The sequence below is a fragment of the Gorilla gorilla genome, chromosome 4 (assembly GCF_029281585.2).
Source record: "Gorilla gorilla gorilla isolate KB3781 chromosome 4, NHGRI_mGorGor1-v2.1_pri, whole genome shotgun sequence".
NCBI lineage: Eukaryota > Metazoa > Chordata > Mammalia > Primates > Hominidae > Gorilla > Gorilla gorilla.
In genome coordinates this window covers 182,815,981-182,888,069 of record NC_073228.2, presented here as the reverse complement: position 1 = coordinate 182,888,069, position 72,089 = coordinate 182,815,981, and the positions used below count along the sequence as shown (strand labels likewise).

Sequence of the window (72,089 nt, the reverse complement as noted above, 5' to 3'; positions counted from 1 at the left end):
GTTAAGTCATTGTAATATCAGAGCCAGAACTCTTAATGTTTTTAAACAATGCTGGTTACTTAGACATCAAGAGTATAACTAGCATGAAGAAGGGTTTATCCAGGAAATAAAGAATGGTTCACTATTAAGAATCTATTACTATCATATTAATAGGTCATAGGTCATATGATCAACCTGATAGATGCTTCAGAAGTATTCAACTGGTATCCTTCATCCATTCGTGATTCAAAAACAAAAATATTAGCATTGCACCAAGAATACAAATAAAGCCCTAGAAGAATTCTCTCTAATAACAGAACTAAGGAAAAGGTGCTTACTATTACTACTACTATTTAATGTTATTCCAAAAGTGTGCCCAATATGGCCACTGAGATGGGGGGAAATTTTTAATTCTTCCCAGATTATATAACTGTCTACCTACAAAATGAAAAACGGTTAGGGTGGCTTTACTCAGAATTGATGAAGTATTGTGGGCTTGGAACCTGAGCAGTATAGGTCAGAAACTGTAGCTCTTCCAGGATTAAACAATGTTTCAGATCCTTGACATTTTACTATCTCATTAAATAAGGACTTTATAAAGCACAAAGCATTATGCTTGGGTGTAATAAGGATCCAGTGATTATTAGCTGTTATCATTACCATCATTACTATTTTACATTAAGTAACATACAGTTCTCTCTGCCTTTCCTTTTTTCCTAAACAAGACTTTTGAGTAATAATACTGGAAATACTCAATACTCCCTTAATGGCTTGGAATGCTTTTTCTGCCTTCACTCATTAACTTATAGGATTTATATAACTTTGATACTCATCAGGACATGAACTAGAGTCTCCAGACCAAGGTGTCTGGTCTGTCACAGACCCCTTAGTACACATGGCTGGCACAAGCCATAGCAGAGGCTGGGAGCTTGCACAGTATGGGTGTGTGGGATGGGACTGGGCAGCAAGCAGGTCCCATGCTTCTTGAAAAGGGCAAGTTGATTTATTTATTTTCTCCTTTTATATTTCTTCCATCCTCTGGGTAACAGTTAGCTACTCCTAACACCCAACTAGACTATTTCTATACCCATCTGTCTGGATTTTCTATTTAAACTCTTGCTACCCTACAATGCATTCTCTCCATATAGCAGTCAAACTGGTTTTATGAACACGATAAATCATTCATTCAATAAATACTTATCAAGCCAGGTACTGTTCTGGGTGCTCAGGATATAGCAATAAACAGAAAAAATGTCTGCCCTTATGAAACATATTTTAGCAAGAGAAAGGGAGACAATAAGTAAAATCCTTAGTATTTAAGTGGTATACCTTATAGAAAAACAATAAAAGCATTTAAATGGATATAGGGAACATGATGGGTGAGAGAAAACGTCTGCAATTTTAAAGTGGGTCATAAGAAAGGCCTCACTGAAAAGGTGACATTTAAACCAAGACTTTAAGGGACTAAGAGAGGAAGTCATAGGACTATCTAAGGGAAAGCTTCCCAGACAGGGTAACAGCCAGTGCTAAGGCCCTGAGGCAGCAGTGGGCCTGTCTTATTTAAGGAAGAATGAACTTTTTTAATACTTCTACATTCATTATAGTATTTTAGATCAGTTTTCCTAGTAATGAAAGCAAAGATATGTGTATGTATGAAACATCAGTGAGGCTCATGTGAGCATGCAGGTAGATAGAAACTCTTAACTATATAAATTCTCTGTGTATGTTTCTGTATATATGTACACATATATTTACATGGACAGACATACATATATGCAGAAGTAGTTACCCAGTACATCTCTGAAAAAAATTTTTTTTTTTTTGAGATGGGAGTCTTGCTCTGTTGCCCAGGCTGGAGTGCAGTGGCATGATCTCGGCTTACTGCAACCTCCACCTCCCGGGTTCAAGTGATTCTCACGCTTCAGCCTCCTGAGTAGCTGGAATTATAGGTACGTGCCACCATACCTGGCTAATTTTTGTATTTTTAGTAGAGACGGGGTTTCACCATGTTGGCCAGACTGGTCTCGAACTCTTGACCTCAAGAGATCTGCCCGCCTCAGCCTCCCAAAATGCTGGGATTACAGGTGTGAGCCACGACGCCCGGCCACATTGTTAAAAATCATGTGTGAAACACAGACAGCAGGCTCCTATGTTTAGGGATGGTTAGGGTGGCTTCCTGGAGAGCTAAAAAGATTACAGAATCCCCAACTGTATTTTTAAACATAATCTTTGATAGTAGGTTTCTAATACTTTATGCACGTTCTTAATTTTTGTCTCCTTCATAACTGAATATGATTAAATGATTTAGATCTAATTGCTATTGATGAGAGGCTAAAAGACACTGCTTTCCACATTACTAAAAATTTCTATCTTTTCTCAAAATTAGTCAGTTTACAATGAAAATACTGGCACCAGGGACAGCACTTCTGGATTTGCAGTTTCTATTCATCTTTTGTAAAACAGGAGCAAAAATCTAACAACGCTTTCAACTGTACAAAGCTTTAGTACAGAGAAAAGAAATGATGCTGAAAAGAAAATTAGGCCAGGATACAGAAGTTTCTAGTTTTACTAAATATACTAGGAAATAACAACACAGCAGGGCAAGGGAAGAAAGCAAGAATTACCATTAAACTCAAAGTAAAAAACCAACAAAACAAAAGATATGTGTTCAGATTCTGACATGTTATTCCACCTTTCAGAGCCAATTTCTTCCACCGTAAGAGAAGTACCGGTACTTATCTATACATGTTTTGTGTCAAGTAAGTGAGATGCTGGCTGTGGAAAAGCTGAGCACAGCACTCAGTCAATACTTTCTCCCCTTGACTGGGACAGGATAATGAGAGGACTAAATGTCAGATTAATCTGACAGCAATATCCAAGAAAATCTGGAAAGAACAAGATCTGGAGTTTGCAAATCATCATGTTCTATGGGCTCCTTTCCATTCAACTTTCGCCTATCTTTAGTTTCTCCCACTGCAATGGACACCTCTCTGCTCTTTCAGATACACTCAAGTCTTTTCCTTGTTAAAAAACAAACCACAGGCTTCTTCTGAGTTCTTACTCTTTCTTCCTTTTCCTTAGAAACTGACCTTGTTGAAACGACAGTCTGTACTTAAGTCTTCACTTGCTTGCTTCCTCTTCACTTTTCTGCCCACAGCGTATTTCTCTCAGCACTAAATGGGCTCTTCTGTGGGTCCCAGGCCACTCCCTGATCACCAAGTCCAACAGGCATTTTCATTCCCTACTTGGCACTGTCATACTCTACCTTGGCTCTCCTCTCTCCCTTTGACCATGTTCTCTGCCGGGCCCTCTCCTCCTCCTTGGACCACTCACCTTCACCAGAGCATCCTTGGCCCCCTCACTATGTTATTGTCCTGAGGGTCCCACCTTTGCTGTTTTGCCCTGCCCACTCATTCATTCATCCCAATAATTATCCAATCTGTATTGATATGAATTTCATAAATTCAAATTTATATTTTCACCAGATTTATGAAAATTCTAATTGATGTCATTAAATATTCACTCAACAAATATTTAACTACTTACTCCAGCAGGCAATGTCGTAGGCAGGGAATGTAAAGAAAAACATGTTCAATGACAATTCCGTGAGCCTACATATTAGTGGGTATTGCTCCGTTGCCCAGGCTGGAGTGCAGTGGCACAATCTCGGCTTACCGCAACCTCCGCCTCCCGGGTTGAAGTGTTTCTTGCACCTCAGCCTCCCGAGTAGCTGGGATTACAGGTGCACGCAACCATGCCCGGCTAAAGACAGACAGACATTGAAAATGATGAGTAAAATACAGTGTCACATGCAGTAAAAAAAAAACAAGTGGGCTGGGTGCCATGGCTCACGCCTATAATCCTAGCACTTTGGGAGGCTGAGGTGGGCAGACTGCCTGAGCTCAGGAGTTCGAGACCAGCCTGGACAACACAGTGAAACCCCGTCTCTACTAAAATGCAAAAAATTAGCCGGGCACGGCAGTGTGCACCTGTAGTCCCAGCTACTCAGGAGGCTGAGGCAGAAGAATTGCTTGAACCTGGAAGGCGGAGGTTGCAGTGAGCCAAGACTGCACCACTGCACTCCAGCCTGACTCCATCTCAAAAAAAAAAAAAAAAGAAAGAAAGAAAGAAAAACCTTTAGGTTCTAACCCAGTAGGGAAGCACGAATGGGGTAAAGAAGTGGGAGATGAAAACACAGTATCAAAATATATGTGTTTGCTTCTGCTGCTTCCAGAAAACCCACCAGAATGACAATAAGCAATGAAAATGGCATCAATAAAATAATCTAGGGAGCAAGGAAAAAACTGCTGCACATACATACCAGAAAACCAGAAACAAAAACAATGAAATACTCCCAAACAGATGAGTGAAGTTAGTGTATGCGTTAGAAGACTGCTATTTAAGAAGAACACTCAGAGAATGAGTGGCTCACAGAAATTTAAAAAATGATAGTACAAATAGATCTTTTTACAGAAGGACTGAAACGTAAGGTTTACAGAAATCTTCGTATCTGCTAGCACTCTCCCCTTCAAACAATGCCACACAATCTCCTACCTCAGGGCCTTCGCACCTGCTGTTCCCTATGTCCTCAATGTTCTCCCATGTGGCCCATCACTTTGAGTATTTGCTCAAAAGTCTCATTAAAGGAGAAGCCCTCCCTGTAAAATCACACTCCTGTTAACTAATGTCGTTCCCTTATGCTGCTTTATTTTTCCACACCGCACCTATCACTGTGTTATATTCATTTCCTCCCTTCCTGCCTCCTTTCCTTTCCCTTCTGTCCCCACCTCCCTTCTTCCTTTATTGTCTCCCCATTAGAATATAAGCTCCTCATAAACACTTTGCCTGCTGTGCTTATTGCTGTAGTCCCAGTGCTAAGAATAGTACTCAATAGATATTCGTTGAATAAATAGGTTATTTACATAAGAATAAATACAAATACCAATAGTAATAAAATCCATAGAAATCTGTAATAAAAGTAATTAACACTACCTTTCATTTTATACCAAAAAATTATCATTAAACACAAAATAGTATCTAAAGCAGTGCAATATGTAGCAAGACCATAAAAAATGGATATATTCTTTGACCCAGTGATTCCTCTCCCAGAATCCCATTCTTTAAAAAACTTGTGGGAAACCAGCAGTGATGGTTACAGGCAATGTTTTTCCTATTATTGTGTTCCTTTAATGATTTCTTTCATTGTTTTATCTTAGATAGCTTTATATTATCTAGAGATTAAATATTTCCCTATCTCTTTAATTAAAAAAATATATATAAAGAAATGATTAGGGCCAGGCATGGTGGCTCACGCCTGTAATCTCAGCACTTTGGGAGGCCAAGGCAGGCAGATCACGAGGTCAGGAGATTGAGACCATCCTGGCTAACACGGTGAAACCCCGTCTCTACTAAAAGTACAAAAAATTAGCTGGGCGTGGTGGCAGGCACCTGTAGTCCCAGCTACTCCGGAGGCTGAGGCAGGAGAATGGTGTGAACCCGGGAGGCGGAGCTTGCAGTGAGCTGAGATTGTGACACTGCACTCCAGAGGCTGAGGCAGGAGAATGGTGTGAACCCGGGAGGCGGAGCTTGCAGTGAGCTGAGATTGTGCCACTGCACTCCAGCCTGGGCGACACGAGATTCCATCTCAAAAAAAAAAAAAAAAAAAAAAAAGATTGGTACTTTTGCATATGGTAGAGAAGATAAAGATGTAAAATGCATTTTTTTTTTTTGCAGAGAAAAGTCAGTAATAACACCTAAAACAGAAATTTCAGTTGTGATAAGGATTAGAAACCAGATAACAAAGATAAAGGAGCATTCAGCATTTTGAGGTAAATGGCATTGAATGGGTAGTAATGCAGATTAGAATTTTGGGAATGAGAAAGAAAATATATACAATGTAAGGCTGCTAGAAATGAAAACAAGGCTAACATCATTTTTCATGTTTTTAAATGAAGACTGTGTAAAACTCTCTCACACAATGCAGAGGAAGAGAAATGTTAGTTTCCTTCGAAGGAGAAAAAGCTTACAAATATTTACATGCATGACAGAAAGGAAGCTATGGATATACGTTATGGTTGAGAGGAAACACTCATGAAAGACAGTAAAAGCCCAGAGAAGATGCGTAAAGACAGGGATTCAATTCAGAATGCAGAGGAAGACAGAAGAGGACATAGTGGTTGCTAACATTTACCAAATGCTCAGTATGTTCCAGGCAGTGGGTAAGTGCCATAAATGTAACAACTCATTTACTCCTCATAATCCACCACCTCCCTGCAAGATGACATAAGTGAGCCCTAGAGAAAAGAGGCCCATCAGTAATGCGGAAGTGTCATCTGAGAACACACATCCAGTGGCCCTAGTCTCTCCAGAGACCCAACAATCTCTGAAGTGATTTTCCCCAAAGACACACTCATGTAACAAGTCTGCACAGCCTGGCACTTACCTCGAAAGCCACCCTCAGGCGGTTCTTTTTGCATCAGACTCAGTTCTTCTCGTTCCAGCTGGGAAGTCCCATTGGGTTTGGAAAGGTGATTTCCTGCTTAAGAGGAAAGACAGTAAATGTGGGTTCTGAACTGAGCCTAAAAACCAATCCTAGCAGAGTTCTGATCATTTCTCCTTCAGGGCTTCTGAAACAAGGAAGGTGTGGCTTATGAAGTTCCCCATTTTCCATTCTCTACAGAAAATTTCAATCTTCTGCCTTGAAAGAGAGGACACCAAGCAAACACCCTAAAACAATGCCTTATGATCAGGCCTTGTGATTGTCAAGAGGTGGGTTTTGAGTTACAAGAAGTCCTTACCCAGTGAGACCGGGTTCCTGTAGTTCTCCAGCATCACCTCCCCATACACGGTCATCCTCTGAGCAGAATCTGCTTGAATCCACTCTTCCCAAGAGAAATCTATGGACACATCCTTGAAGGTCACTGACTCCTGAAACTAAAAATTCCTCAATAAGGGATTATGCCAACCAAACCCTCTGAGGGGAGTGAAAATCCCAGCAGCACTGACAGGACAAAGATCTGCCTGAAAAAACATGCTGCCCTCCAGATGGAAGAAAATGTCTGCCACCAATCACGAAATAACCAGAGACATAATATAAAAAGTGTTTTGGGAGGTAAGGACAGGAAGAGTAGGTATAAGTGAGAAATAAGGAAAGGCACTAAAGGCGGCTCTAGATTCCCATGGGAGAGGAAGGAGTGGCGTTGTGATCACCTCCTATTCACCCCATTGGTGAAGGAGGGAATCCCTGCCCTAAATGATACATGATGACCAAACACGGGACACTTGGCACTCAACAGATGAGGTCGATAGCAATTTATCAGCCACACACAGTCACAGCCCAGCCCTCGCTCTTTTCTTTTCTTTCTCTTTCTTATTTTTTTGAGACCGAGTCTTGCTCTGTCGCCTAGGCTGGAGTGCAGTGGCACGTTCTCGGCTTACTGAAACCTCCACTTCCTGGATTCAAGAAATTCTTCTGCCTCAGCCTCCCGAGTAGCTGGGATTACAGGTGCCCACCATGCCTGGTTAAGTTTTGTAATTTTAGTAGAGATGGAGTTTCACCATGTTGGTCAGGCTGGTCTCAAACTCCTGACCTCAAGTGATCCACCCGCCTCTGCCTCCCAAAGAGCTGGGATTACAGGAGTGAGCCACCGTGTCCGGCCAGATAAATTACTTAAAACTTTTGTAAAGAAAATGAGAGTAAGACTATGGAAATAAGAATAGATAATAGAAATAAAGCAATAGAAAAGGTTTTCATCATTTAAGGACAGAGAGCATTTTGATATGTAAATAAGGAAAAGGAAGAAAGTACAACTGACCCTTGAATACATGGGGGTTAGGGACACCAACCTCCCTCACAGTCTAAAATCCACGTGTAACTTTTGACTCCCCCAAAACTTAACTCCTAATAGCCTAGTGTTGACTGGAAGCCTTACTAATAACATAACAGTTATTTCACATATACTCATTAAATGGATCATCATAAAAGTCTTTCTCCTTGTCTTCACATACAGATGGCAGAGGAGGAGGAAGGAGAGGAGAGGTTGGTCTTGCTGTCTCAGGGGTGGCGAAGGTAGAGCAGGTGGCAGGAGAGGCAGGCACACTCAGTGTAACTTTTATTGGAAAAATTCCACCTCAAAGTGGGCCTGTGTAGTTCAAATTTGTGTTATTTAAGGGTCAACCGTAGTGGAGAAAGAAGGACTGAATACGAGAGAGAAAGGGCAAAATCAATTTCCAAGAAATTTGTGTACTTCACATCCAAGACTAGGAACTCCAGAAAAAGTATCAACACTCAGGCACAGAGTTCATTGTCTACCTTTCTTTCTACATCATTATTTTCTCCCTAATTTTTATTTAATCAATATTTCAAAGTTACAAAAATATATTAAAAATCACTGACAAATATTTTCAGGAAAAGTGCAGAATTTCCATTTTATCCAAGGAGAAAGGGAACTAAGAAAATCATCAGATGTTCAACGAACATAAAGAAAGGAGAATAAAGGAAGTAAGACCGCATAATAACCAGAAAAATACTTAACACACATATAGTGACAAACATCAATGGTTCGCTTTCCCTATTAAAAGGAACCTTTTTTTCCCTATAAAAAGGTTCATTCCCTAAAAATGAACCCAATGGTTCATTTCCCTTGGCAGATGAAGGAGGCGGTGGCAGTGGTGGAAGAAGAGGCGGCGGCGACAGGGGTAGGGAGCCTGGAAACCCCAGCGGGGATGGTAGGTGGTTTGGACCCGCCATGCTGCCATCGTTTCCAGAAAGGGTTTGATTGGAGGAACCTCTGGAGCAGCTGTTGGCTAGCTCCTCTGACTGATGACATGTTGAGGTACATGGGCCAGTGGCAGTGAGGGCATCTGATCCAGAGGGGGCCACTCTAGAGGCCGGGACACCAGTACCATGGGCCAGTGTGTCACCAAGTGTAAGAATCCCTCATTGACCCTGGGCAGCAAGAATGCAGACCATGACCCCAGCAACAAGTCACATAGCAGGCAGGGTGCAGGCCACTGTGAGGAGCAAGCACCACCCTGTGGCATGCCAAGTAGAGATAGCCTTGTCAATGGGACCAAGAAGGCCGAGGCTGCCAGCTGCCGACATCCTCAGGAGATGGTGGGAGGGAGTCCAACTCCAGTGCCGAGGAGTCTTCCTTGCAGGGGTTGGAAGAACTGTTCAGGTGCTACAAGGATGAGTGGGAAGATGCAATTTTGGAGAATGGCATGGAGCACTTTTGCAATGACCTATGTGTCGACCCCACAGAATTCCAAGTGCTGCTCTTGGCTTGGAAGTTCCAGGCTGCAACCATGTGCAAATTCACCAGAAAGATTTTTGATGGCTGCAAAGCATTAAATAGAGACAGCAGTGACAGAATCTGTGCACGGTTCCCTAGCCTCTTAACAGAAGCCAAACAGGAGAATAAATTCAAGGATCTCTACCAGTTTACATTTCAGTTTGGCCTGGACTCTGAAGAAGGGCAGTGGTCACTGCATCGGCAAATAGCCATCACCCTATGGAAACTAGTCTCTACCCAGAACAATTCTCCAGTATTGGACCAATGGCTGAACTTCCTAACAGAGAACCCCTTGAGGATCAAGGGCATCTCCCGGGACTCTTGGAACATGTTCCTTAACTTCACTCAGGTGATTGGCCCTGACCTCAGCAACCACAGTGAAGATGACGCCTGGCCAAATCTGTTCGACACCTTTGTGGAGTGGGAAATGGAGCGAAGGAAAAGAGAAGAGGAAGGGAGAGGTGCACTCAGCTCAGGGCCCGAGGGCTTGTGTCCTGAGGAGCAGACTTAGTGGCTCTGTCCCAGGAGCAGCAGCAAGGATCTGCCCGCTGCCCTGCAGCCAACTGAGGAATTGGACCTTTTGGGAAATTACTGAAGATCAGGATAGTTTCTACTTCACACCTTTGTTGGGGTGATCAGACTCAACACCAGGCCGTGGGGGCTACGAAGTCCAGCAGAGTCAAAGGAATGAGCAAAGAGAAGTCAAGAGTGAAAGTGGGACCAGGGGGCCAATGCTAGTATGGAGGCTGCAAAGGCCCCAAGCTCTGGAAGCAAGCACTATTTACTGGTGATCAAACAAAGCAGCAGGTGGTGAGGATGTAGGGGTTGAAAGAAAGCCATTTATCAAGCAATGATCTACAGCTGTGATGGTTTACCATTTTCCTTGAAGCATATGGAACATGTTCTGCTGCTTGAGATAATGGGAAACACGTTCTTCTAGTTTACGATACAATCGAACTATGAGCCTGGGAGTGCTAGAAGCAAGGAGCCAGCAAGTGTAGACACACTCCAGAGGCCACGAGGGGTTTTACGCCCTGAGCCCCGGATTCCATCCAGGCCACGAGGGGTTTTACGCCCTGAGCCCCGGATTCCATCCAGGCCACGAGGGGTTTTACGCCCTGAGCCCCGGATTCCATCCAGGCCACGAGGGGTTTTACGCCCTGAGCCCCGGATTCCATCCAGGCCACGAGGGGTTTTACGCCCTGAGCCCCGGATTCCATCCAGGCCACGAGGGGTTTTACGCCCTGAGCCCCGGATTCCATCCAGGCCACGAGGGGTTTTACGCCCTGGGCTTAGATTATGGTGCGGCAGGGCAGCCTTCCACCCTTTAGCACTAAACTTGGTGTTCCAAAGGCCACGAGGGGTTTTAGACCCCAGACCCCAGACACGTTCCAAGACTCTTGTTACACTATGTCAGACATGCAAGCCCTGCCTCAGCTTTTTTTCCCAACACTCAGCTTTTCTCCCAACACACCTTTCTCTGCTTTGTATCTGAAAGAGCTCTAAAATGCTGTACCATGTTTTAGGCACTTTCTTCATTTTTTGGTTATTTTGGTTATTTCTTGTTTTGGGGGAATCTCCCAAAATATTTGAACCTGGCTACATGTTATCTTTTTTTTGTAGCCTTCAGATAGAATAAGCCTGCCATTTCTTGCACAAATTAGGTGTTTTTTTTTTTTTTTTTTTTTTTTTGGTAGGGGAAGGCATAGAGCAGGGAGGGGGGGATGGGATGGTTAGGGTGAATTCACATTATAAAATGATACAGTGCCAGATCTGTTTTGCATATTGTTTCTAAGGGCAGGTCTGTACTGTGTGTAGCGCTATTTACATGGTTGAAATTAGGTTGCAATAATTTTTTTTTTTTTTTGAGATGGAGTCTTCCTCTGTCACCCAGGCTGGAGTGCAGTGGCGCAATCTCGGCTCACTACAAGCTCCACCTCCCAGCTTCACGCCATTCTCCTGCCTCGGCCTCCCGAGTAGCTGGGACTACAGGCAACCACCACCACACCAGCTATTTTTTTGTATTTTTAGTAGAGACAGGGTTTCACCGTGTTAGCCAGGATTGTCTCGATCTCCTGACCTCATGATCTACCCACCTTAGCCTCCCAAAGTGCTGGGATTACAGACGTGAGCCACTGCGCCCAGCCAGTAATAATTATTTTTAAAGATTTACACAGATTTGAATAGGAGTGTTAACTTAATCACACTGCATTAATTTCCAGGCGATTTAGAGCTCTTGGAGAGCCAAGGCCAGCCAAGAGCATTTGTAGTCTGGTGACAACCCCCTTTTAAGCTAATTTATCCAGAACTCTGATTTCCCTCACTTCTTGCTCATTCCTTCTTTGACCTATTGCATTTCATGTTGAGTTTATCCATCAACATGCTGCACCTGTCAGACAAGTGAGCATTTTTTAAGAACACATTGTACTGAGAACCACTTAAGCATTGAATGCAGAGAAAGCAGTGCTACCTCAGTTTTGCTGGAAGTAGACTTCTTTGATAGTTTTCTTTCTTTGATGAAGTTTCTGTATTTTCATGTTGTAAGTGGAAATAATTTTTTTTGTTTGTTTCGTTTGCCTTGGAGCCAAAGTTTCTGTTCCTGGTGGTTGGGAAACTGTATGCCGGCCAACTGACTTTAAGGAAAACTGTGGTATGCAGCTCTGCTTGAATTGTTATTTATTTATTTATTTATTTATTTATCTCTTTGAATATCATGAGCTTACTTGTCTGGCAAAGGCAGAAGCCTGGAGTGGGCCTGAATTGTGCCAAACAAATATCAAAGTATATTTAATAGTTAAATTTGTGCCCTTTCCCTTCTTGCTGCACCCATGTTGTCACTTAACCCCCAGGAGTCATCTTTTTGTTAAAGTCAGGCTCATTTGGGGTAATGTGATGACTGTTTAGGTTTACAGGACCCTCCTCTCCTTTCCCTACCCCCAAATATGTATATATATATATATAAAATATGTGTATATATAAAATATGTATATACATATATAAAATATGTGTATATATATAAAATATGTGTATATACATGTATAAAATGTGTATATACATATATAAAATATGTGTATATACATATACAAAATATGTGTATATACATATATAAAATATGTGTATATACATATATAAAATATGTCTATATTTTAACTATATAAAATATATATGTGTACACATATATGTATCTATATTCCTTTGTTTCTTTGCCTGCTTATACTGGCCATAAAAGAGGGAGCTGCCTTCAATGTATAAAGTATAGGAAGAGTGCCAGGGAATGCCATAATGGAGGCTTTTGGGTCTGAATTTGGACCACTTTCACTAAAAAGAACATAAGCTTGTTCAGCCCTTTCCTCACAAGAGGGTCCAGTTCCCCAGACTTCTCCACACGCTCGCTCCATAAGGCCAGCTTTGGCCAGACTGCCTCAGGGGCTTGAGGAGCTGACTCTGGTCCTACCCGGTTTCAGTTAGAGGATCCTCCTGTTATTTTTCCATTTAAAAGTATGTCCTCAGAAAACTTTACTGGAAGGATGGGTGGCAGGAACTTGTATAGTTCAGCTTCCAACACTTTGGAACAGATTAAAAAGGGAATCTTTTAAATAAAAACTTATTAAAAAAAAAAGACAAAAACTCAGCCGGGCATGGTGGTGCATGCCTATAATCCCAGCACTTTGGGAGGCTGAGGTGGGTGGATTGCTTGAGGTCATGAGTTCGAGACCAGCTTGACCAACATGGTGAAACCCCATCTCTACTAAAAATACAAAAAAATTAGCCAGACACAGTGGCGTGTACCTGTAGTCCCAGCTATTTGGGAGGCTGAGGCTGGAAAATCACTTGAACCCGGGAGGCGGAGGTTGCAGTGAGCCGAGATCGGGCCACTGCACTCCAGCCTGGGCAACAGAGCGAGACTCTGTCTCAAAAAAAAAATAAATAAATAAAGACAAAAACTCTAAAATTGATTTAAAATCCAGCTGTATGGTACCTACAAAAGATATATGTAAAACAGAAACCAAAAAGCTTAAAATTTCAAAAGAGGAGGGCAGACACAGGATATGGCAGGCAAATGCAAATGTAAAGAAAGCAGTGAGAATAACGTTATCAGATAAGGGAGAATATATGTGAAAACAAAAATAAGCCTCTTTTTGGTGAAAGAAGGTATCAAATCAGAAATACAAGATTCTCCTTCCAAAAATTATCCACTTTTTTCAACAAATTACCTTGTTAGCTGAATACAGTAGGCAAAATAAAAGTCCAAATCCAGGTTGCTATGTGCTGGTCTTCCTTGCTTCCCTAAACCCTCACCACCTTAAGTCCTGGCTCTGCGCTCAGCATGCGCAGAGCTTCTATTGTGAAATGCACTGCAGATCCCCGTGCCAGCTGTGGGCTGGTAAAGTGCTGATTTGGGTAACTACAAAAGGCTTCTTAAAAGGTGAACATGGCCAGACATGGTGGCTCACGCCTGTAATACCAGCACTTTGGGAGGCCAAGGCAGGTGGCGGATGGCTTGAGCTCAGGGGTTCGAGACCAGCCTGGGTAACATGACGAAACCTTGTCTCTACAAAAAAGACAAAAATTGGCTGGGCTTGGTAGTGTGCACCTGTGGTCCCAGCTATTCGGGAGGCTGAGGTGGGAACATGGCTTGAGCTCAGGAGGCAGAGGTTGCAGTGGGCTGAGATCACACCACTGTAGTCCAGTCTGGGCAATTCAGCCAGGCCTTGTCTCCAAAAAAAAGAAAAAAGAAAAAAAAAAAAAAGAAAGTGAACATGAAACTTAGTAATATACATTTGTCATCAATTCCTTAAGATGTTTTATTCCTTTCCTCCTTTCCATTTAGTATGAGTCATTTTCCCCCTAGCACTACATTCAGTACAGGATACCTCATAGTGTTTAAGGAGCTTCATGGGTTTATCTTACTCATACAGAGGTTTTCTTAAACCTAAAAACAAAGGCTTTTTGATAAGTTATTGTTTGAAAAAACTGCATATGAAATAGAATAAGGACATTATAAATGATGAAAGTATAATTTATAAGTAAAATATGATAGTGATGAAGTTTTAGGCACTGCAGCAGCAAAGTGTCTTCAGATACAATTCTGAGCAATCCACATTTTTTCTTTACAAAATCACAATCATATTTAAACTCCAATTACAACAGCAACTAAAAATGAAACACCTAAGAATACATTTAAGAGAAATATGCAAAATCTTCATGATTGGTCTGTAAAGAGTTAAAGGCCATAATGAAAGATCTGAATAGAATAAAGTATCATTTTTTTACTTAATATGAAGAACAAACATCGTAAAGATGGCAATCTTCCTCAAATTGACTTACACACTTTGAAATTCAAATCAGAACTGCACAATTTTACTTTTTTACTATTACTGTTGGAACTTCATAATAAAATTCGACTATTAAGGATAAATATATGAGAACAGTAACGAAACTTTTGAAACGAAAAATGAGGGAAGAGTTGCTTTACGAAATACCAAAATGGGCCGGGCGCAGTGGCTCACTCCTGTAATCCCAGCACTTTGGGAAGCTGAGGCAGGCAGATCACGAGGTCAGGAGTTCGAGACCAGCCTGGCAGCATGGTGAAACCCCGTCTCTACTAAAAATACAAAAAGTTAGCCAGGCGTGGTGGCACGTGCCTGTAGTCCCAGCTACTGAGGAGGCTGAGGCAAGAGAATGCCTTGAACCCGGCAGGCAGAGGTTGCAGTGAGCCAAAATCATGCCATTGCACTCCAGCCTGGGAGCCAGAGCAAGACTCTGTCTCTCAAAAAAAAAAGCAAAATGAATTCTGAGACAACAAATACAATAGTGTGGTACTACAACGGAAATAGAACAATGGAATAGAATCCAGAAAAATAAACATATATATAAATTTTAAAAATAAACTCATATATAAATATATGTAAACTATATTATAATATAAACTCTCATATATATTTCATATATATGTGACAATTTGGCATATTTTAAAGGTTCCATTTCAAGTCCACGGAGAGTGAGCAGATTATTTCAGTAGATAACATCAGCTCCAATGCCATCTCCTGAGAGGGGCCACTCCTCTGCTGAGCTAAAACAGCTCTGAGTGACACTCTACCATGTTCCCCTGCTGCGTCCTCATCACAGCACCTAACACTATCCTCAACCATATTTCCTCTTTATTGTCTGCATCCCCTGTGGAAAATAAGAGCTCAGAGAAGGAGATCTTGCCTCTCTTACTCACTGCAATATTCCCAGTATCCAGAACACGGCACGCCACATGGCAGAGAAGCGCTAAATATGTTTAATGAGTGGATGGATGGATGAAATGCTTCACCACATCATGTTAAATGAAGTTAGATCCCTACTTCACATCACAGACAATACATTCCAGATAGCACAAGGATGTACATTTAAAATTATAAAACTAATAGAAAACACAGAAAAAGATTTATATTATCTTGGGGTACAGAAAACTTTTCTTTTTCTTTTCTCTTCTTTTTTTTTTTTTTTGGAGACGGAGTCTCGCTCTGTTGCCAGGCTAGAGTGCAGTGGCACAATCTTGGCTCACGGCAACCTTCACCTCCCGGGTTCAACCGATTCTCCTGCCTCAGCCTCCCAAGTAGCTGGGACTACAGGCACGTGCCACCACGCCCAGCTAATTTTTGTATTTTTGTATTTTGTTTTTGTAATTTTGTATTTTTAGTAGAGACGGAGTTTCACCGTATTGGCCAGGATGGTCTCAATCTCTTGACCTCGTGCTCCACCCACCTCGGCCTCCCAAAGTGTTGGGATTACAGGCATGAGCCACTGTGCCAGGCTCCTTTTCATAGCATGATCCCAAAGCCAAGTAAAGAGAAAGGAAATTTAACTGCATAAAACTTCAAAACTTTTTTGTAGCAAAAGATATTATAAACAAATTTAAAAGAAACCTGATAGAATACTGGCAATGTATAGCAAAGGAATACTATCCACTTTATAGAAAAGACCTCTTTTATATGTAAATAACTCAATATAAAAATGGGCAAAGGGTGTAGACAGGTATTTTAAAAGGCTGGAAGAATGTACATCATAGTTGTTTCTGAGGGTTGGAAACTTGGAATTCTCTCTCATTGCCTTTAAATTTTTAAAAAGGGATAGTAGATATGATTAGTCTATATGCCCAATATTTATATTCAAAAAATATTAAATTTAAAGGCAAATAAAAGTAACACCTAGCCAATTCATACTACCATCACTGGCCAATATGGGAAAGATGAAACTACGGAGAAAGATGAAAAAAGGAAAACAACTCTAATGTTGCACTGATATGTCCCAAGTCTATTACTGTACTTCATAATTGCATTCCATTTACAGGTTATAAACACATCTAGTTGACAATTACACTTTATTTCTCAACATCTGAGTTACTCATTTCTCATCTACTGTACAGTTCCAAGTGATTCATCAGTAATTCAGAGAAGCAGCAACAAAAGTGACAAAATGCCTGTCATCAGCTGCTATCAAGTGTCTAGACTAATGTCCCTTAAGGCAGACTGGTTAACTAAACTATGATATGCCCACATAATCAAAGAAAGAAGCCCCAATGTACTGATATGGACAGGTCTCCAAGATATATTGTGAAATGCAAAATAGCTAAAAATAGAACAGGTGCAGACTCCTGAGTAAATATTATCTGTTATCAACTGGATTAAAAATTGGGAAAATACATTTATGGGCTTTTGTAGTCATCTCTGGAAAGCTACATAAGAAATGAGAATCATTACCTTTTTATGAGGAGAGATAATAGGGAGCTTGGAGACAAGAGTAGGAAGAAGATTTATTTTAAGTGAATGCTTATTTTTGAATTCTGAACACTGACTGTATCAGCCATTCAAATTTTAATTAATCACAATCTGAATCAAATTATCAGCAAACATCAAACAAACCCACATTGAGGATCATTCTATGAAATAATTGGCCTGTACTCTTCAAAAGTATCCAAGTCATTGAAGATCAATAAGGAACTATTCTAGATAAAAGGAGACCAAGGAGATACGACAGCTAAATACAATGGGTGATGTGGATTGGATTCTGCACCAGATAAAGGACAGTTGTAGGACAGGTGGCAAAATCCAAGTAAGGTTTGTAGTTTGGCTAATAGTATTGTATCGATGTAAGTTTTCCTCATTTTGATCACTGTATTTTTGTTACGTATGATAATAGAAAGCACACACGGACACTTAGAGTGAAATGGGCATGTCTGTAATTTATTCTCAAATGGTTCAGAAATATATATACACATACATATACATAAACATGTGTGTGTATACAGGAAGAGAAAAATGGCAAAATGTTAATTCAGATGAAGACTATCCAGAAATTGTTTTATTTTTGCAGCATTTGTTGTTGTCTCACTCTGTCTCCCAGGCTGGAGTGCAGTGGAGTGATCTCACGTCACTGCAACCTCCGCCTCCTGGGTTCCAACGATTCTCCCACCTCAGCCTCCTGAGTAGCTGGGATTACAGGTGTGTGCCACCACGCCCAGTTCATTTTTTGTATTTTTAGTAGAGATGGGGTTTCACCATGTTGGCCAGGCTGGTCTCGAACTCCTGACCTCAAGTGATCCACCTGCTGTGGCCTCCCAAAGTGCTGGGATTACAGGCATGAGCCACCGTGCCCGGCCTTGCAGCAGTTTTTAAAGTCTGAAATTATTTCATAATAAAAGTTAAAAAAAAACAAACCAAAAAACCACAAGATAGCATTTTCCACCCTTGAAAATAATTAAAATTTAAAAAGCTTATAATACCTAGTGTTATGAACTGTGTCCCCCAAAAAAGGTATATTGAAGTCCCAGCTTCTAGTACCTTGCAATAGGACCTCACCTGAAAACAGGGTTGTCTCAAATATGACTGGTATCCTTACAAGAAAAACGGCTATTTGAAGACATGAACACATAAGGATAACGTCAGATGACAAAGGAGGTAAGGATCAGAGCGATGCAGCCATGAACCAAGGAACACCAAAGAGTGCCAGCAAACCACCAGAAGCTAGAAGCTAGGAAGAGGAAAGGAAGGATTCCCCCACCAGTTTCAGAGAGCAAGGCCCTGCAAATGCCTTCATTTCAGACTTCTGGCCTCCAAAACTGTGAGACAATAAATTTCTACTGTTTCGAGCCACTCAATTTGTGGCACTTTATTACAGCAGCTCTTGGAAATGGATACACCGAGTATGGAAGAGCATGTAGAGCAACTGGAATTCTCAAATACTGCCCGAGGGAATGTACAATGGTACATATACTTTGGAAAACAGTTTAGCTGTTTGTTACAAAGTCAAATGTACACTTGACCTAGGTATTTACCCAAGAGAAATGAAAGTATATATCTACAAAAAGACTCATACATGAATGTACAGAGCAGTTTTATTCGTAATAGCTAAAAACAGGAAATAACTTGAAATGTCTGTCACAAGTGAATGAACAAAAGGTGGTATATTCAACTGTGTACTACTTAAGACAAAAAGGAACAAACTATTACTACACACAATATCATGGAAAGACCTGAAAAACATTACGTTGAGCAAAAAAAGCCAGGCATAAAAGTATATATACTGTTTGATTTCATTGACATGAAGTTCTACAAAGGGCAATACTATAGGGACAGAAATCAAACCAGTGACTTCCTGGGGTGGGGGACATGGAGTAGAAGTGGCACGAGGACACTGTCTGGCTGGGCTGGGGGACGTGGAGTAGAAGTGGCACGAGGACATGTCTGGCTGGGCTGGGGGACGTGGAGTAGAAGTGGCACGAGGACACTGTCTGGCTGGGGTGGGGGACGTGGAGTAGAAGTGGCATGAGGACACTGTCTGGCTGGGGTGGGGGACGTGGAGTAGAAGTGGCACGAGGACACTGTGGCTGGGGTGGGGGACATGGAGAAGTGGCACGAGGACACTGTCTGGCTGGGGTGGGGGACGTGGAGTAGAAGTGGCACGAGGACACTGTCTGGCTGGGCTGGGGGACGTGGAGTAGAAGTGGCACGAGGACACTGTCTGGGGTGATACAAAAGTTCTGTACCTTGACTGAGGTGGTGGCTATGTTGGTGCATACGTTTGTCAAAACTCAATGAATTCTATGCTTAAATTGGGTTATTTTATTAAACTGTGCCTCAGAAAAAGCTGATTTAAAAATTAACACTATTTTGGCTACATAAATTAAAATGTAGGTTACTGACAACCAAACCACAACAGTCATCAACCAAAATCTTCTGAATGCTTCCCCTTTCAACATTTCCCTCTTCCAGAAACTCCCTTTGTCCAATACCCCCATTTTAAAAGTTATTTTGCCTTTTATAACTGAGTTTGATAATACTGAAGAAAGCAGTACAAGTGGAAATCACAACAGTTTATACTTGCCTCCACGAAGCTTTCTTTAAACTGGTCTCTAATAAATAAATAAGTGATCCTAATAAATCAACAACCCCTAATATATAATTTTATGAGAAGAGAAAATGCCGTTAAGTCTTCAGTATTCCAGACAACAAGGCTAAGTAAGTTTAACCTTAAAAAAAAAAAAAGAAGTTAGGGCCAAGTCTTCTGATGCCTTATTTCCTTTTTCAGAGAAGCCTGGAATCCTCACCTACCATCCCAGCTCCATGCTTCCCTCCACCTCACGGACACTACTTTTTCCTAGAAAAGTTTTGATCGTGCGAACTCCCTTATCAAAATTCCTCAGACTGACCTCCACCCCCATGGCCACCACCCTGCCAAACACACAAACTCCTCCTTCCCGACACTTGGTCCTAAAATTTTTATCCGATTTCTTCTACTCCAGCAGAGCATTTCTCACTATCAGTCACTGCCCCCTTCAGTCCACCTCTAAAAGTCTATACACAGGCTCTTGGCTGGGATGATACTAAGAATGCCTACAACTTACTGAATAACTTCAACATTCCAGGAGCCACGCCAGGCATTTTTCACTTTTATTATTTTATTTGAACTTTCAACAGACCTATGAAGTAGCTATTACTATTAAATGAAATCAGCCAGGTGACATTCTTCATAATGTCACCTATATGGCAGACAGTTAATGCTGTAATTCCTATTATGACCACGAGAAAATAATGTTTCAGGAAAGCCAAGCCTCTTGCCAAGACAATGTAGCTATTAAATGGTAGAGTTGGGATTTAAACTCTGGACACACTGACTCCCTTATAACAAATCCTCTCCAGTTACCCCTTCCCAACCCCTGAGATGGGCAAACACTACCTACTTCTCCTGGCCACCACCCTGATCCTCCCCTTCACTCAAGCTTGGAATACGGATAAACTGGGTCCCTAACCACACTTGTTCTTATTACCATATTCAGGTGCAATTATGACTGTATACCATGCAGATGTGCCCTCTTTTATGATCCCTGAGAGCCCATAAGCCCTATAAGCACCAGCACCAGCTTGCATATAACTTTTTTCCCTTTCTGACCCTTGAACAGCACCAAGAACACAGCAGGCCAGGGTATCCAGCTGAATAAGTGGCAGCTAGGAACAGAGGTCAGGAACACAGAGGGGGCTTAGTGAAAAATATCCAGCATTCTGCTATTTCAATAACCCTGTCCTCAGCAGTGAGGCCCACATGCAGTACAGGAGGAAGGGGGAGGTTTGAGAGAGAAAAATGAGCTCACCCGAGCTCCCAATGGCAGAGGCCAAGCAGCCATTGCCTTCTCCTTCCTTCCTGTGGGGTTCTTCCTTGGGGAGGGACAGAAGCCAAAGGAGGCAGAGCTGAGGCAAGGGAAAGAAGCCATGAGAAACAAGACTCCTGCAACAGCAACAATGAAAATACCTATAAATAAACTAAATAAGACCTGGATAGTAGCTACATAAAGAAAATGATTTTCATGTATTAAGTTCACTTCATTCTGCCTATTTAGCTATACAAAGATGAAAGACAGAGAGACATGACATATTCTTGCACAATATGTCTCAATATACCAGGATGTCATTTCTTTAATTCATAAACTTAACACATTCCCAGCCAAGTTATGCCTAAGTAACAATATCTTACAGTTAAAATGGGCCAAGCGCGGTGGCTCACGCCTGTAATCCCAGCACTTTGGGAGGCCAAGGTGGGTGGATCACTTGAGGCCAGGAGTTCGAGACCAGCCTGGCCAAAATAGCAAAATCCTGTCTCTACCAAAAATACAAAAATTAGAGAGTGGTGGTGGGCGCCTGTAATCCCAGCCACTCAGGAGTCTGAGGCAGGAGAATCACTTGAACCGGGGAGGTAGAGGTTGCAGTGTCGAGATCACACCACTGCACTCTAGCCTTGGTGACAGAGCAAGACTCCGTCTCAATAAAAAAAAAAAAAAAAAAAAAAAAAAAGAAGTTCACTAATTATGGAAAAAATATTTAAGTTGTGTGTTACAACAACTAAGATTTTTTTAAAAAAGAATACTGATGAGAGACAACTTGCCCACCAGTATTCATAAAGCTACAAGAATTGGAGCACAATATTACTGACTTATTTACCAGATACATTGTTGACCACCTACTGTATACTAGGCACCATTGCATGGGGTAGGGGTGGATACAGCTGTAAATAAAACAGATAAACTCTCCGCCATCATGGATGTTATAGCCGAACAGGGAAAAGCATCAATGGAACAAATTAAAATTCTACCAACCTAAATGGTTCAAATACACATGTATTTATATATGTGTGTGTATATATATATTTCATTCAAGATATGAAATAAGTGACATTTCATATCAACAAAGAAAAAATTACTAAGTAACTTGTAACAAAGGCTTACCATTTGGAAAAAAATAAAAATGTACACAAAAAATAAAAGTACTAAGAGAAACTACAAACATTTTTGTAATCTCGTGGGACAGACAGCTTCTCTGCCAATGATGTCAAACACCCAAACGTGAAGAAAAGGTTTTCATGTGTGACCATAAGAACCTGTGACGTTTCTGCATAGTCAGGAAACATGCTTATGTATCAGATACAAAATTAAAATACAAAATGCAAACTGCGTGAAAATATTCATTAGTGTTCAAAATGCAAATGTAAACAATCCTATCTTTCGCACCTCTCAGAAGTTCAAGAGAATACTAACATTCACAGTTGGTGTGGGTAAATCTGGCACTCTTACACTGCAAGTGTTTATATAAACTGCAACAGACAGGAGGTATCAAATTCCTTACTGTACCCTGGACCTAGAAATTTCACTTTAAGAGATTTATAGAATAAGACAAAATGCAAAGATGTACGTAGCCAGATGGCCTATACTGTTTATAATACTGAAAAAAAAAAAAAAAAGAAAACCCTAACACAAAAACCTAAGGAGAGGATTCAATACGACACATCCATACTTTCCCTCACACTCATTAAAATGACGACGTAGCTGTATTTAAAATCTGGTATAAGTAGACGGTGTCAACATATTCCAATGTTTTTTTCAGGTGTATTCTCTATCTTCATTGGGTGTTTAGGCCAGTAAAAAATTACAAGGCTTAAGATTTGTGCACTTCAAACCCCTTACCAAATGCATCTCATGACTCAGTTTTAAAAGATAGATGGAGAAAAAGCTGCTAATATTCATATTTCTGTTTAAAAACAAAGTACAAAGTGTTTCTATGCTTATACACATATCCACGCTGCCATGCAGATGGAGATAGATTTTGAATGATTGTTTTAATCTCAATTTTCTAGTTGTGCTACAGTGAAATCGCTTAAGGAAAAAAAAAAAAGATTCCCCGAGGTAGAAACCTGCACCAGGTTGGCCTCCCCATTCTTATTGTGAGATGGGAAGAGAGCCCATGCTAGCGCTCTCGGAATGAGAACCAGAGCGCGGGTCCGGAGACCCGGTTTACACAAAGGGCAGATGCTGCACAGGGAGACCCAGCCTCTGGCCCAGAATCCCCGGGATGTCCGCGGGTTAGATTCGCTCCACGGTCGCATTGTGTTCCGGGACAAAGCTGCGCGCGGCTGGGGAAAGCCAGGGAGGAACCCGGGTCCGAGCGACTTCTGGAACCTTGGGCTCCTCCCTGACCCGTGGTGGCCGGCGTGGCCCTTGTTCGAGCCCCCATCCCCGCTGCTCCGGGGCTGTGATTCCACCTCGGCGACTGCCCAGGACAGCGCCGAAGGGCACTCAGCTGCCAGTGTGCTCCCGCCGCCAGCTCCTGGGGAAGAGGGAGCGCATCTGGAGCTGGAGGCCCGGCGCTCCACAGGCGCAGTGAGGCCGCACCCCCGGCCCATCTGCTGCGGGCCCGCCCCTCAACCCTCAGGAAGCAGGGGCCTCGCCCCGCAATCCTGAGCTCCTCCTGCGGGGGCCTACAAGACTCACGGATGGCGCGCGCCCCCGCCACCGGCCCCGCACTCACCCTCTCCCAGCAGGAGCGGGAGCAGCGGCGACCGACACAGCCGCGACCGGCGCTTACAGCCCGGAGCGCCAGACTACATTTCCCACAAGGCTGCGGGGCTGCAGTGCGGCCAGGCCGTCGGCGTGTGCGAGAACGGGGCCCCAGAGGGCAAGGCTGTGCCAGTGGCCAGCTGAGGTGGCCCACGGTGTGGCCGCTGCAGGTCATCGGTGTGTCCAGGCGGGACGCGGGGTTCCCAGGCGGCCCCTTACCCCGGCTAAAGTCGTCTCTCTGGCCAGGCCTGCAATCTCAGCACTTTGGGAGGCGGGTGGGTGAATCACCTGAGGTCAGGAATTCAAGACCAGTCTGGCCAACATGGTGAAACCCTGTCTCTACTAAAAATACAAAAAAAATTAGCCAGGCGTGGTGGCGGGCACCTGTAGTCCCAGCTTCTCGGGAGGCTGAGACAGGAAAATCACTTGAACCTGAGAGGCAGAGGTTGCACTGAGCTGATATTGCGCCACCTCACTCCAGCCTGAGTGACAAGAGCGAGTGTCTTAAAAAAAAAGACATCAATTTACCAACAAATAAAATATTTTAAACTTTTATGTATTTAATAACATAAGATACAAAATACATAAAGCAAACATGGGCAGAACCCATTTTTAATTTTGTTTTCTTTCTTTTTTGTACAGATGGGATCTTACTCTGTTGCCCAGGCTGGTCGCAAACTTCTGGGCTCAAGCAATGCTCCTGCCTTGGCCTCCCAAAATGCTGGGATTATAGGCGTCAGCCACCACCCTGGCCTCAAGAGTTTTTAACCTACCTTCTCAGTAACTAATAGAAAAGCTGACAAAAAGGTCACTATAGATATGAAATATTTGAAAAGCAAAATTAGTTTTATGTTAATGAATAGACATGTAGACTACTCCATCCCAAAACTGAAGAAAACACATGGAAAAGCATATATTTATTTAAGAAATGATCTCATACTGGTCTGTAAAGTAGCCTCAACACATTTCAAGCAATTAGTATCACACAAGACCATATTCTTGGACAATGTAATTAAGCTAAACATTTTTTAAAAGACTAGAAACTTTTTAGAAAAGATTTAGGTAAAGGGAATATTTAGAGGAAATTTTGCAGCCTTCAAAGCATACAGTAAAGAAGAAAAGAAGGCAGATTGGGTAGAACACATCTAATTTTGTTCCCTCCTAACACATACTGATATAGTTCAGGACACACACACACTGCCAAAATATGGCACCTCATCATTTGAGAAAACAGCAGAAACAGGAAGGACTTTTCCACACTTCTCCCACGAAGCAGGTTGTAAAACCTAGGAAGAATTTCCTAACGTCCCCTGAAGCAGGTTGTAAGATTCTCATGTGAGATTTGCCCTCCCTATACCTGGAGGAAAGTAACATCTTTATTGCTGAAGACACACAGTCACAGAGAAAACTCTTGAACAAACAGGCCTTGCTAAGTTGCCCCCAGTGTTATTACTATTAGATCATATCCTCTTTGTCCATTTATATTTCTCTGTGACTCTTCATCAAATTTAGCATAAAAATACACAACTTTAACTGTTTCTTTGGGACTTCATTTCCTTATGTAGGCTGCTGTGTCATGTAAAACTTGTATTAAAGAAAACTTGTATGTTTTGCTCTTGTTAATTTGTCTTTTGTCTTAGGGGCCTCAGCCACCAACATAGGACGCGCAAGAAAAATGTATTTTGCCTCCTCTGTACCACTAAAAGCAAATGTAAGAGATTGTTTGAAAACTTGTTAATTCACAAGGTCAGGAAGAACAAGTAAGGACACACCAGCAACATTTTAAATCTTGGAAACAGATGGATGTTATTTTCTTGGCAAACCTGAAATAATGCCAAATCCCAGAGAGCTGTAAGAAAGGTAAAGGCCAGGCTGGGTACAGTGGCTCATGCCTGTAATCCCAGCACCCTGGGAGGCCGAAGTCAGGGGATCACTCGAGACCGCAAGTTCCAGGACAGCTTGGGAAACATGGCAAGATGCTGTCTTTACAAAAAATAAAGGTAGGAAGGAATGGAGTCTCTCTACTGTTTTTGTGCAAATGTAGTCGCGTTTATGATCAGAACTGCTGTTATGTACAATGCTGCTAACCTCCAAGCCTTGGAGGGAAAAGGTTAAGTATGAACTTTCTGTTCTTGGGCACACAACCAAAAGGCCTGGACAATGAGAAACTTTTTCTGGACTGGTTCCACTAATGCTTTTGTCCGTGAAATGACGAAGTACCTTGCCAGTAAGGGACTGCCCTTGAATGTTCTTTTGATATTGGGACAATGACCCTGGTCACCCAGAATCCCATGAGTTCAATGTCAAAGGCACTGAAGTGGTCTACTGTATTAATATCAGATAATGTGGACTTTGTAGACAAAGAAAATTGAGACAGGAAAATTACATAATGATAAAAGGGCTAATCTACCAAAAAGTTATAGCAGTCAGTTTTTAATTTTTTAAAATGTTTCGTAGAGACAGGATCTACCTATGTTGCCCAGACTGGTATCGAACTCCTGGCCTCAAGTGATCCTCCCACCTCAGCCTCCGTAAGTGCTGAGATTACAGGCACATGCCACCATGCCCAGCTTTGTTGTTGTTGTTTTTTGAGACAGTCTGTCGCTTTGTTGTCCAGGCTGGACACAATCTCGGCTCACTGCAACCTCCGCCTCCCAAGTTCAAGCGATTCTACCTCACCTGAGTAGCTGGGATTACAGGCACCAGCCACTGTGCTCGGATAATTTTTGTATTTTTAGTAGAGACAGGGTTTCACCATGTTGGTCAGGCTGGTCTCGAACTCCTGACCTCAAGTGATCCACTTGCCTCAGCCTCCCAAAGTGTTGGGATTACAGGCGTGAGCCACCGTGCCCGGCCTAGCTTTGCTTTTTTCTTTCAAATTCTACAGCAGGCTTAAAAATGGTTTATGTTCAAACATTACAACACTAAGGGATTCTGTATCTATGTATTTTTTACCAGAGCTCTTTATATTTTCATAGTTTCATGTTGTTATTACCTTTCAATTTAAACAATTCCCTTTAGCATCTTTTTGGGACAAGAGTCTCTCTGTCACCCAGGCTACAGTGCGGTGGTGTGATCTTAGCTCACTGCAACCTCCACTTCCCAGGTTCAAGGGATTGTGCCTCAGCCTCCCACCTAGCTGGGACTACAGACGCCCACCACTACACGTGGATAATTTACATATTTTTAGTAGAGATGGGGTTTCACCATGTTGGCCAGGCTGGTCTCAAACTGCTGACCTCAAGTGATCCCCCCGCCTCAGCCTTCTGAAGTGCTGGGATTATAGGCATGAGCCACCTTACCCGGCCAGATCTCCATTTCTTTAGGGTTGGTTTCTGGAGGTTAGTTTCTTTTCACTGGGATGTGTTTCACTCTTTCTTTACAGCCTTGTGATCTTTTGTTGAGATTTGGCCACTTGAAAAAAACAGTCCCCTCCAGCAGTCTTTAAGGATTAGCTTTGTATAAAAGAAGACCGTCATCATTTAGCACAACTAGAGATTCTGGGATTGTCTCAAACTTTTTCTGGGGATGCTACTTCTCTGGGCTTGTGCACAGAATGAGGTTTTTGCCTGCTTCTTCTTTAGAGATTGTAACCTCTTGTTCCCCTTGCTGTTTGCAGTATTACAGTCTCTCTGGTGATGTAACAAGCTCCAGTGCTCACCTTTGTTCTCAGCAGCCCCCAATCTAGCATCCAAACTACTAATTCCAGTCAGTACTCTGAGTCTCATGAGACAAACCATGCCCTTGGAAAGCACCATGAAAAGCTAAAACACTGGATGCACAGCCCACTCTTCTTCCCTCCTGAGGGAAAAACTGGCAGCTGAGTGTTTTTTTCCTGATCACACCTTGCCACGCTAGGCAGTGGGAGTGGCTAGGGTGGGTAAAATGTCAAAAATTTTCTACCATTTTGATGTGTCTCTTCTTGTCTTTGCACTCACCTGGCATGCTACAACCTCTTAGTGTCTAGAATTCTCACAAAAGCAATTTGTAGTTTGATGTTTAGCTGATGTCTCTGTGGGAGAACAAGGGACTAGGGCTTCCTATTCTGCCGATGTCATTTCCCTGGGTTAAAACTTATTTTACTTCAGTACTTGAAAAATGTTGTGCCTCTGTGGTTTCTAGTGAAAAATCTGTTTTCATTAGATTTTTATCCCTATAGGTAAACTGTGATTTTTCTCTCTAGCCTCCAGTTTTTTTTTTTGTTTGTTTGTTTTTGAGACAGTGTCTCACTCTGTCCCCCAGGCTGGAGTGCAGTGGCGCAATCTCAGCTCACTGCAAGCTCCACCTCCCAGGTTCACACCATTCTCCTGCCTCAGCCTCCCGAGTAGCTGGGACTACAGGCGCCCGCTACCACGCCCAGCTAATTTTTTGTATTTTTAGTAGACAGGGTTTCACCGTGTTAGCCAGGATGGTCTCGATCTCCTGACCTTGTGATCTGCCCGCCTCGGCCTCCCAAAGTGCTGGGATTACAGGCGTGAGCCACCAAGCCCAGCCTAGCCTCCAGATTTTCTTTTAGTTTTCCGAAGTTGAACTGTGATGTTTTGGTGTGGATTCCTTGGTTTCATGCTTCTAGGGGTTTGCTCAGCTTCTTGAATGTATAGGTTCATACCTACTGCTAAACTTGGCAATTTTCAGCCATTAATATTTCAAAGATTTTCTAGGCCCACTTTTTCTTCTCTCTTTCCCCTGAACTCTGATTATATTGTTAGATCTTTTATTACAATTCTACAGATTCCTGAGTCTCTGCTTTTCTTCCAGTCTGTTTTCTCTCCGTATTTAAGACTGAGTAAATTCTACTTTATCTTTAAATCCACTGATACTTTCCTCTGTCCTCTCAGTTCTGCTGCTGTGCCTATGCAGTGAATTTTAAAATTTTTGGTTACTGTATTTTAGTTCTAAAATTTCCGTGTTTTTTTTGTTGTTGTTTTTTTGTTGTTGTTGTTGTTTTTTGAGACAGAGTCTTGCTCTGCTGCCCAGGCTGGACTGCAGTGGCACGATCTTGGCCCACTGCAACCTCTGCCTCCCAGGTTCAAGCGATTCTTCTGCGTCAGCCTCCCGAGTAGCTGGGACTACAGGTGTGCACCACCACGCCCAGCTAATTTTTGTATTTTTAGTAGAGACAGAGTTTCACCATATTGGCCAGGCTGGTCTCGAACTCCTGACCCCATGGTCTGCCCGCCTCAGCCTCCCAAAGTGCTGGATTACAAGCATGATCCACCACGCCCAGCCTAAAATTTCCATTTTTTCTTTCTCACTTCTTTGCTGAGAGTCTTATTTCAAACATTTTTATAATTGCTCACTGAAACATGTTTATGATGGCTACTTAAAAATCTTTGTCAGATAATTCTAACATGTCTATCATTAACTTGTTAGTATCTACTGATTGTCATTTTTCATTCAAGTGATCTTCCTGGATCTTGACATGATTTTTTGTTGAAACTTGAACATTTTTAGTATTATGTTATGAAACTCTGAATCTTATTTGACCAGGTGGACTAGAAGCTCATGTTCCTCATTTGACGTATCTAGATACCACATAAGGGTCTCCATTTTACTTCTTTGTGTGGGTGAAATTTCTGGGAGCTTACTAGGCCTACACTGATATAACTATGGTTGGGAGGTATTACGTGTGACTTATTCCTGCTCCCTGTGTAGCCTCCAATGACACTGTGGGGTTGGAATGTGGTCTGATTACTGCTGGGCAGGGGTAAATGGTCTTACTCTGCACTAGGCCTCCACTTAACACCAACCTACCAGAAAAGTGGAATGATGCCTTCTTCCTACTGGGTGGGGATAGAAGCCCTTTCTGCACATGGTCCCCACTATTATTGCTGGCATGGGGCAGGTACTCATTACCAGCCAGTGTGGATGAATAACCTAGCCCTTGGCACTCTCTGATACCACCCAGCAGGGGTTTTATGAGCCTTCTTTTCATCCTTACAAGGGTAGAAGTTTAGACTTCCCACTTGGCTTTTGCTGGTGTGTATAGTCATGGGAGCAGCTTTATCTGGTTGTGTGACTAAAGTAGAGTGGCTGTCTAAAGTTTTCTGTCTAGCTAGACTGCCCAATTCCTGGTCCTTTGGGTAGAGACAGTAGACTTTTCTTAGAGCTTCCTTTTTTGGTGGGTCTCTGTTGGTGTTTCTGGGTTTTCCATCTTCTTCAGCTCCAAGTCTGGGATATATGAGACAAAAAGAATCACCACTGGCCAGGCATGGTGGCTCACACCTGTATCCCAGCACTTTGGGAGGCCAAGGCAGAAGGATCACTTGAACCCAGGAGTTGGAGCCTGGGAAACATAGCGAAACCCACCCCTACAAAAAAAAAAAAAATAGCCAGGCACAGTGGTGCATGGTACAGGACTGTGGTCCCAGCTATTTTGGAGGCTGGGGTGGGAGGATCACTTGGGCCTGGGCGGTCAAGACTGCAGTGAGCCGTGATCACATCATTGCATTCCAGCCTGGGAACGAACAAGACCGTCTTGAAGGAAAAAAAAAAAAGGAATTACCAGAGTCTTATGTTTATTTACAATATACAAGGTTTCAGATGTATGGGATAAATAAGGAAAGGTACATCTGTCTATTCCATCTTCCTGGAACAATCTGATTTTTAGGTTGAAAATTTAATTTGTAATACATAATTATTTTCTTGAACAATATATACCAATATAGTGTTTTATTGAATAATATATACCAATATAGTGTTTTATTGAACAATATATACCAACAGGAAAATAGTAAGATTTCTTTGGAGTTCTTTTTTTTCTCAGATCAACTCATCTTGAAATCTCTACACAAAAATTCATACGATGAAAATTTTAAATTTTGAGTTGATCTATACCATATACCACCAAGACCCATAAAGCAGGATATTACATAATAATGTAGAATTTCTAGAGCTGAAAAGGCTAGACACCATGTAACTTGAAGCAGAATGGGGGCTGGAAAACATACAAGTTTCTTGACTGTTCAATGCTCTCACGGAAAGTTATATAAGAAAATAAAATATTTTCATTTTTTATAGATCTTAGAAATTACATTACTGAAATAACTGACTTTACAGCTTGGAACAGACTGAACTATGATACTAACTAAATATCTTCTGATCTTGAAAGACTAACTGCACCTAAATTTTAAAAAATATAACCATGTCAGCTTTAATTAAGAATTTTACTATCTGTGGTATTTGGCAAAATACCAGAACAGTTTCGGACACCAAGAACAGAAATAACCTTTTTAGTTCTCATTAAGAACTCTTCTCACAGACTTGCCCAAAGACCTACTCCCAACAATCAGTCCTTCAGTTTCTCAATGATCATATAATCTTTGAATCATCTGATCATAATCAGAAATGATCAAATAATCTTTGAATCATCTATTCTATCAGATAATTCTTCCTAAAATAGTCTCAAATTGGTCATTTGCTCCTCAGAAATATAGTGAATAAATATGTCCATCATCATATCCAAACTCCTACAGTCTTAGACAGCATTCAAAGTCTCTGACAGGGTAACTGTAAGCTTTCATTTCAAATATTTTTATTTTATCCTACCAGGAGCCCTCTACACCAGCAAAGCCAGTCTCCCTACAGGTCCCTACAAATGCTAGATTTATTCTTCCTCTGAGCCTTTTGCTCCTGGCCTTACTCTTGGCCTTGCCTTCCAAGAGTACCTCATTTCTATGTATTATTACATCTTTCCTTGAGACGTGGATAATTTCCTTTTGCTCTAAGTTCTTAGAACACAACGTTGGGCACTTCATCAGGCTTCTGTTTACTAAGGAAGAAACCTGATCTTATATACATATACACATACATGATGATATATCATGACCAAGTAGAATTTATTTCAGGAATGAAACATTGGGTAACACCAAAATTCAAACAATTATCTATTAAAAGAATGAAGAGAAAAACAAAATGATCATTTCAACCAATGAAGAAAATGGACATTACAAAATACTACTCCCTTTTATGATAAAAACTCACATCACACTAGGAATATGAGGGAATGTCCTTATTCTGTTAACAGGGATCCACAAACAATTTCTTGGCAAGGGCAGGGGTGGGGGGCGCATGTGGGGGAGGCAGAGTCTTGCTCTTTCCCCAAGCTGGAGTGCAGTGGTGGGATCACAGCTCGCTGCAGCCTCAACCTCCTGAGCTCAAGCAATTCTCTTACCTCAGCCTCCCAAGTACCTGGGACTACAGATGTGCACCACTATGCCTGGCTAATTGTTGTTGTTGTTGCTCAGGCTGGTCTCGAACTCCTTCCTGGGCTCAAGCAATCCTCTTGTCTTGGCCTCCCAAAGTGCTGGGATTACAGGTGTGAGCCACCATGCCCAGCCTGGAAAGAAAGCTAACATAATATTAAATAGAGAAATATACTTATCATTTCTATTCAACAATGTACTGGCCTGTACTAGTGCTATAATGTAAGAAAAAAAAATAAAATGTATTATGATTGGAAAAGAGAAACAGAATGGAAATTATTTAGATTATTGTTATGTGCAAAATATCCAAAAAAATCTACAAGCAAGCTATTAGAAATAAGTGAATTTAGCTAGGTTGCTGGATACAAGGTCAATATACAAAAACCAATTATACTTCTATATACTAGGAACAAACAGGAATGAAGTTTTAAAATACAATTTGCAATAATACCATGAACACGTCATGCCTCCTTGCCTTGCACAAGCTTTTCCCCAATTTGGAATGCCTTTCCATCTACCTCCACATGCCTGTTGAACTCTGACATTTCTTTCCAGTCTCCTCAGATTTACCACTTTTTAAAAAGCATTTTCTCTCCCTCCCTGAGTAGTTTTCAAACTTTAATTCACCAGCAAATTTTTTCCTTATAATTAAAAATAACAACTATCAAATACATGAAACTGACAAACATGGAGCTTTCTTATTGAAACAAGGGTAGGAAATAAAACTCAAGAGCCTTGACTTCCCAAAAAACCTCCAGGACAAGGATTGAAACTCATTAATTTAATATCATTAAGCACTCAAATATCCAAATTGAGACTCTTAAAAAATGAAGTCTTTCTCCTTAGAGAAAATGAGTCAGCAGGCAGAAAATTCCTTCACCTCCAAATCACTTATCTGTATTCCCTTCTTTATGTGGGCTTTTCCCTCCCTGAAGTTAAGGTTAATTCTTCCACCTATGCTATGACTCGAATTTATTTCAGGAAAGTTGTTCCTCCCAGCAATGTCTTCTTTAATCTACCCTCAACATGTGCATACATTATTAAACTAGAAACGGTCCGTAAGTCATTCTCACCTTCAATTATATTTGAAATAGTCTTCAACAGCCTACTTGTTCACCCTCCTTCAGTGAAATTTCTCTTGCCAAAGTCTACAATTATCTCATTTACCAATTTACTCTCCTTATTACTTCATTTACAGCACCTGACACTACTGCCCATCTGAGATTCATTTATCCCTTGGGTTCAGTGACATCACTCTTCTGCCTTTTCTCCTACATAAAGGGCCATTCCTTTTCATCTTTGCACAATTCCTTCATCTACTTCTTGTATTTGATGTTTTCCTGGGTTGTATCCATGATCCCTTTCTCATTCTAATCTATACATTCTCATGGCCAATTTACATGTGCCAAGCTTTTCACTAACTATATGTTAATTACTCCTAACTCAAGCCATCCAGCTCAAATTGACCTTTTGGGTTTGGATGACTCATTTAACATGTATAAAATCAAACTGTTTACCCCTATATTGCCTACAAGGCATATCACACCACCATCCATCCAGGTAACTAAGGCAGAAATCCAGCAGTTAATCTACCCTGTGTGTAAATCACCTTCCCCAATTATTTGATAGCAAAAACTATGCCTTATCTATTCTTACTACATTAGCATGTGCAACATATTCTTCACTATCCTTGCTTGAGCTTAGAGCCTCCTTCACCCATCACTGGAGGCTGAATTCTAGGCTTCAGTCTGTTCAGCAGTCTTCAATCTCCTAAATTCATCCTCTACACATTCGTGCAATACGGTTTCCATCATTTAAAATCGTTACTTAGTACCCTAAATTTCAGAATAAAATTCAAATTCCTTAGTTTGGCAAGTAAGACCTTTTGTTACCTAGCCACTGCCTTCTTCTCAAGCTTATCTTTTTCATTACTTCCTATAGATTCTCTACAAATGTAATATGCTGTCACCCACCCACCCTACACCTTTGCATATGTGGCTCCCTCTATTCAGGATCTCACTTCATGAAGAATACCTACTATTCTTCCAAAACTGGGCTCAGACATCATGGTCTCTGGGACACTATTGCTGGTCTCTCCTGGTTTGCTTGGTTAGTCTTCCATATTTCTGCATCCCATGCAAATCTCTCCATTTGTATTCTGCAACACAGCATCACAGCTTAACTATTTATCTGTGAAAACCCCAACACATTATGATTTGCTTACTCCCTTTAACCTCCTCTTCTCCACCCACTCAATTCATGACTTCTTTAAGGTCTGTTTCTTTCTTCTATACAATTTCCAGCGCTCAGGATAATATCTGGCCCAAACTCAGGCTTAAACAAACATTTCTAAGTAAATCAGTTTTGAAATTTACAATTATTTTTAAAGAATTTCCTTTGCAGTCTGAAACTTTTAAAACCCCACGAGGAAAAAAAACTTTTATTTCATAAACTGATTCCTTCTGAAGACTGTCACAAGTGATAGGCTCTTTAAACAATTAGGATTTCATCTGCAGCCAACTAAAAAAATATTAATAGCTTTATCCTTGAAGCGACTGCCTAAACAAACAAAATGCTTCAACCTAAACTATCTAACATTACTGTTCAGAGCATAGCAAGTATGGTTTCATAATAAATATGACTTCAAGACAATAAAGAAAAAATTCTGAAAACAAAACTAGGAAATGTATAGAAAATATGGGAGGCTATTAGATGTTGTTTGGGAATGACTACAACAAAGAGAACAGATTTTTTCTTTTTTAATAAAAGCCATGCACGAAGTTTGACAGTAAGTCAGGAAAAGGTAAATTCCAGACACTAAGAGGTAGTTCAGTTAGTTTTTTATCTCTTATTGGTCCTTTGCTCTAATACTGCATATATACATATATTTCAGGAGAAAGCGCGAATGTAGTCCCCCACTACCATAAATTATGCAGTCGAGTTTTCCACATTTTGGGAAATTGAAGGGGTCAGCACATCTGGAGTGCAATGGATAAGCCTTGCCCTGGGAAAACCACCTTCATGATCATGGTAATCTCCCCTGCCAGGTAAGTATATATTGCATATATTTTTAAGATCAATTGTTTTGTTTGCTATTAAAATGTTTGCTGTAATAAATATGCTTATATTTATATAATAGTAGCTTATACAAATGTTTTTCTAATGAAAAATTCAGCACCTCAGCACCCAGACTTTTCTTTTTTGGATGTCATAGATAGCATATATTATATAAAGAGATTTTATAAACATACCTTTTATCTTACAAATGGCCAATTTCAATGTCTCCAACAGTGAACTGTCTCAGGATATTTTAAAAAGTGAGTGACAAGTATAAAAGCTTTTCCCATAAGTTATTACATAGCTAAAGTTTATTCTTAAAACTTAGTATCTGATGAGAACTAAGAGTTTTCTCATATTCATTATATTTAATAAATCACTCTCAAGCATGTATTCTCTGATGAGTTTTGGTTTAAGGCTTTCACACATGCAAATCGGCTTTTAAGGAGTCCTCTTCAATGTGAATTTTATAATGATTAGTAAGGGATGACCTCTGGCTAAAGAGTTTCCCACATGCATTACATTCATAGGGTTTCTCTCCAGTATGAATTCTTTGATGTGCAATAAGTGATGAGCTTTGTCTAAAAGTTTTTCCACATGTATTACATTTAAAGGGTTTTTCTCCTGTATGAATCCTCTGATGTTGTATAAGAGCTGCACTTTGGCCAAAAGACATCCCACATTCTAAACATCGATATGGTTTCTCTCCAGTATGAATTCTCTGGTGATTACTAAGCGATGAGTTACACCTGAATGTTTTGTCACATTCGTTACACTTATAGGGTCTTTCTCCAGTATGCATTCTCTGATGTTGAATGAGAGCTGAACTCTGTCTGAAGGCTTTTCCACATACTTTACATTTACATGGTTTCTCTCCAGTATGAATTCGCTCATGAATAATAAGTGTTGAGTGGGAGCTTAAGGCTTTACCACATTCATTACAATTATACAATTTCTCTCCAGTATGAATTATTCGGTGTCTATTAAGTCGTGAAATAGAAGTAAAGCCTTTCCCACATTCATTGCATCTATAGGGCTTTTCTCCGGTGTGAATTCTTTCATGTTGAATAAGAGAGGCACTCTGGCTGAAGGCTCTCCCACATTCACTACATTTAAAAGGTTTCTCTCCAGTGTGAATTCTCTGATGATAACGAAGGGATGAGCTAGACTTAAAGGTGTTGCCACATTCATTACATAAGTAGGACTTCTTTCTGAGATGAATTTTCTGACTTCCAGAAAGGGATGTGCTGTAACTCGATGCCTTCCTACCTGGATTGTATTTATGGGGATTTTCTTGAGCATGGATTTTTTGATGTATAAAAAGCCCAGACCTTCGACTGAAGGATTTACCACATTCTTTACATCTATAGCATTTCTCCACAGTATGGGTTCTTAAATGCTTACAAAGGGATGCACTATGGCTGAAGGCTTTCCCACATTCTTTACATATATAGGGTTTCTCTCCTGTATGAGTTCTTTGATGTTGAATAAGAGCAGAACTTTGGCTGAAAGCTTTTAAACATTCTTTACATTTAAATAATTTTTCTCCAGTGTGGTTTTTCTGATGTTTACGAAGGGATGAATTGTGAATGAAGGCTTTTTCACATGTACTGCATTTATAGCGTTTCTCTGCTGTTCTGATTTTTGATTGGTTAAGTAAATTTGAATTCTGCTTGAAACTATTTCTTTGTATTTCACATTTTGATGGAGTTTTTTCTTTAGCAAATCTCTGTTGCTTAATGAAGACTGATTTCAGGTAGAAGTTTTGGCCAAACTCAACATTTTTATGGCTTCTATCTACAGTAAGGATTTTTGTATGGGCAACTGAAATTATTTGTAGATTTTCATTTTTGTCCTGCTGTTTCTTTAATTTCTCTTCATATATGCAGGATCTTTCTGATATGAAGTTCCAGGGTTCATCCCTTTTCAATCTTTTCCTTATCTGCTCCTGAAATGAATCCTGAGTTTGAGTTGACTTTGTCATTTTAGGTGTGCTCTTACATCCTGAAAAAAGAAAAAAAGAAAGCAACAGCCCATGATTCATGTGACTGGCTGAGACTAGATGTGTAGAAGGGATTAATGGTATCTCAATAAGGGTTTGCTATATGACTAAAAGAGGACAAAATTTTAAAAAACACTATATAAAATAATGGATGACAGCTGAACTGATAAGTGAACAAATGAATAAAACAAACTCAGTTAAGGCGGGTGAGTGTGTAAGAGTGACCAAGAGAATGGAGCAGAAGGATCAGAGAATGAGGAGGCATATGAATTTAGGAAATATAATCTAGTACCCAAAGCCTATGATGGACTCATAAATTACCCCATTCCTGTAATCATTTATACTCCTGAATGTCTTCCCTCCTTTTCCTACATTCCGAACTCCTTTGTATCCTTCAGATTCAGTTCAAATGTTAACTCCTCTGTGTACCTTTTCCTAACTTTGAGTTCCAACAACTCACTCCCCTTATTATAGCACTTATTATAGTACATTAAATGCATTTAAGTAAGGAATAATACACATCTAGAGATGCTGAGAAAATGTTCAGCAAAATTCAGCACCACAGACAATAAACACACTCAAGCAAATATGAACTGAGGGATACTTCCTCAACATGATAAAATACATAGACCTTTGTCCTAAGGCTAGTATCTATTAAATACGCTAGAGGTATTTCTGCTATGCTCAAGAACAAGGCAAAGACACCCATTATTTTCCCTACAATTTAACACTGTACTAGACATATTAACCAATGCAATCAGGCAATATAAATCAATTAGATATGAGTAAAGAGAAAGTAAAACTACCTCTATTTGCAGATAATATTAAAAAGTCCAGAGAACGGACTGAGACCATCCTGGCCAACACAGTGAAACTCCATCTCTACTAAAAATACAAAAATTAGCTGGGCATTGTGGCGCACGCCTGTAATCCTAGCTACTCGGGAGGCGGAGGCAGGAGAATTGCTTGAATCTGGGAGGTGGAGGCTGCAGTGAGCCGAGATTGCGCCTGGGTGACAGAGCGAGACTCCATCTCAAAAAAACAGTCCAGAGAATGAATGATAAAACTCACTCACTGAAGTAGCTGGATATAAAATTGACACATTAAAATCAATAGCCTTCATTTATACTAAGAATCACAGTAAATTTACAAGTAATATGAAAAACCTATATAAGGGAAATTTTATACCAATCTTGAATGACATTAAAGTATATCAGATGAATGACATTAAAGTATATCTGAACAAATAATCACCTCTCCTATTCTTGGATGTAATAACATTATAAAAATGTCAGTGCATTAAGACAAGATACAGATAAGATTTCTCAACCGCAGATGACATTTTGGGCTGATTTTTTAGTTGTGTGGATAGTGTGGGCTGCCCTGTGCATTTTGGAATGTTTAGCAGCATACTTGATCTCCACCCAACAGACATCAGTAGCACCTGCCCCTCACAATTCCTCCCTCCAGGCTTGCGACAAGCAAAAATCTTTCAAGACATTGACAAATGACAGAATCAGTCCTGGTAGATAATCACTGGAACAGATGAAACAAAAATGATCCTGAGTTGGCCGAGCGTGCTGGCTCACACCTGTAACCCCAGCACTTTGGGAGGCCGAGGCAGGTCGATCACCTGAGGTCAGGAGTTTGAGACCAGCCTGGCCAACATGGCGAAACCCTGTCTCTACTAAAAATAACAAAAATTAGCTGGACTTGGTGGCGGGTGCCTGTAATGCTAGTGACTAGGGAGGCTGAGGCAGGAGAATCACTTGAACCCTGGGGGCAGAGGTTGCAGTGAGCCAAGATCACACCACTGCAGTCCAGCCTGGGCAACAAGAGTGCAACTCCATCTCAAAAAAAAAAAAAAAAAAAAAAAAAAATGACCATGAGTTGACAACTACTGAAATTGGGTGATGGGCTGGGTACAGGTACAGTGGCTCCTCCCTTTAATCCCAGCAATTTGGGAGGCCAAGACAAGAGGATCCCTTGAGCCTAGGAGTTCGAGATCAGCCTGGGCAATACAGTAAGATCCCATCTCTAAAACAAACAAAATAAATTAGCTGGACATAGTGGCACTCATCTGCAGTCCTAGCTACATAAAAGGCTGAGGCAGGAGGATCACTTGAGCCCAGGAGGCTACAATAAGCCATGATTATCTAATTCTACTCCAGCCAGGGTGACAAAGTAAGAGACCCTGTCTTTAAAAAAAGAAAAAAAAGAGGCCGGGCGTGGTGGCTCACACCTGTAATCCCAAAACTTTGGGAGGCTGAGGTGGGCAGATCACAAGGTCAGGAGATCGAGACCATCCTGGCCAACACAGTGAAACCCCATCTCTACTAAAAATACAAAAGTTAGCTGGGTGTGGTGGCGTGCCCCTACAGTCCCAGCTATTCAAGAGGCTCAGGCAGGAGAATCACTTGAACCCAAGAGGCAGAGGTTGCAGTGAGCCAAGATCGTGCCACTGCACTCAAGCCTGGCAACAGAGTGAGACCCCGTCTAAAAAAAAAAGAAAGAAAAGGAAAAAAAGAAATTGGATGACGAATACATGGGAAGTCATTATATTATTCTACTTTTTTGTTTATTTATTCTGAGACGGAGTCTCGCTCTGTCGCCCAGGCTGGAGTGCGGTGATGTGATCTCAGCTCACTGCAACCTCCACCTCCTGGGTTCACACCATTCTCCTGCCTCAGCCTCCCAAGTAGCTGGGACTACAGGCACATGCCACCATGCCTAGCTAATTTTTGTATTTTTAGTAGAGACGGGGTTTTGCCATGTTAGCCAGGATGGTCTCAATCTCCTGACCTCATGATCCACCCACCTTGGCCTCTCAAAGTGCTGGGATTACAGGTTTGAGCCACCACGCCCAGCCTATTCTCTCTACTTTTATATATACTCAAACTTTTCCACAACAAAACTAAAAATGAAGTTTTCTTCCACTTTCTGTCCTTCCTTGTAACAGGAGTGAGTGGGTTAATCTTTTTCCTTTTATAGCCCATACCTACTAAGAAAGCTGCAATTTAAAAACTCTGGTTTCTGGGCCAGGCACGGCGGCTCACGCCTGTAATCCTAGCACTTTGGGAGGCTGAGACGGGCGGATCACGGGAGGTCAGGAGTTCAAGACCATCCCGATCAACATGGTGAAACCCCCTCTCTTCTAAAATACAAATATTAGCTGGGCATGATGGCGAGTGCCTGTAATCCCAGCTACTCAGGAGGCTGAGACGGGAGAATGGCTTGAACCCAGGAAACGTTGATTGCAGTGAGCTGAGATTGGGCCTCTGCACTCCAGCCTGGGCAGCTGAGCAAGACTCCATCTCAAAAAACAAAAACAAAAACAACTCTGGTTTCTGCAAAGAAATCAGCACACAGGCTGGGCACAGCGGCTCCCGTCTGTAATCCTAGCACTTTGGGAGGCCGAGGCAGGGAGATCTCTTAAGGTCAGGAGTTTGAGACCAGCCTAGCCAACATGGTGAAACCCCATCTCTACTAAACACAAAAATTAGCTGGGTGTGGTGGCACATGCCTGTAATCGCAGCTACTCGGGAGGCTGAGGCAGGAGAATCGCTTGAACCTGGGAGGCAGAGGCTGAAGTGAGCCGAGATGGCACCATTGCACTCCAGCCTGGGCAACAGAGTGAGACTCCAGCTCAAAAAAAAAAAGCAGCACACACAGACAACAAGGTCCTAAAAAATATATACTTTAAAAACATACTTTCAGCTGGGTGTGGTGGCTCACACCCATAATCCCAGCACTTTGGGAGGCCGAGGCGGGTGCATCATTTGAAGTCAGGAGTTTGAGACCAGCCTGACCAATATGGTGAAACCCCGTCTCTACTAAAAATACAAAATTAGCCGGGTGTGGTGGTGCATGCCTGTAATCCCAGCTACTTGGGAGGCTAAGGCAGAGAATAACTTGAACCCAAGAGGTAAAGGTTGCAGTGAGCCGAGATTGTGCCACTGCACTCCAGCCTGGGTAACAAGAGCAAAACTCCATCTCAAAAAAACAAAACAAAACAAACAAAAAAACCTCCAAGTGGAAAATTTAAATATTTATCAAATGACAAAATGTATGTTTATTTATTTCTTTTCAGAGCAAGAGTGGAAGTTTATTTTAAAAGGCTTTAGAACAGGAAAGAAAGGAAAGTATACTTGGAAGAGACCTAAATGGGCACCGAGGTTAAGTGCCATAAAATGTACATTTAAAGAGTAAATATCAAAAAAAGCCTTCTGGGTAGCTGAAGATAATGATGGATGTGTGACAATCAACCTATCAAAATCTCTTCCCCAAATGATAAGAATTAACTTCATAACTGTGACTTTTTTTTTTTTTTTTTTTGAGAGGGAGTCTCACTCTGTTGCCCAGGCTGGAGCACAGTGGCATAATCTCGGCTCACTACAAGCTCCGCCTCCCGGGTTCACGCCATTCTCCTGCCTCAGCCTCCCGAGTAGCTGAGACTACAGGTGCCCGCCACTACGCCTGGCTAATTTTTTGTATTTTTAGTAGAGACGGGGTTTCACCATGTTAGCCAGGATGGTCTTGATCTCCTGACCTCGTGGATCCACCCGCCTCGGCCTCCCAAAGTGCCAGGATTACAGGCGTGAGCCACCGCGCCTGGCCTAACTGTGACTTTTATGCAAGACCTCACCCTCAGCATACTACCCAATAGACATCAGTAGCACCTCCCCATCAGAACTCCAGATGGTGGCATACTACTTACATACTTAAAGACAGAAAATGCCAAAAGTGCAAAATAAATGTAAGGTAAAAGAAAAAGTAGATGTCAGGGAAGATGGTAGAGTAGGAAGCACCAAGGTTCTATCTATCCACCTAGACAACTGAGGTGTCAGAATCTGTCTGATACAACTAGTTTGAAACTCTGGAAACTATATGAAGGCTTGTAGCTTCTAGGAGAAGGCCTGGCCAGTCAAGTGAAACTAATATTAGTTGGCAGCAGCTACCCATCTCCAATCTCCTCATCTCATGGCTTGAAGCCGTACTAGCATCCCTAGCGTGGCCTTTGGTGGCCAAAGTGGCAATAAAGACCCTGTTCTCCAAATAATGGGGATCTGGGTTCTGACTGCAAATTACTGCTTTGAATCACAGAGGTGCAAACACAAATGCAGGCTGCCATTTCTGCAATCCCCACTGACCTGATGTGGCTTCCAGAGGATTTAAGGAACAGTGCCTACTTTTTTCCCCTTCTGTTCCCCTCTTTTTCTGCTTTGGGGAATCAGACATTAAGGATAAGCACATTTGGCCTGGTGGCTCACACCTGTAATCCCAGCACTTTGGAAGGCTGAGGTGGGCGGATCACTTGAGGTCAGGAGTTCCGAGACCAGCCTGGCCAATGGGGAAATCCTGTCTCTACTAAAAACATAAAAATTAGCCAGGTGTCGTGGTGGGTGCCTGTAATCCCAGCTACTCAGGAGGCTGAGGCAGAAGAATCGCTTAAACCCAAAAGGTGCAGGTTGCAGTGAGCTGAGATCACACCCCTGCAACTCCAGCCTGGGTGACAGAGTAAGACTACATCTCAAAAACAAAACAAAACAAAACAAAGAACAACTGCACACATGGGGAATTTAGAAAGTCACTGCACAAGGCCAGGGAAAGACGTGGGCTCAGAAAAAAATGTGAGAAGACCTACAGGTTATACTTCAGGCTAATTCCTGGACTAGTGCCACCCTACAGCAATAAGAAAACAAAAACCAAAACTAAACAAAACCCAGCAAATCTTACAGAAGTGGGAAAATCTGATCCCGAGTTGCAACACTGTAAGACAAAAAAAAAAGACATAAAAAAATAGGAAAGTATGGTTCAGTCAATGGAAAAAAATAAATAGAAAACATCTGTGGAGAAGACCAGATGGTGGCATGCTACACAAAGACAACTATCATAAAGATGCTCAGAGCTAGAGGGAAATATGAATGACTCATGAAAATAATGAACAAATTGAAGTATCAATAAAAAGAAAACAAAAAGAAACCAAGAGGAAATTCTAGGAGTTGAAAGCATAATAACTGAAATGAAAATTTCACTAGGGAAATTCAAAAGGTTTAAGCGGGCCATAGGAAAAATCAACAAACTTTAAGATAGGAAAATTAAAATTCCTTGAGTCTAAGGAAGAAAAAGAAGAAAATACTTAAAAAGTGAACAGAACTTAAGGGCCATGTAGGATGCCATCAAGCAGGCCAAAATATGCATCGTCCTGGGACCCTCGCATGGTCACACCAGCCCTGCCTAGGCTCTCGGGCCAGTAGCAGCTCTGTACTTCCCTAGGTCAGAGCTCCCGAAGGGACAGCAGGCTGCTATTTTTGCTGTGCCACAGCCCTCACTGCTGTTGCCCTCAGGCTCTGGAGGGGGCACAGTGATTAGGGACTGGAACAGAACTCCAGGAAGTGCACAGCCGCCTCACAAAACGCGGCCAGACTGTTTCCCACACGGGTCCCCATTTCCACTTCTCCTCACTGGACAGGGCCTCCCAACCTGGGACTCCAGCACAACCATCAAGCCTACCTGAATGCTTCAGTTGGAGGTGGCTCTGCATTTCTCTGAGGAGGAAATCTGAGAGAGAATCCATAGCCCCTCCACCACTATAGCTAAAATGGTACCACACTATCCACCCTTGGGTTGGGAAGGAACACAGGACCCGGTCGCTACACTGGTACCTCTAGTACACTACAGCCACCATATGGAGATGAGCCCAGTCTCTCTACCTTGTGAGCTCCCATACCCAACTCTTCACCAGGCAGGGACCCTGGCTTTGGACAGCAGAACAGCCGTCCCTCCCTGGCTGAGCATTCCCACTGGTAGTGGCTCTGTCTTCCCTGAGGAAGGGCTCCCAGAGGCAACTGATAGCCCCTATGCCACTGCCACAGCAGCAGTCCTGCACCTGCTGCCCTCAGTCTGGGGAAGAAACAGTGAAGCCTTCATCTGGGCTTCTAGCATGCCACAGTCACCGTATGGACAGGAGCCCAGTCTCTTCTCCCTGTGAGAACCAATCCCTGACTCTTCACCAAGTAGATCCCTCACCTCAGGCCAGCAGAGTAGCCACCTCGCCCCTCGGCTGAAGATTCCCAGTAGCAGTGGCTCCATGTTTCTGAGGTGGAGCTGACAGAGGCAACCAAAAGTCCCTCTTGTCACTGCCACTGCAGTGGTACTGCCCTTGCTACCCTTGGACAGAGGAAGGAACAAAAACCCTGAGTACTTCAGCTGTACCTCCAGGAAGCTGCAGTTGCCATAAGCAGCAGTCAGTCTGTCTCGCTGGTGACCTCCCTTCCCCTGCCAGCTCCTCCTGCTCCTCACCAGGCAGGGCCTCCTTCCCCATCTTGGGCACAGGGCAGTCACCCACCCTGGGCCAACTGCACTGATTGACAGTGGTTCTGCATCTCTTTAGGGTAGAGGCCCATAGACAAGTGAAAGGCTCTCTGCCACAACCGCCACCAACCGAAGTCCCTTCCCCTGCTGCCTCCAAGCTAGGGAGGGAACATAAACCAAGATCACCCCAGAGCTGTGATGGGCAGCCTGGCAGTGCCAAGCTGAGATGTGCAGCCAGCACTCGAGTGGGAGAGGAGCCCACATTTTCAGAGCACTGAGGGGCACGGCTGCAATCTTGAGGAAATACAGAGGAGTCACATAGCTGAGTAAGAGCCTACCTACTGGCCATAACACTTAAGCGCCATCTACCAGACCACAGCCCAAACTTCAACACCAAAATTACTTTGCTAATATACCCCTCTGTGAAACTAGGACAAGAATTCAGCTACAAATAAACACCCTGCATAAAACACTGGCCCTCTGAAAACATTCAAAAAGAAGTCAACTGACTACTCAAATTACATCACAGTTAATGAAACATTAAGCTCACACAGATGAAAAAGAACCATCATAAGAACTCTGGCAAATCAAAAACCCAGGGTGTCTTCTTTCCTCCAAAAGACTGCACTAGTTTCTCAGCAAGGGCTCCTAAGCGGCTGAAATGACAGAAACAGAACTCAGAACATGGACAGGAACAAAGATCATAAAGATTCAAGAGAAAGTTGAAACCCAATCCAAGGAATGTAAGGATTACAGTAAAATAACAGAGGAGGTGATAGACAAAATGGCCATGGTAAGAAAGAACCAAACTGATCTAATAGAGCTCAAACACATACTACAAGAATTTCATAATGCAACTGAAATGCGGAACAGACCAAGCTGAGGAAAAAATCTCAAAGCTCAAAGTCTGGCTCTCTGAACTCAGACAGAAAGACAGATAAAAATAAAGAAAAAGAATAAAAACCAATGAACAAAACCTGAGAAATAAGGGATTATGTAAAGAGACAAAATCTACAACTCATTGCCATCCCTGAAAGAAGTGGGGAGAAGGCAAGTAACTTGGAAAGCACATTTCAGGATACTATTGTCCATGAAAACTTCCCCAACCTTGCTCGAGAGGCCAATATTCAAATGCAGGAAATGGGCCAGGCATGGTGGCTCATGCCTGTAATCCCAGCAATCTGAAAGGTCGGGGCAGGCGGATCACTTGAGGCCAGGAGTTCGAGACCAGCCTGGCCAAAATGGTGAAACGCTGTTTCTGCTAAAAATACAAAAATCAGCTGGGCATAGTGGTGCACACCTGTAATCTCAGCTACTCAGGAGGCTGAGGCAGGAGAATTGCTTGAGCCCAGGAAGTGGAGGTTGCAGTGAGCAGAGATCGCACCACTGCACTCCAGCCTGCTGGACAGCAGAGTGTGTGAGACTCCATCTCAAAAAAAAAAAAAGAAAAAAAACAGAGGACTCACATGATGAAAACTACAAACACTGATGGAAGAAAACAGAAAAGACCTCAATAAATAGAACGACATATCATGTTCACAGATTGGAAGACTAAACACAGAAAATTGATATACAGGTTTACTGCAATTCCTATCAAAATCTCAGCAAGATTCTTTTTGTAGAGATTGATGATTATTCTAAAATTCATACAAACAGAAGAACTACAGTAGATAAAACTTTCTAAAAAACAAAAAGAAGTAATCACTCTACCCAACATTAAAGCCTGTATATATACAGCAATCAACACTGTGTGGTATTGGCAGAGGGACAGAAACACAGAACAATGGAACAGAAAAGAAAACCCAGAAACAACCCAACAAACACACCCAAGTGACTTTTGACAAAGGCACCAAAGAACTCCGCAGAGGAAAGACGGCTTCAACAAAGAATGATGGGGCAACTGAACATTCGCATGCAAAAAAATGAACCTCGCATCTAACACAAAAATTAACTCAAAAAGTGTCATGAATATAAATGTAAAATGTAAAACTACAGCACTTCTAGAAGAACATGGCAGAAAATCTTCATGATCTAAGTACAGGCAGAATTCTTACATTTGACACCAAAAGCACAATCCATAAAAGGAAACACTGATCAACTGGACCTCAGTAAAATTAAAAATTGTGTTCTGCAAAATAACCAGTAAAAAGGATAAAAAGACAAACTACAGAGTAAGAGAAAGCATTTGTGAACCACATATCCGGCAACTACTATCCGGCATATATAAAGATCTTTCAAAACTCAACAGTAAAAAACTCCAAAATAACTCAACTAGAAAATGAACAAAATACCCAGACGTTTTATTAAATAAGAAACACAGGCCAGGTGTGGTGACTCACGCCTGTAAGCCCAGCACTCTGGGAGGCCGAGGTAGGCGGATCACTTGAGGTCAGGAGTTTGAGACCAGCCTGGCCAATAAGGTGAAACCCTGTCTCTACTAAAAATGCCAAAAATTAGCTGGGTGTGGTGGCATGCACCTGTAATCCCAGCTACTCAGGAGGCTGAGGTATGAGAATTGCTTGAACCCAGGAGTCAGACATTGCATTGAGCTGAGATCACACCACTGTACTCCAGCCTGGGTGACAGAGCAAGACTCAGTCTCCAAAAAATAAAAAATAAAAAAAAGGAAATACAAATGGCAAATAAGCACATGAACTATGTCAAACATCAACAGATGTTAGGAACACACAAATTAAAATCACAATGTATTTCACCATACACCTACCAGAATGGTTAAAATAAATAGTAGTACCAAGGCAAAATATTGGCAAGGATGTAACAACACGGGATCATTCACATGCTACTGGTGAAATGTAAAATGGCACAGCCACTCTGGAAAACAACTTGGCTATGTCTTCAAAAACTAAACCTACAACTACCCCATGACTCAGCAATTCCACTCCTGGGCATTTATCACACAGAAATAAAAACTAATTTTTGCACAAAAACCTGCACATGAATGTTTATAACAGCATTATACTTAAATGCCAAAAACTGTAAATAATCCAGATGTCCAACAAGGGAATGGCTATACAAACTATGATATACTCTATGGAACACGACTCAGCAATTAAAAGAAATGAAGTACTGATGTATACAACTACACAGATGAAATTTCCAGAGATTTATGTTAAGTGGGGCAAAAAAAAAAAAATCCCATAACATTGTATACATTTTATTATTCCATGTATATGACATTCTTGAAATGATAAAATTATAGAATGGAGAACACATTAGTGATTATCAGGACTTCAGGAAAAGAGGCAGGGAACAGGGGCAGTGAACAAGAGGGAAACAGGTGCGTGTAAAAACGGATACCAGGAGGGATCTCTGTGCTGACTGAAGGGATTTTTCTGTATCTTCACTGTATCAATGTCAGTATTTTGGTTGTGGTATTATACTATGGTTTTGGAAATGAGTATAAGGGACATAGAATCTTTCTATACTACTTCTCACAACTGCATATAAATCTACTATTATCTTAAAATAAAAAATTTTCTAAAAAAAGTAAAATTCCCCTGCAAAGTAAAAATATCAAACTCATACCATCCTCCAAATCTAATCTCCTTCCAGTGGTAGTATCTCATTGAATGACACCGGCCATCCCAGAACAAACCAGAAACAAAATAAGCATCCCTGACAACCCTATCTCGTTTATCTTCCACATCAAATCCAAGTCCTGCTGGCTGTATCTCCTGGACATCTCTGGGACTGGTTCACTTCTTTCTGTCTCCAACACCACCAACCTAGTCCAAGTCACTCGTGCATTCATTATATAACTGGACGTCTACCCTGGCCAGGGACTGTTTTAGGTTCTTGGAAAACAGGAGTGAATGAATGAGGCAATCCCTCCTACAGCAGCTTACAATGCAGAGGCAGAGACAGATCACAAAGAAACAGGTCTATTACACAGCGCTAAGCACGAGGAGGGAAAATAAAGCACGCTGAGGAGATAGCGTGGGGGCTGCAGGGCTGTGTGTCAGATGATCTGTGCCTGTGTGAGCCGAAGCCTGTGCAGCACAAGAAGTGAGTGAGCCACATGGACGCATGACCGCCACGAAGAACGGTCCCAGACAGAAAAAAGCAGGGCAGAGGTCCTGAGTGGGGGCCTGCTTGGCCCCCCTGACAAACCGCAGGGCGGCCAAGGGTGATCAGAGGCCTTGAATGAAGGGCAGAGTGGAAGGAGCTGAGGGTGAAGAGGTAGCCAGGGCCAGACCATGTAGGTCTCTAAAGGCCATGATGGGGACTTTGGGCTATATTGTATGGGATGGAAACCATCGGAGATTTTGAGCACAGAAGCAATATGGTTGATTTACTCTTTAAATAGATAATTCTGGAAGTTAGGAAGAGAAGAGATGTTGGTAGGAGGGGAGGGGCAGGGCATATGTACGAGTCTTTGCTGGCAAACAAGAAAAAGACTAACTCATACAAATTAAACCGGACTATACTGGGTAGGTGCGGTGGTTCAGGCCTATAATCCCAGCATTTTGGGAGGCTGACATGGGAGGATTGCTTGAGGCCAAGAGTTCAAAAACAGCCTGGGCAGCATAGCAAGACCTCCATCTCTACAAAAACAAGTAAAATGAAATAGGGCTACAGGGCATTGTGGCCACACTTCCATCTTGTAAGCAGTCACTTTGTAAAACCATTCCAGGCCATGTCATCAGGGCTGTTGCTAAGCCCCACAGCATTCTGTGCAAATCAGGAAAAGACAATCCTCCCTGTGTACAGTTGCAGCTTCAGCAAACCTTGCTGAGCAACCCCTCCGCTCACCACCCTGCACAATTCAGCCTACCCAAGATGGCTTCTTGCAGTAAGAAAACAAAGCAGGCCAGGTGTGGTGGCTCACGCCTGTAATCCCAGCCTTTTGGGAGGCTGAGGGGGACAGATCATTTCAGATCAGAAGTTTGAGACCAGCCTGGCCAACATGGCAAAACCTGGTCTCTACTAAAAAAATGCCAAAAATTAGCCCGGCATGGTGGCGTGTGCCTGTAATCCCAGCTACCGGAGAGGCTGAAGCACAAGAATCGCTTGAACCTGGGAGGAGGGCACTGCAGTGAGCTGAGAATCACGCCAATGCACTCCAGCCTGGGCAACAGAGCAAGAGTCCATCTCAAAAGAAAATAACTTTGTACAAGTACATTTTGAGGCTACTGGAGGTTCAAGAGAGTCCTATCATGGGGAGCATAAGTTTTTCTATCACTGGCTGTTCAAAGGGTAGGTTTTTGTCTAAAATTTTTTTTTCTTTTTTAAAGTTATATAAACACAGACAGTGTCTATGTTACCAAGGTTGGTCTTGAACTCCTGGGCTCAAGTGATCCTCCCACCTTGGCCTCCCAAAGTGCTGGAATTACAGGCGTGACCCACCTCACCCAGCCTACAGGTTGAGTTTTTGGTTCGAGCTAGAGTTAATAATCTGAGATAATTCCAGGAACATCCCAGTCCTTCAACCACGCTCTCAATGAAGTGAGCGCTCATGGGAAAAGGAAGCTGTCCTGGGGCAATCTTAGTCCAGGCAGACAGGAGCCCCACCAGGGGTGCAGCAGAGATGCAAGCACGTCAGCACCCTACGAACGCCATCTGACTTCCATCTGACAAGAGGAGGAGGAAGGTCATCCCACCAAGAGCAATCGGGCAGGAAACAGCTCTGACGTCCTTCCTTACTCAATCAACTGCTCACGGTTTTCCTGCAGGGCCGTCCTCCCCAATCTGAAAAGGGACTGACTGACAACACTATCAGGTGCCCGGCATCCCTCTGGACAGCTCTGCACTCGTCATATTTTCAGCCTGTTAATACTTCTCTCTAGAGGGGAGACTTACTCAGCCATCAGATGCTCCCCAGTTAAAGGGAAAGGGAACAATTCTTTCTTTCTTCCTGCTCTTCCACACCAGATTCGGCCCACACATAATGGCCAGACTGACGCCCCTCTTAAATCTCACCTGGTTCCCTGCTGCTTGCGTTCGGCTTACTTTGTGGTGGTCTCTGGCAGTTCATTAAATTTTAATTTAATATAAAATTAGTGTATTTCTACCAAAGGAGATTAAAAACACAAGTGTGGTTCCCCTTTTAAAAAAAAAGTTCAAGCTATCATCACGAGAAAGCTCTCCCCAGCACAGGAGCTATGGGGAGGCCAAGGCTGCCTGCCGTGCAGCTCCTCGCTGGGCCCATGGCATGAGGGGCCATCACTGAGCCCTCCGGACTTGACAAGCCCTGCACTGTGGCGGTCAGGTTCCTCACATGCGCTGGCAGCTGCAGAATGCAGCCTGGGCCTGCTCTGGGCTACTTATGGCTCCTCAGAGCCTATGCTTAGCTCTCAAGCACCAACCAAACTCTGTGACAGGGCCCGCAGCTCTCTTCGGTGCCTGGCTCTACCTTCTCCTCACTGGCTTTACTTCTTTGGACCTTCACGAACACCATTCTTTTTTTTTTTTTTTTTTTGAGTTGGAGTCTTGCTCTGTCACTAAGGCTGGAGTGCAGTGGCGCGATCTCGGCTCGCTGCAAGTTCCACCACCCGGGTTCACACCATTCTCCTGCCTCAGTCTCCCGAGTAGCTGGGACTACAGGCGCCCGCCACCACGTCCGGCTGATTTTTTGTATTTTTAGTAGAGACAGGGTTTCGCCGTGTTAGCCAGGATGGTCTCGATCTCCTGACCTCGTGATCCACCCGCCTTGGCCTCCTAAAGTGCTGGGATTACAGGCGTGAGCCACTGTGCCCCGCCACAAACACCATTCATTCTTTAGGCCAGAGCAGTTCTTCAGTCCTTTGATCCCAGGCCCTTCCACAGGGAAGCCTTTGCTGACGCCACCTGCCTGCTCTGCACTCTCACAGCACCGAGTGTCTTTCCCACGTGGTCCTCACTGGAACGTGTCCTTCTGTGCCTTGTGTGCAATGAGTGTGTTCACCTTGTCCCCCACTAGATCGTGCACTCCAGAAGCACGAGACCTGCGTCCCTTTCTGCCCAATGCTATACAAAGCTGTGGGCGAGGGTTCAACCTCGATCTCCCAGAGCCAGAGCCCCCCAGTTCAACCGCTCTCAGTCCCCGACTGCCACGATGGCCCCTCCCCGTTTCTCTCCTCTGATTACTTCTCGGGCTCTGTCAGATTCCTCCTCCTTAAGCACCTCGCAAATGCTGTTTCCTGAAATTCGGGCCTCCACTCGGCCCCCTCACCTGGCCAGCTCCAAGCTTCTAATGCCCGTCATGCTGATGGGCTCCCTGACCTCCCTTGAGTCTCGGCCCTGTCACTTACACACCTGCCCACCAGGGTTCCCCACCTGACTACTTCACTCACATCTCAAGTGAAATCCATCCCACACCCAACTGCTCCTGTACCCTGATCACGTAGGCGCCACCTCCTCCCTCACGAACTCACGGCAAGTGCCTTCATCCAGGCCCTTCCACCTCCTGCCTCCCTCCATGATTGCAATTGCTCTGCAAGGCTTCCCGCCTCTAGTTTTGCCTCACTTTCAATCACGATACTCCCAAAGTGACCATCTGTATTAAATTCGAATCACATAGCAACGTCATGAATATATTCTCTCTGTGAAAAATTAAAATGTTACATGTAAATAACATCCCCTTCCATGGACCCATTCTCAATCCCATTCCAAGTGTAACTAATGTCACCAGCTAAGGTGTGTCCTCCTAACCTTTCTCTCTGCTTACGTGCACATTACACATACACATAATTTTCATTAGACATAAATGGTGGCATCCCAACAATGCTCTGTAACTTTTTGGAAGCTCTGTCCACGTCCCTGGACTCTTGTTTTCAGGGTGGTGATGCTCACCAGAGTAAGGACACGCCACAGGTCCCTTAGCTGTTCTTACACGGATGGAGACTCAGCTGTTTCTGATTCACACCAACTTTTCTAAGATACCAAGGACCATATGATTCCTGCCCAAATCCTTCCATTATTTCCAGTGCTCCATGGGACAGTTTCCACCTCTTAGAACCGTGCCCAAGCACTTACCACATGGCCCTTCCCTAGCTTTCTAGGCTATTTCCTTCCTCACCTCCTCCTTTCCCAAATACACCCTGAGCTTCAGCCAGAGTGATTATTTGAAGTTCCTTAAATATACTATGTTTGCTGAATGAATACATGAAAATACAGCCCTATTCTAAAACAACAGGAAAGAGTAAGAAAAGAGATGCTGAGAGATTCATGGGGAAGTGATTACAAGTGACTAATCCTGCCTAAGAACCTGGGCTTCCGCTTCCCTACCACTTCTTGAGGCCTGAGAATTCTCAAGGGAGTTGCCCAACCAATGTTCCTACCTCCTCTCATTAACCAGACCATTGTCTGCGGCCATTCCCGAGCACCTCAGGCCACCCACTTACCTAGAGAGGAGACGCCAGAACTGTCTTTCTCCAGCTCCCAGGGATCTTCTCCTTGCTGCAACAGGGAGATGACTTTCGGTTTGGTAAACGAGAGTCCTGCACATAAACAACAACAACAAAAGTCTCGGTCTTCGTTTTGACACAATGAAGTATCCCTTGATTATTAGGGTAACCGTGGCTTTTCTACAGAAGGAACGTTGCATGTATGATGTAATTAAAACTTATAAACTGGCATCTATAGAATGATCTATCAAGTAACTTTTTTTAAAATGAGAAAACATCGTATGATTCCCTTTTGAAGATGGATTTTACGAGATTCATCTGGCTGGAAAGGAGCAGTGGGAAAGGCAATGGTAGGTCGACGAAGAAGGATGAGGTAAGCCCTCTGCTGAGAGATGAGCAAACAAACCACAGAACAACCAAAGCAGGAAAATGCTGCCTGAACTATGAGAGAATTTCTAATGTGAAATTGTACAGCAGGAAGGGGATAATTATCAATACCCACCCGCCAAGACATAGAGCAATTCCATACTTATTAGGATAAAGTTAAGTTTTCAATGTTTATTTACAGAGATCTGATTTGTACAATCCTCAAACTGAGCTCAAATTTTTCAGTGACCAACCGCTTTTATTCAGGGAAGGAGGTGCTGAGATATCCCGATTTTTGAATTCTGTTTCTAGAGGGGAAATTTCCTTACCCAGTGAGAGCAGGTTCCTATAGTTCTCCAGCATCACATCCCGGTACAAGTTTCTCTGAGAAGGAGCCAGCTTTCTCCACTCATCCCGGGTAAAGAGCACAGCCACGTCCTCGAACGTCAGTGACACCTGTAAGGACAAGTCGTTCCAGCTCACCCAGGACCACCCTCACAGAGTGGAGGGGGCGGCAGTGGGGAAGACACGCTACCCGTGAAACACTTCTCATACTATTCAAGCTTCTGAAGGTTCCAGGTCATTCCTTTAATGAACAATTGGCCAGTAACAAATGTATACTGAGCAGCACACAGTGAGATTCAGGCCTAGTGCAGCCACTGTAAGAGATGGGTAGAGGAATTACAGCCATTAGTGGGAGCCTTAATTAGAATAATCTTTTGTTGGCATTGTATATATGAAATATATAGAGTACACAGTCGTGTGTTGCATTAACGATGGAGGTACATTCTGAGAAATGCATTGTTAAGCCATTTCGTCATTATGGGAATATAAGAGAGAAACCTGGATGGTATGGCCTCCCACACACCCGGGCTATGTGGTACAGCCTGTTACTCCTAGGCTACAAACCTGTACAGCATGTTACCGTACTGAATACTGTAGAGAACTGTAAGACAATGCTAAGTGTCTGTGCATGTAAATATATTTAAACATAGAAAAGGCATGGTAAACAACAGCATAAAAACTTAGAACTATGTATAATCTTTAACTCACCAATTACTGTAAGAAACAGTGCACAAAAATATAAGCACAAGGATACTTATCATGGTGTTAGTAGCAAAAAAAACCAGGAAACAACCTAAATACTCGCTGATAGAGGCTGGGTTAAATAACTTATGGCACTACCTGTGTGCTGATTCAAGCTTGAGGATAATAATGATAAAAATCAGAACACCTCTCTTTTACTGAATGCTTTACATGGGCCAGACACTATATTTAGAGCTTTGTATTAATCATTAGTATATACTGTATCTAACCTTCACAATTACCTTTTGAAGAAAATAGTTATTGTTCCCATTTTACATCACAGAAAGCAAAGTCACTGAGAGGCTAAGCAATTTGTTTAAAGTTGGCTGGGTGCAGTGACTCATGCCTATAATCCCAGCACTCTGGGAGGCCGAGGTGGGTGGATCTCAAGGTCAAGAGATCGAGACCATCCTGGCCAACACGGCGAAACCCCGTCTCTACTAAAAATAACAAAAATTAACCAGGCATGGTGGTGTGCACCTGTAGTCCCAGCTACTCAGGAGGCTGAGGCAGGAGAATCGCTTGAACCCGGGAGGCAGAGGTTGCACTGAGCCGAGATCATGCTACTGCACTCCAGCCTGGAAACAGAATGAGACTTCATCTCAAAAAAGAAAAAAAAAATTCGTCTAAAGTCACACAGCTGTTCAGTGGTAGAGCGGGGATTCCAATCCAGGCAGACGTCCTGGGCTCCATTCAAAAGTACTCTAAAAACGCCTCTCAAAATCTACCACACACTGAATAAATAAGTTCATCTGCACAATGCACTGAAAACCACATCGGGCTCACATTAAAGGTTCCAATGTCAGCTATTATCACATTAATACAAACAAATATTGGGCAATCATTAGAGCTGATGCTATAAATTGCTATTTGTTGACATAAAAAGACATCCATGAAGATGTTAAGTACAAAGCAGGTTATATATCACTGTTTCGAGTTTGTCCCCATTCAAAAAACTGTTTCTGGCCAGGTGTGGTGGCTCACACCTGTAATCCTAGCACTTTGGGAGGCCGAGGCGGGTGGACTGCCTGAGCTCAGGAGTTCGAGACCAGCCTGGGCAATACGGTGAAACCCTGTCTCTACAAAAATACAAAAAATTAGCCGGGCATGGTGGCATGTGCCTGTAATCCCAGCTACTAGGGAGGTTGAGGCAGGAGAATTGCTTGAACCCAGGAGGTGGAACTTGCAGTGAGCCGAGACTGCACCACTGCACTCCAGCCTTGGTGACAAAGTGAGACTCCCTCTCCAAAAAAAAAAAAAATATTTCTACATACATAAAAAACTATTGAAACATGCAATAAACTGAATGACAGTGATTATCTCCAGATGGTGGGGTTAAGGGTGATTTTATTTTCTATTGTATATATGAAATATATAGAGTACACAGTCGCGTGTCGCATTAACAATGGAGGTACATTCTGAGAAATGCATTGTTAAGCCATTTCGTCATTATGGGAATATAAGAGAGAAACCTGGATGGTATGGCCTCCCACACACCCGGGCTATGTGGTACAGCCTGTTACTCCTAGGCTACAAACCTGTACAGCATGTTACCGTACTGAATACTGTAGAGAACTGTAAGACAGTGCTAAGTGTCTGTGCATGTAAATATATTTAAACATAGAAAAGGCATGGTAAACTACAGCATAAAACAGAAGAAATGGTACACCTGTATAGGGCTCTTGCCATGAATGGAGCTTCCAGGACTGGAAGTCGCCTGGCTGAGTGAGCGGTGAGTGAATGTGAAACTTAGGACACTATTGTGCATGACTGTAGACATTTTAAACACTGTACACTTAGGCTACACTAAATTTATTTTTTTAAAGTTTTCTTTAACAAATTGTCCTTAGCTTACTGTAACTTTCTAAACTTTTTAATGTTTTCAAACTTTGACTCTTTTGTAGTAACACTTATCTTAAACACACTGTCTAGCTGTACAAATATATTTTCTTTCTTTATATCCTTATTTTATAAGCTTTCTCCTATTTTAAAAGCTTTTAATTTTTACTTTAAAAATTTTTTTGTTAAAAACTAGGACATAAATACGCACATTAGTCTAGGCCTACACAGGGTCAGCATCAACACCACTGTCTTCCACATCTCCACCCTGTCCCACTGGAAGGTCTTCAGGGGCAATGACACACATGCAGCTGTCATCTCCTATGAGAACAAAGCCTTCTTCTGCATACCTCTCAAAGAACCTGCCTGAGGCTGTTACAGTTAACTTTTTAAAAAACAAGCAAAAGGAAGACACTGTAAAATAACAAGAATAGTACAATAAATATATAACCCAGCAACACAGTCAGATATCATCAACTATTATGAACTGTACAATCACATATGCTGTATACTTTTATAGGACTGGCAGGCTGCACGGTAGGTCTGTTTATACCAGCATCACCACAAAACAGGAGCAAAGCCCTGCACTATAATGTTACAATAGCTACTCAGTCATTAGGAGACAGGAATCTTTCAGCTAGGTTTTAATCTTATGGGACCACTGTCACATTTATGGTCTTTTATTGACCAAAATGTCATTATGCAACGCACAACTATATAAACATACACATACATATGCACATATATATACACACGTATCCATAAACATACATATATACACACACACATATACATATGTATATATATAAATGTTTTATTCTCTAAAATTTACACCATAACCCTGCAATATTTTTATGGTGAAAAAGAGCATCAAATTATTTGCATATTGGGGAAGAGTACAAGAAATGATCTTTGTTCTCAAAGAATGTATAATCTGACTGGCGGACTAGAAAATGCATGAAATAATTTGAACAACTGTGTATCTGCATAGGGCCCTGAGACAAGAACACAAGGTCCAGGGCAGCCAAGATCCCCAGGTCATGTGCTTTGCTAGAGGTAGCAGCAAGATCATAACTCCAGTTTTCTAATTGTGAACTCTGCACTCTCTGGTCTTTAAATTCCCTTCACTGAATTTTACACACAGGTCTACACATTACTGACGCATGGGCAGCAAGAACAGACAGGATGGATGCCACAGAGACTCACCCACACACAGGGATGGAGAAGGTTCTAGTCAGGAGAGCAGTTTGGCTCTCTGAGAATGGAATAGGAATGCCTTCGAGGACAAATACCAGCTCAAATGCACAATAGCCTGTTCTGGCCACACCCTCAGCTCCCACTCCACTGTCTTGGCTAGTCTAAAAGATAATGCCGCCAGGCGCGGTGGCTCACACCTTTAATCCCAGCACTCTGGGAGGCTGTGGCTGGTGGATCACGAGGTCAGGAGATTGAAGCCATCCTGGCCAACATGGTGAAACCCCGCCTCTACTAAAATACAAAAAAAAAATTAGCCGGGCGTGGTGGCACATGCCTGTAGTCCTAGCTACTCAGGAGGCTGAGGCAGGGGAATTGCTTGAACCAGGGAGGCGGAGGTTGCAGTGAGCCGAGATCGCGCCACTGCACTCCAGCCTGGGTGACAGAGTAAGACTGCCTCTCAAAAAAAAAAAAAAAAAGATAATGCCACGCTGCAGAAGCACTCTGGTATCACGTGGCTGGATCTGCCCATACTCTGAAAGACGCACCACAGGGACGACTGGGTGGTCCGAGGGAACTCAGAGCCAGGCATACTTGGACTGTACTCAGGTTACTTAACTTTTCTGAGCCTCAGTTTCCTCACATGTAAAACAAGAATTGTAATTGTTGTGCTACTGTGAGAGTGAGAGAACAAATGTAAAGCCCTCAGCCCATTCCCTGGTATGTACGCTAGACAGTCGGTGGACATTATTATTGTTAGATAAAAAAATGAATAAAGGATAACATCGTCTGGGTCCTAAACACATTGTACGGCAGTTTCTATCTATCAACATTAACATTAATATATGAATACAGTAATGTCACTCAGCAAACACAACCACCATATACTGAGCAGTAACTACTCAGTGCCCAGCCCTGATCCGAACACTTTCCACACACTAACTCATGTGATCCCCTCATCTACGCTGGGAGGTGGGCACGGTTGTTATTCCCATTTTACAGGCGAGAAAACTGAGGCACAAGGCCCACAAACAGCAACAGAGGAGATGGGTTAAAACGCTGCCATCTGGCTTGACAGCCCTACTTCCTAACTACCACCTACGCTGCCTCTGCACTATTGCTATCCCATGCAACCCTTCCTGCCGCTACCTGAGGGGTCTTCTCTGTGTCCTGCGAGTCAAGCGACCTCTCCAACTCTGTTCGCTCTCGTCTCACCTAGAAAGGGTGGCCTCCTCATTCCCACTACACAAAAATGAAAACGGTCTACAATAGATTTCAAGACAGTGACACAAGCAAAGAATATGATTCGCAAAGTTAAGAGAGACAAAAAACTAAAAACGATGCGTTGGAGAAGCCTGGGGAAGGGGTGGTGTTATGAGGATTCTCAGGGGTGAAAAGAGAAAGTATTCCTGCAAAGGACAGGAAGGGAGACATGGGTGAGTGAAGGAGGCAGGGATTTTTCCCAGGTGTGTACGTTTGCTCTGTCCCTAGTGATAGACAGACTTGTGGTATCTTACTTGTCAAACTAGTCACACAATGGATGAAGATTAGTGAACAAACTGTTAATTAAAAACCACTAGACACGGATGGGGAGGGTGGGTGATCCTCCCTACAGAATCCACCACTCATGAGGGCGGACCAGCTCCTCCAAGAGAAAAGGACTTGGGCTCCATCCTGGCTGAAGATGGTCCCGGGTGAAGAACTCCATCCAGTTAGTGGGGAAAATCCATCCACTGGGATCTGGGAGGGCAATGAGCTCACCTGGGGCCTCGCTTCCCGCTGCCCAGCAGCCATGTCCTCTTTCTGGCTCTCCCGGGAGGACGGCGCAGTCTCCAGAAGGCAGATCTGAGAAGAAAAAGGGAGCCAGGAAGAACCGCTTCTGCTTTCCAGCCCTGGAATCCGCAGCTCTAAAACCCCGACTCCCGCTGAGAAGGACCCCGCGCGCCCTCACAGGGATTCGGGAGGAGCCAGGAGCCCGCGGACCAGAGCAGCGCTGGGCCGCCCGGCCAGGCCCAGGCCTCACAGGCTTGGGGTTTACAAAGGGGACGCTGGACTCGCAGTGGCAGCAGCGACCCGCTGAGCCCACCAGGGTCAGGGCTCGCCCCACGCCGCTGAGTTCCTCGGCGCCAGCTGGCACTGCCAGCACCCACTGCACCGCTCAGGAAACTGAGGCAGCGCCGGGGCACCTGCCCCGTTCACGCCCCTGCGAGGCGGGCCGGGACTCCCACCACGACGGCCCCGGGACGACTTCCCTCCGCCTCAGGCCTTTCCCAGCCGGTTCCTCTCTCTCCCGCCAACAAATCATCTCCTGACTCCACGGAAAACGGCTTTGAAGAGGAAAGCGCTGGGTGTCCCGAGGCAGGAGGAGTGGCCGTCCTGGGGACTGACTCAGAAACCGGGCCCGGCTGCCTCTGCCCTGCGCTCGGGGTCCCGGCGCCCCGACTCCGCGAGGCCCACACGGCGCGGGCAGGGTGGGCCCGGGAGCAAACGCCTGGCCCCGCGTTCACGGCGGGCGGCGCGAGCCAGAGGCACGGGCATCGGCAGCGGCACCAGAGCGGCCCGTGAGGGGCGAGAGTCCAAGTCCTGGCGCGGGGGCCGGTGACAGACGCGGGGGTGCCCACCCGCACCCACAGAGGCCCTCGGAGCCCCGCGGCCTCGGGTCGTCCTGGCGCCAGGCGCCGCCTCTTCCCGGCACAGCCAGCCATGCCGCTCACCTCCCCAGGATCCCGCGTTCCCGGGCCGCGCCTCCCCGCCGCACTCTGCAAGCAGGAAGCTCCAGCCTCGTGACCCGGCTCCTCCGACGTCTGGGCGACCTCAAGCCCGGCGCCGCTCACCGGGCAGCGAAAGCTCCGCAGAGCGCCTGGTACCTAGAGGAGCAAAGCGGCCGCTAAGGCCTCTAGGAAATGGAGTCCACGGGAGGACGCTGGCTTTCTGGGAAGTGTAGTTCCACGCGTTTGAGGCGAGGTCGCAGCTGCGCTGTTAGGCGCCCAGACGTATGAGAGGGCCCGGGTGAGCTGTAGAGCTCCGGGTTCCTGGTTCTTCGGAAGAGAAGGGGAGGTTCCCGGAGGGCAGTAACTTGCAACCCTGTGTGTGAATTTCAGGATGGCGTGGGCGGCACGAAAACAACTACTACACAATTGGGAAAGGAAAATCCCCTGCAAAAGATGTTGACAAAGCTGGATTTCCACGTGCAAAAGATGAGCCTGTACCCTGACCGTACACCATACATAAAAATTAACTCAAAATTGATTAAAAACCTAAATGTGAGACCAAATTATTTTATAAATTACTAAAGTAAAAAGGGAAAAAACTCAGGATGTTGGAGATGGCAATGATTTCTTGAATATGACATCAGAAGCACAGATAACAGCAAAAATAGACAAATGGGACTACATCAAACTTAAAAACTTTGGCTAATCAAAGGAAACAAAGGCAATCTACAGAATAGACGAAAATGCTTACATATCATATATCTGATTTGCAATATATCCTGGATTTATATGGAACTTTTACAACTCAACAACAATAACAAAACCAAATAACCTGATTTTAAAATGGACAAAGGACTTGAACAGGCAATTCTCCAATAAAGATATACAAATGAGCAATGAGCAACAAGCATATAAAAAGATGGTAAACATCTCTAGGTATAAGAGAAATATAAACCCAAACTCAGTGAGAAATCACTGCACCTCCATTAGGATGGCCACGATCAAAACGATGTAAATTGGTACAATCATTACAGAAAACGGTATAGAGGTTCCTGAAAAATTTATAACTAGAGCTACATTAGGATCCACCAATCCCACTTCTGGCTATACATCCAGAGGAAGTGAAACTCCATGAGATACCTGCACTCCCATGTTAGCTGCAACATTATTCACCATGGCCAAGATATGGAAACAACTCAGTATCTGTTGATGGATGAATAGATAAAGGAAATGTTTTCTTTGTTTGTTTGTTTGTTTGAGACGGTGTCTTGCTCTGTCACCCAGGCTGGAGTGCAATGGCACAATCTTGGCTCACTGCCACCTCCGCCTTCCGGGTTCAAGCAGTTCTCTGCCTCAGCCTCCCAAGTAGCTGGGATTACAGGCACTCATGACCACGCCCGGCTAATTTTTGTAGTTTTAATAGAGATGGGGTTTCACCATCTTCACCAGGCTGGTCTTGAACTCCTGACCTCGTGATCCATCCTCCTTGGCCTCCCAAAGTGCTGGGATTACAGGCGTGAGCCACCAAGCCCAGCCACAATGTGTTTATATACACAAAGGAATATTATTCTGCCTTAAAAAAATAAAGAAATCCTGACATATGTGACAATATGGATGAACCTGGAGGACACTATGTTAAGTGAAATAAAGAAGGCAGAGAAATACAAATACTGCATGACTTCATTTACATGTAGAATCTAAAGTAGTCAAATTCATAGAAGAAAGTAGCATGGTGATTTCCCTGTGTGTTAATTACCAATCTTCCCATATAGGTAATTCCATATGGCACAACTGTCCACCTGAATGCACAAGGAGTCATTCCCTTACTTGTAGAGCCACGCCCACCCTGTTGCCATGAACTGCAGGTGTCCTTCCATGGTTGCTCGCCCAGTGCAAGGCCCTGTTATCTCTCTCTACACTACTCTACACTTCCACAAGCTGCTGCTTCTGTTTTTGTTGTTGTTGCTGTTTTTTGTTTTTGTTTTTGTTTTTGAGAGACGGGGTCTCACTATGTTGCCCAGGCTGGTCTCAAACGCCTAGCCTCAAGTGATCCTCCCGCCTCGGCCTCCCAAAGTGCTGGGATTACAGGTGTGAGCCACTACGCCTGGCACAAAAAAGATTTTTTAACAAAAATGAGATGCAATTAGAGTGAAAGCCATAATCCTTGTCGTGGGCCCTAAATCATGTGGCTTTTGACTCCTTTTCCAGTATCTACTGTTTTTCTTCTACACTCTGCTTCTCAGCACAAAGCCGAATGTGTTGCTGTCTTCCATAAAAATCCTTCCTCCGGTCGGGTGTGGTGGCTCACACCTGTAATCCCAGCACTTTGAGAAGCTGAGGCAAGTGCATCACTTGAGGCCAGGGGTTTGAGACCAGCCTGGCCAACATGGTGAAACCTTGTCTCTACTAAAAATACAAAAACTAGCCAGGCGTGGTGGTGCACGCCTGTAATCCCAGCTACTCAGGAGACTGAGGCAGGAGAATCTCTTGAACCCAGGAGGCAGAGGTTTCAGTGAGCTGAGATCGTGCCACTGCATTCCAGCCCGGGTGACAGAGTGAGACTCTGTCTCAAATAAATAAATAAATCTTTTCTCAGTCGGGCACAGTGGCTCACGCCTGTAATCCCAGCACTTTGGGAGGCCGAAGTGGGCGGATGACCTGAGGTCAGACCAGGCTGACCAACATAGTGAAACCCCATCTCTACTAAAAATACAAAATTAGCCAGGCGTGGTGGCACATGCCTATAATCCCACCACTTTGGGAGGCTGAGGTGGGACAACCGCTTCAGCCCAGGAGTTTGAGACCAGCTTGGACAACATAGTGAGATCCTGTCTCTACAAAAAAAAAAAATTATGAAAATTAGCTGGGCATGATGGCACACTCCTGTGGTCCCAGCTACTTGGGAGGCTGAGACAGGAGGGTTGCTTGAGCCTGGGAGGAGGAGATTGCAGTGAGCTGAGATTGTGCCACTGCACTCCAGCCGCCTGGGCAATAAAGCAAGACCAGATCTGTCTCATATAAATACATACAAACATACATACATATATATATACACCCCAGCCCTCAAAAGCCAACAGCCAACAATGATGTAAAAAATTAAAAACTCAACCGGGCGCAGTGGCTCACGCCGGTAATCCCAGCATTTTGGGAGGCTGAGGCGGGCGGATTACTTGAGGTCAGGAATTCGAGACCAGTCTGACCAATATGGAGAAAACCTGTCTCTACTAAAAATACAAAATTAGCCAGGCATGGTGGCACACTCCTGTAGCCGAACTACTCGGGAGGCTGAGGTGGGAGGATCGCCTGAGCCCAGGAGGTTGAGGCTGCAGTGAGCCATGATCATGCCATTGCACTTTAGACTAGGCAACAGAGTGAGACCCTGTCTCAAAAAGAAAAAACAAAAAATCAAATTTGTACTTCTGTTCTGGGGAAAACAGACATGTATTTCCCTACTCTTTTCACTAAACACACTACAAATCTTCACTATTGTATCTAAAACAAACATAAGAAAACTCTGAAAAGTAGAGAGAGGCAAGCCACTGGCAATGGCACTCAGTCAGACTCAAGTGACAACATGGTGATGAGTTCTCTGGGTCTCTGTTTACCTCATATATCCTAGTCTTGGAAGCAAAGAAGCTGGCAACTCAGAAATGCAAATGGGCACACAAAAAGCACCCCCCAAAAGTCTCCCTCCTCTCTCTAGCCAAACGACCAGGAAAGGGACAGCCTATCACGACAGTACACAGTAACTGCTTTACCCCAGTCAGAACTGCAGAAAAACCATGTCCACACCCCCACTATGCCAACAGAAATGGAAGAAGGGCCTAGACTTCCATCTCTGCCCGGAAGAAAGGAGGGCAAATGCAATAGGCTTCCCTTCTCCTCTTGAGTTTTCCAAATTGTGTTTGATAGTGGAGGCAAAAATGACAATTGTCCTATGGGTGTAAATACATGTATAGGGGCTGGACGCAGTGGCTCCTGCCTGTAATCCCAGCACTTTGCGAGGCCGAGGCGGGCGGACCACTTGAGGTCAGGAGTTTGAGACCAGACTGACCAACATGGTGAAACCTTGTCTCTACTAAAAATATAAAAATTAGCCGGGCGTGGTGGTGTATGCCTGCAATCCCAGCTACTCGGGAGTCTGAGGCAGGAGAATCACTTGAACCTGGGAGGTGGAGGTTGCACTAAGCTGAGGTCATGCCATTGCACTCCAGCCTGGGCATCCCAGCAAGACTGACTGTCTAGAAAAAAATAAAAATAAAAAATACCACTCTGGGTTCTGGTTCTGGTCTGGCATGTAAGAAGCTTAGAAATCTCCACTCCTGGCCGGGTATGGTGGCTCACGCCTGTAATCCTAGCAGTTTGGGAGGCCCAGGTGGGTGGATTGCCTGAGCTCAGGAGTTCGGGACCAGCCTGGGAAACACGGTGAAACCCCATCTCTACTAAAATACAAAAAACTAGCTGGGCATGGTGGCGGGCACCTGTAGTCCCAGCTACTTGGGAGGCTGAGGCAGGAGAATCACTTGAACCAGAGAGGCGGAAGTCACAGTGAGCCAAGATCGCACCACTGCACTCCACCCTGGGCGACACAGTGAGACTCGGTCTCCAAAAAAAAATTAAAAAAAGAAATCTCCACTCCTGAAAGAGAGATTAAGATCAACAACTCTTCTGAAACAGATTTGTAAGAGATGTGAGGATACAGGACCACTCTCTGCCCTCTCCAAAGCGAAGAGAGGACAGGTGAATACAGCCAGCCACAATTTACTGGAACAGAAACTTAGGAGCTGAAACGTGGGGAACCTGTGCCAGGCAGGGAAACCAGAACTGTAATTGACGACCTGCTGGAGACTCAGTGTGGACAAGTCTCAGATGAAAACTCCAGGACGACCCAGGTACTGGGGGTCCCTACGCTTTCATGAATTTTACCTGCTGGAGCTCAGCCAGGTTCTCACAGTAAATATCTGAGAAAAAATCCCAGATTTTTGTGTGTCTGGCAGGGAGAAGGGAAATAAACATTTTGAAATATACCACTTTGAAATAAATATAAGCATTCTGCTCTTAACAAGATCTTCCCCGAGGAGCAACTATTAGGCTCATGCCAGTATCCCAGCACTTCGGGAGGCCAAGGTAGGAGGATTGCTTAAGGTCAGAAGTTTGAGACCAGCCTGGGCAACAAAGTGAGATCTCATCTCTACAAAAGACTGTTTTTTTTTTTTTTTTTTTTTAGTTAGCCAGGTGTGGTGCTGCATGCCTGTAGTTCCAGCTACTTGGGGGTGCTGAGGTAGGAGGATGGTTTGAGCCTGGGAGTTCAAGGCTGCAGTAAGCTGTGATGGCGCCACTGCACTCCAGACTGGGCAACAGAGGGAGACCCAGCCTTCCCTGACCAAAATAAACAGTTTAACCAGAGACTCATCTAATGAGGTTTCCTCAGAGCCTAACTGACCTGGGCAAAAAGAAACAATTTAACCATTCAGAGCCTAATGCCTTCAGGGAAGGAAAATACCCACCTTCAGTTCCCTGCAGCCATCCCATCCTCTCCCACCTAAGGACTTGGGTGGGGTGGAGGGTAGCAACCTGAGCAGCATTGTGAAGTTCAGTCTGGGGGCACAGGCTCACCACAAGGCTGAGACCTAATCACGGGGCTGTCGCATGCTTCCCTGCCCCCACACCTTATCACTACGGGCACTAAAGGCTTGTCCACTGCAGTTCCCTGCTCAGCCATACCATGCCCCATTTTCAAGAAACAAAATAACAAGACATACTCAAAGGCAAAAAACAGTTTAAAGAGAGAGAGAACACGAATCAGAACCAGACTCAGATGGCAGGGACATTGGAATTATCAGACAGGGAGTTTAAAACCACTGTGATTCATTTCTACTAAAAATACACAATTAGCGGCGCGTGGTGGCCCAAGCCTGTAATCCCAGCTACTCAGGAGGCTGAGGCAGGAGAATCACTTGAACCCAGGAGGTGGAGGTTGCAGTGAGCCAAGATCATGCCATTGCACTCCAGCCTGGGCAACAAGAGCGAAACTCCGCCTCAAAAAAACAAAAACAAAAACAAAAAAACAGAGAAGGAAATTACATAATGATAAAAAGTTTAATCCACCAAGAAGGCATAGCAATCCTAAATGTGTATGCACTAAGAAACAGAGCTATAAAAATATGTGAAACAAAATGTGGAAGAAAATGAATAGAGAAATAGACAATTAGACAAGTTCACAATGGTAGTTGGAGGTTTCAACATCCCTCCCTCAACATCAGGACACAACTAGGCAGGATATCTGCAAGGAAATAGAATGATATTCAACACCACCAACAACCAAAAGTGTCTAACAGACATTTGACAAACACTTCAACCAACAACAGCATACATTCCTTTCAAGTGCCCAGAGAACATACACCCAATAGACCAATTTCCAGAGCATAAAACAAACTTCAACATATTTAGAAGAATTTTATCATACAGAATGTGTTCTCTGACCATGATGGAATCAAACTGGAAACAAGAACAGAAAGACAACATAAAAAACTTTTATACTTGGAAAATCAATAATACACTTCTACATAATCCATGGGTCCGTAGGAAGTCTTAAGGGAAATCAAAATGCGTGGAAGGAATGAAGATGAAAATACAACATATCGAAATGTGTGGAGCACAGCTCTAAAGCAAGGCTGAGAAAGAATCAACCCAACAGGACTTCTTGCTGAGAAGCAAAACTTGGGGGAAAAAAGGAACATGACATAACTTGTCAATATCAGTAATGAAACAAGGGCTACTACACAAATCAGATCCTGCAGACATCAAAAAGATGAGAGAATACTCTATAAACATAAAATTTGACAACTTCAATGAAATATGCCAGTTCCTCAGAAACAAACAAAAAAACCCCCACAGACTGCCACAAATCACCTATATGAAATAAATAATTTGAATAGTCCTATACTATTAAACAAATTGAAATCAGCCAGAAGTGGTGGACACACCTGTAATCCCAGCACTTTTGGAGGCTGAGGCAGGTGGATCACCAGTCAAGAGTTCGAGACCAGCCTGGCCAACATGACAAAACCCCGTCTCTACTAAAAATACAAAAATTAGCCAGGTGTGGTGGCAGGCGCCTGTAATCCCAGCTACTCAGGAGGCTGAGGCAGGAGAATTGCTTGAACCTGGGAGGCAGAGGTTGCAGTGAGCCGAGACTGCGCCACTGCACTCCAGCCTAGGTGACAAAATGAGACGCTGTCTCCAAACAAAAAGAAAAGAAATTGAAATCATAATTTTAAGACTAAAAAAAAATTTTTAGGCCAGATGCATTCAGTGGAGAATTCTATCAAGTGTTTAAAGCAAAATTTACTCCAAAATTAACACAATACCTTTCAGAAAATAGAAGAGGAGTCTGCAGGAACTCAGTCTTAGCTGCTGGAATGCAGTGAGTCAGGGGGTTCCTGAGTATGGAAATGTATTTGCTCCTCTTTTCTTCTGGCAGTCTCGGAAGCTCACAAGAGTCCTGCTGCTATCAAAAGCCCCAGATGTAATGTAGTCAGACCGTCTGAATCAGAGTGTTCTGATTACATTTGTTTTTTGTTTGAGATGGAGTCTCGCTCTGTTGCCCAGGCTGGAGTGCAGTGGTGTGATCTTGGCTCACTGCAATCTCTGCCTCCTGGGTTCAAGTGATTTTCCTTTTTCAGCCAACTGAGTAGCTTGGAGTACAGGTGCCCACCACCACGACTGGCTAATTTTTGTATTTTTAGTAGAAACAGGGTTTCACCATGTTGCCCAGGCTGGCCTCAAACTCCTAACCTCAAGTGATCCGCCTGCCTCAGCCTCCCAAAGTGCTGGGTTAATAGATGTAAGAACCGATGGTGGGAAAAAGCAGAACAGGGCTGTACACAGGGTGGTCAAGAATGCTGGGACTATGCTGCTGAGATTGTTTTCTGGCTTCAGAATCTCAGATGCTGGCCTGGGTGCCCTCATGGCCCCACTCAGAATGAAACTGGTATTTCAGGCACCATTCACTGCATACCACCCAATCCTTCAGAATCATACCTTCATGTCAAGGGAGAGCATCAGTGAGCAGACAGCGAGGGACTGTGTGTACCTTCTTAAGTCAGTTTAAATTGAATGTCATTGGCCCAAGTGTAATCCTTGATTTTTTTTTTTTTTTTTGAGATGAAATCTCACTCTGTCACCCAGGCTGGAGTGCAATGGTGCAATCTCAGGTCACTGCAACCTCCGCCTCCTGGGTTCAAGCAATTCTCCTGTCTCAGCCTCCTGAGTAGCTGGGATTACAGACGTGCCACCACGCCCAGCTAATTTTTTTTTTTTTCAGTAGAGACGGGGTTTCACTATGTTGGCCAGGCTGGTCTCAATCTCCTGACCTCAGGTGATCCACCTGCCTTGGCCTCCCAAAGTGCTGGGATTATAGGCATGAGCCACCGCGCCCAGCCTCTTTTACAGATTTTTAAATAAGAAAACAGTCATATATTCATCTGTGCAGTTATCGATTCTGGTGTTCTTCATTCCTTTGTATAGATGTGCATTTTCATATAGGGTCATTTTTCTTCTACCTGAAAGACTTCCTTTAACATTTCTTTTAGTGCGGGTCTGCTGGTAGTAAATTCTTTCAGCATTTCTTTTTCTGACAGTCTGTTTCACTTTGGATTTGTTTTATACTGGATTTAGAATTCTACACTGACAGTTTCTTTTTCTTTCAGTACTTTAAAGCTATTGCCCTCCTGTATTATCACTTGCATGGTTTCTGATGACCAATCTGTTGTCATCCGTGTCCTTGTTTCTCTATATGCAGTGCCTTTTTTCTCTCTGGTTACTTGTGTTTTCTCACTGATTTTGCACTCTCTTATTATTAGGTGGCTTCTTTTAGTAAGGAAACTTCATTACTTGTGCTTGGGTTTCTTGATCTTCCTATATCTGTGAATTTGTAAGTTTCTATTTTTCTTTCTTTTTTTTTTTTTTGAGATAGAGTCTTGCTCTGGCCCAGGCTGGAGTGCAGTGGTGCGATCTTGGCTCACCACAACCTCCACCTCCCGGGTTCAAGTGATTCTCCTGCCTCAGCCTCCTGAGTAGCTGGGACTACAGGCGTGTGCCACCATGCCTGGCTAATTTTTGTATTTTTAGTAGGGATGGGGTTTCACTATGTTGGCCAGGCTGGTCTTGAACTCCTGACCTCATGATCCGCCTGCCTTGGCCTCCCAAAGTGCTGGGATTACAGGCATGTGCCACCGCGCCCAGCTGAATTTGTATGTTTCATAAAAATCTGAACAATCACTATTTTTCTGTACCCCTTGCTCCCTCTTTCCATTTGCACATATATTAGGCTGTCTGATGCTGTCACACAGCTCAATGATAACTGTTTTTGAAAATTATTTTGTTCTCTGTTTTATTTTGGATAATATATATTGCTGTCTTCAAGTTCAGTGATCTTTCCTTCTGCAATGTCTAATTTGCCATTAATCTCATCCACTGTTTTTTCACCTTAGTGATTATATTTTTCATCTTTAGAAGTATGATTTGGGTCTTTAAAAAATATCATCCATTGGAGTTAGAGCTGAAAAAAAGAAAAAGTAAAAATATCATCTCTGTCTCTTCTTAACTTTTTGAACATATGGACTACAGTTATAGTAACTGTTTTTGATGTTCTTGTCTGCTAATTCTAACATCTGTGCCATTTCTGGATCAGTTTAAGGTGACTGATTTCCCCCTCATTGTGGGTCTTTTCTTATCGTTTTGTGTGCTGTTAGTTCAACTGCATGCTAGATACTGTGGATTTTACCTTGTGTTGCTGGGTATTTTATTACTCCTATAAATATTCTTTAGCTTTGTTCTGGGATGTAGTTAAGCTGCTTAGAAGAAGCTTGATCCTTTCAGGTCTGGCTGTCAAGATTTGTTAGGTCAGAACAGAGCAACATTTTTTTTCCTAGGGCTAATTATTCCCTATCACTGAGGCAAGAACTTTTTGCTTCTGCCACCAGTGTCCCTGAATTATTAGGTTTCTAGTCCGGCTGGTAGAAACAGGTGCCCTTCTCAGCCCTCTGTGAACCCAGGTGCTGTTCTCACTAGTCCTTTCCGATCATTCCTTCTCTGATCTCTGGTAGTTTCCTGACACGCTTGCACTGATCAGTACTCAAACAGACCCTCCACAGAAGTCTGGAGTTTTCTCCTTTCCTGCTTTCTGTTGCCTGTTACTCTGTCTTGTGAACACCCGCTGCCTTGGCCTCCTCAGTTCGGGGAGCCTGCCCTCCTCCTCGTTTCCTCTCCCTATGCCTAGGCACTTGCTTGAGGTGGTGTGCCGGGCAGTCACAGGGCTGCCACAGGGATCATTAGCTTTGATTGCCTCATGCCCACTGGCCTGAGAGCTGTTGTTTCCTGTATTTTTTCAGGATTTTGGTTGTGCCAAGTGGGAGGGTAAATCCGTTTCCTTTTACTCCATCTGCTAGAAGCAGAAGTGTCCACTGACTTTTAATATTTTTCTTTCAAAACCCACATTAGAAGAAACCCTTCCTCTGTAACAACAACCGACAGCTTGACAAAGTGTGTTCCCATTGTTCTGTCACTCCTCTGCTTTTCAAAGCAAGCCTGCAAGGTGGATGCTATATCCCCATTTTACAGATAAGGGGACAGAGCCTCAGAGAGGTTAAGAGACTTTTCCCAGGTCACACAGACCGCCATTGTAGTGGGGATATGGGCTTGATCCTGGCTCCGCCTGTACAGACTGTGTGACCTTGGTAGTTCCCAGCTGTACAGATTGTACAGACTGTGTGATCTGCTGTAGTTCCCGGCAGGGAAAACAGAGCCATATGGTGTAAGGGTTGGTATTACTGTTTTCATTTTTAACTTTTATTTTATTTTATTTTTTGGTGGGCTTTGGGAGTGATATTTCCAGGGTGACAGCGTCACTGAGCTGGGGCACCTGGGGAGAATCAGGGATCTCTGTGAGTGGTCTTCTGACTGCGCCCTATTCAGAAGATAAGGCAATTTTTTTTTTTTTTTGAAATGGGGGTCTCACATTGTTGCCCAGGCTGGAATGCAGTGGTGCGATCTTGGCTCACTGCCTCCTAGGTTCAAATGATTCTCATGCCTCAGCCTCCTAAGTAGCTGGGATCACAGGTGCGTGCCACCACGCCCAGCTAATTTTTTGTATATTTGGTAGAGCTGGGTTTTTGCCATGTTGGCCAGGCTGGTCTTGAACTCCTGACCTCAAGTGATCCACCCACCTTGGCCTCCCAAAGTGCTGGGATTATAGGCGTGAACAACGGCGACTGGTCAGAGAGTGTGTCTTCTTATCTAATGCATCTGCCAGAGAATCAGGCTTCTTGCCAGAGCTGTGGAGTTGGGAGTCTGAAACCCCTGAAATCTCATGGATAGTGGGGAGTTACTGGCACCCAGTGGCAGAGAGGACGGGGTGAGGGGAGGGAGGAGCACCAGAAGGTTAGAGGGTAGCCTGGTGGAAGCTGTGGGCAGAGCACACTGAGGTGGGGCTACACCAGCTCTCCACCCCTCTCCACCCATCTCCTGGTTTGTGATTATCCCTGCTTCTCCCACTTCTGGGTGAAAAAGGTGGGGAAATAAATTCATGAAGCCGTGAGTAGGTGAGGTGTTAGGGAGACAGCTTGCCAGGGTGGGCAGCACAGATGACTGGTGGGTGGGGAGGGAGGTGGTGGGAGGTGAATGTGCAGATCCTCAGATCTCTGAGAAACAAGGTGGAGGGGGCTAACGTGGTGTGCAGAGTGGCAGGTGGGGGCACTGGTGGCTGATACCTGAGGCACAGGTGTTTCCTGGGAAGAAGGGGATGTGGTCTTTTCCTGGCCATGGGGGAGGCTTTGAAAGGTTCTTGGAGAATTTCTTTTATAGTGAGATTATTTTCAGACTGAGTTTTTTAAAGTGTGGAATGGCACAGAATAGTGCTATTTATTAAGTGCCTACTGTATGCTCAGAACCCATTTCACATGCATCAGCCTGTTTCATTCTCACATAAGGTAGGTACTATTAATTCCATTTCACAGGTGCAGAATTTGAGGCTCAGGGCCATGGGGATGGCTTACTGAAGCACCCTGTGCTTTGTCTTGTGTGTGTGGTGGGTTTTTTTTTATTGTTGTTTGTTTGTTTGTTTTGAGACGGGCTCAGTCTGTCACCTAGGCTGGAGTGTAGTGGCACAATCATAGCTTATATCTCACTGCAGCCTCAACCTCCCCAACTGAAGCCATCCTCCTGCCTCAGCCTCCCGAAGTGCTAGGATTACAGATGTCAGCCACCAGCCTGCTTTGTTGTTGTTATTGTTGTTTTGAGACAGGGTCTTGCTCTTTGGCCCATGCTGGAG

General features: G+C 43.5%; 2 protein-coding genes, 1 non-coding gene and 1 pseudogene across 6 annotated transcripts in view; 1 reads left to right on the top strand and 3 right to left on the bottom strand.

Annotated features, from left to right (window-relative positions):
- ZFP2 (ZFP2 zinc finger protein) overlaps positions 1-23,693 on the bottom strand; it is a 38,051-nt gene extending 14,358 nt beyond the window's left edge. Inside the window, exons 1-3 of one of the 2 annotated variants that reach the window (XM_019026133.3) lie at positions 23,612-23,693; positions 6,777-6,912; positions 6,422-6,514 (exon numbers count right to left, since the gene is read on the bottom strand). In XM_019026133.3, the coding sequence (XP_018881678.1) occupies positions 6,422-6,514; positions 6,777-6,831 (148 nt within the window). In that variant the 5' untranslated portion in view covers positions 6,832-6,912; positions 23,612-23,693. Of the gene's footprint in view, positions 1-6,421; positions 6,518-6,776; positions 6,913-23,611 lie in introns of both variants that reach the window. The other variant, XM_019026132.3, reaches the window with a different exon arrangement.
- On the top strand, positions 8,383-10,364 carry LOC129533425 (DCN1-like protein 3; annotated as a pseudogene).
- A 7,766-nt stretch (positions 23,694-31,459) lies between the features above and the next one.
- ZNF354B (zinc finger protein 354B) lies at positions 31,460-60,202 on the bottom strand. 3 transcript variants are annotated; one of them, XR_008679653.2, is made up of 7 exons: positions 59,762-60,202; positions 58,809-58,892; positions 53,258-53,384; positions 52,560-52,655; positions 35,096-36,905; positions 33,883-34,002; positions 31,460-31,978 (listed from the first exon to the last, which is right to left on the bottom strand). XR_008679653.2 is itself a non-coding variant. In XM_055386478.2 (4 exons), the coding sequence occupies exons 1-4, from the start codon at positions 58,839-58,841 to the stop codon at positions 35,323-35,325; spliced, it is 1,839 nt and encodes a 612-aa protein (XP_055242453.1). In that variant the 5' UTR covers positions 58,842-59,785; the 3' UTR covers positions 31,460-35,322. The 3 variants fall into 3 exon arrangements, 1 of the variants encoding a protein (XP_055242453.1); XR_008679651.2 differs by having other exon boundaries at positions 31,460-31,990; positions 59,762-60,151; XM_055386478.2 differs by having other exon boundaries at positions 31,460-36,905; positions 58,809-59,785.
- On the bottom strand, positions 34,735-34,899 carry LOC115934880 (U1 spliceosomal RNA). Its single transcript, XR_004070617.2, has one exon. It is a non-coding gene; the product is annotated as a U1 spliceosomal RNA (small nuclear RNA).
- Positions 60,203-72,089: the final 11,887 nt, after the last annotated feature.

Excerpts from the sequence above, each read along its gene's own strand:
- ZNF354B (XM_055386478.2), bottom strand. The coding sequence starts at position 58,841 with ATGGCTGCTGGGCAGCGGGAAGCGAGGCCCCAG. Across the intron at positions 53,385-58,808 it reads AGCGGGAAGCGAGGCCCCAG|GTGTCACTGACGTTCGAGGA; the intron begins GTGAGCTCATTG and ends TTGTCCTTACAG. Across the intron at positions 36,906-52,559 it reads TTCTGGCGTCTCCTCTCTAG|GATGTAAGAGCACACCTAAA; the intron begins GTAAGTGGGTGG and ends TTCTTTTTTCAG.